The sequence below is a fragment of the Magnolia sinica genome, chromosome 15 (assembly GCF_029962835.1).
Source record: "Magnolia sinica isolate HGM2019 chromosome 15, MsV1, whole genome shotgun sequence".
Taxonomy (NCBI): domain Eukaryota; kingdom Viridiplantae; phylum Streptophyta; class Magnoliopsida; order Magnoliales; family Magnoliaceae; genus Magnolia; species Magnolia sinica.
The window spans coordinates 72,435,899-72,507,987 of record NC_080587.1 but is presented as its reverse complement, the minus strand read 5'-3'; the positions used below and the strand labels follow the sequence as shown (position 1 = coordinate 72,507,987).

General features: G+C 40.0%; 2 protein-coding genes and 1 long non-coding RNA gene across 4 annotated transcripts; 1 reads left to right on the top strand and 2 right to left on the bottom strand.

The window, feature by feature from the left end:
* Window positions 1-10,444: 10,444 nt before the first annotated feature.
* On the bottom strand, window positions 10,445-12,088 carry LOC131227360 (uncharacterized). Its single transcript, XR_009162224.1, has 4 exons — window positions 12,025-12,088; window positions 11,806-11,955; window positions 10,927-10,990; window positions 10,445-10,816 (listed from the first exon to the last, which is right to left on the bottom strand). It is a non-coding gene; the product is annotated as an uncharacterized LOC131227360 (long non-coding RNA).
* A 10,596-nt stretch (window positions 12,089-22,684) lies between these two features.
* LOC131227358 (uncharacterized) lies at window positions 22,685-27,634 on the top strand. 2 transcript variants are annotated; one of them, XM_058223145.1, is made up of 9 exons: window positions 22,685-22,877; window positions 23,482-23,568; window positions 23,649-23,707; window positions 24,004-24,099; window positions 24,226-24,306; window positions 25,133-25,195; window positions 25,522-25,695; window positions 26,785-26,880; window positions 27,364-27,634. In XM_058223145.1, the coding sequence occupies exons 1-9, from the start codon at window positions 22,700-22,702 to the stop codon at window positions 27,442-27,444; spliced, it is 915 nt and encodes a 304-aa protein (XP_058079128.1). In that variant the 5' UTR covers window positions 22,685-22,699; the 3' UTR covers window positions 27,445-27,634. The 2 variants fall into 2 exon arrangements, with proteins under 2 accessions (XP_058079128.1, XP_058079129.1); XM_058223146.1 differs by lacking the exon at window positions 24,004-24,099.
* A 1,568-nt stretch (window positions 27,635-29,202) lies between these two features.
* LOC131227355 (mechanosensitive ion channel protein 10) lies at window positions 29,203-37,519 on the bottom strand. The gene is made up of 6 exons (XM_058223137.1): window positions 35,984-37,519; window positions 35,768-35,891; window positions 33,843-34,136; window positions 33,070-33,272; window positions 31,489-31,798; window positions 29,203-29,633 (listed from the first exon to the last, which is right to left on the bottom strand). The coding sequence occupies exons 1-5, from the start codon at window positions 37,462-37,464 to the stop codon at window positions 31,525-31,527; spliced, it is 2,376 nt and encodes a 791-aa protein (XP_058079120.1). The 5' UTR covers window positions 37,465-37,519; the 3' UTR covers window positions 29,203-29,633; window positions 31,489-31,524.
* Between the last annotated feature and the right edge of the window lie 34,570 nt (window positions 37,520-72,089).

The following is a 72,089-nucleotide window of genomic DNA, read 5'->3' as shown; positions in this document are numbered from 1 at the left end:
TCTTGTAATGTGGTCTACTTTATGATAGGACATACCTCAATTTTAGTCTCTTACCATAAAATGATCTAGAAAAATAGATGGACGGAATGGATGAAACACATACATCATGGTGGGGCCCACGGAGCACCGACCAGCCAGTGGTGGTAGGGGGAGTAGCCAATCCGTTTCCGAATATTCAGGGAAACTATCTCCAAATTACATGTGTCGACGTATAGAAAATTAAAAAGCATACGGCTGAGAAGGCCATGGTTAACTCCATGATGGCCTAAATAGTGAGAGAGTGTGATCATTTATACACAAAGGCACAAGAAAAATGTGCATAAATGTATGATTAAATAAAGTGGTGATCAATAATGATATATGATGGAACAAAATTAATTATGCGTGTTTATAAATAAGTTGATTGCACTAAGATCATGAAAATTCATCTCAAGATATGAATATAGAAAAATTTTGATATCTTATTTTGGTTTAGAAGTATAATTGGTCACGTTTGCTAATCTGCTAATTAATCTAGAATAAATTATAGTGGTTGATTCTAAATACAATTCTCCCACTAACATTTTTATAAATTGCATAAAGTAACTCAAGGCCTGTGCCACTCTAACACAACATGTACGCTGTTCTTCCTGTGCTGTGCTGTTTTTTCTTCATCCATTATGAATACTAATCATAGTTTGTATTCAATCTCCTTCGTCATTAGCCAAAAGTCATGCTGCAAACTAATCTAAATTGAGTAGATTGAAATTAGTTATAACCTGTCATCCTATGTCACGTGGCTAGGCCATTAGACCTTTAGGAAAATTCCTATGTTTGAACAAATGACCACTAGGATCATCTTACTACATGCTTAAGAATTTCATCAACCATCTCGCTGCAAAGTTTGATTCTAGTAACAGATAAGCTATCGTTTAACCACGGTTGTTTCACCAGAGAGCCCAATCGAGAGATGAGTAGGTGGTCAAATCACGACAAGCTTGCCCGAGCGAGGCTCCAAGTAATGAGCGAATAGTCGTTTCCACGACTATCTTGCCACGAGTGAAAACCTGAAGTGACAAACAAGCTGTCACCTCATTGACTTTCTTGTCATGAAGCAGTTGAATAATGAATAATGAATATTCAATCATCTAACCACAATCGACTCGTCTATGAAGCTTGGTTGTACAAGGCAACGAACGTATTAGTATTTCTAAAGACTATTTAGCCATGAAGCTCAGTTGTACGATGAATGGATTGTTGAAAATATACCTACAATCAATCATCTTGTCACAAAACTTAGCCTTGTATAACAAATAAGCAATCACCCCAACGATTGTCTTGATATGAAGTCAAATGTGCAACAAACAGAATCACTTTTTCACGAACCTTCGATCGACTCACGTAAGGATGTAAGAATTTTATAATGTGGGCTTTAATGATCAATGGTCTGAATTGTCCTAAGAGTTGAATAATGTAATAAGGTATACCAGTGGGCTCCAAATTAGGATTGTCAAATTCATGTGGAGCCATATGGAGAGGAGTTTTGATGAGTTTCAAACTACTTTGCCCTCTGCATTATAAAACAAGCTTGGGTCCCCGATCCAACATCATCGACAGAAATTACAGCTCCATTGCGGCTTCTCTAAAGGGTGTAAGGAGAGGAAGACCTCAACGATCCTTTATACAATAATGACGTCTCAATCAGGTACGTACGTCATGTATTTAGATTTCATGATCTCCATGTCCAATGCACTGCTCGGTCCTTGCTATTTCGCATTAAGACAATTTAACAAAGGAATCTTAGCCACGTGACGAGGGGAATGTCATCTCCAATGACCATCTCACCACGAAGCCATATAAACAAACAATTCAGCTGTCATACCTGATGATTACTTACCGATGAAGCCCGGTATTCTATCAAGTAACAAACATATTATTGTTACTTATTATTAATTTTCTTCTAATTTCTTTTTGCTATTCACGTATCAATTATTGTTATATTTACATTATCAAAATCATTAGCTTCAATTGCATTTTTAAAGCAATATTTTGTTTCTATTGAACAGTGTAATTTAATTATCACCCAATTAATTAGAAGTATTTTCTTAGTAAGAAAAAACAATTCATTAAAATAACAAACTTTTTAATTAATTGTTTGATCTTTCATAATCAATGGCTAAATACACTATTGATTTAAGCATATATAATCTCAATCAATCTATTTCTATTTGGGCAAATGAGCTCACCATGCATTCTGTTAAACTCTATTGGCATTTGGGTCCAGCACATCTAATTTGACTTAACCAGCATTTACATCGTTCTTGTCCGTCTAGATTTTGAAATTACAATTTTTAAGCTCGAGCCTGGACATTAACACCCCTTCTCACACTCAACCCATACATATCCTTGTTAAAAATCCAATTTAAGCCAAACACGTCCTACGTGGAAGAAGGACCACCTTGAAAATGAACAAACGGCCAACAATGAGATTCACCGTACAACTTTTGCCCACCTCGTGATTGAATAAGCTTTATTTCATTATAAAAGATTTTCATTGGGTACAAGCGGGTCTTCGTTACCCGTCGACATCATAAAAGAAAACAAGTCAAAAACGGCACGTTTGGGTGTCCACATATCTCAATGTAGAGAGGACGTGTAACCGTTATATCACGGTCGAGATAAGGACGAGTACGTAGCAGGTAACATCTTAACTAACTGCATACGTGGCACGCTTGAATATGTTGGATTTTAGGTAAGTGTTGATAGGTTGTACCCATTGCATATATGGTCCTTAATCCCAACCATCCAGATAGTGGGTCCTTCAGTAAATGGGTAGTTAAAAAGGATGTCATTCATTGAGTTATCCTGACCATTTGTTGGATGGACCTTATCATGTAAGAAATAGAATCATGACTGTTTTTTTTTTACAACCGTCCATCTGTAGTCGATGATAGTATGGTTGGGATGATTATGTAAGTCTTAATGTTTGGTTCTTTACCCAAACCATGAGATGGAAGGTTTGGATTGATTCCCAAGTATTCCTAAATGTAGAGTTGATAGGTGCATGGGCATGATCTATTATACTCCATCAGAGCATCATATAATTCTTTCGGGAGTTTTTAATGGAGAAATTGACCACTGTAGACGCAACTTTTCACCCTGTTTCTTTTTTGGGGCCGTTTGGCCGGCTGGATTGGAAGGGACTGGATGGTATTGGAAGTTAAATCCCGGGATTGGTTGGGCGTGCCAAACAAAGTCGGTGATCTGATCCCAATCTCATGGATCTTAAGACAATCCACTGACAACACCATCATTACCTTTAAATCCCATCCAATTCACCCTAATCCATTCAAATTTGCCTAGGACGTGTTTGGTTCGAGGGATTGGAAGGGATGGGAAGGTTTAATCCCGAGTTTGGTTGGGCGTGCCAAACAGACTGGATGTAGCAATCCCATGGATCTCAAGATAATCCACTGACAACACCATCATTACCTAGAAATCCATGCCATCCACCCTAATACCATTAGCGCCCATTTGGCTACCTGCATTAGGTGGGATTAAGCTGGATGGATTGAAAAAGTAGCATTAAATGCATGTGTAAGGTATTGTCTCTGGATTGGGTGTATCTCATGCTTTTTAATGACATGTTTGAAAGATATGGGACTAACTTCTATCCAGCGGGATTGGAGCCAAATCCTGTTTGGGAAAGATAGGATTGCAAAAATCAGGCCGGTCAATTATTAAACTGGCCACAATACTAGCATGTTGAATCACCCTGTCAACAGCTTTGACTGAAAAATACCATTGTTTTTCTACAGTGTGGCCTGCCTAGGAGGTGGTTCACAAGGGTGATTTTTGCACCACGTGATCTTCTTGGTGGGGCCTACCTTTTGCATGGCTCTGGTGTCTCACAAAGTAAATTTTATACACATATTAGTGAAAAGTTATGAGTTATCATGTTTCAAATCTTGTGTGGCCCCACGTATGTCTCAATGGTTGACATTCAATCATCAGTCGTGTGGCCCATATGAGAAAAGGATTTTCGTAGTTTCTGGTTCAATGTCATAACATACCGTGGAAAAACTGATGAACGTGGTGGATTTCCCATAAATATCACTATGGTCCCCAGCTAGGTATCCTTCGCACATAGATCCTACGAAACGCGTTGGTCCAGAACCCACATGAAATCGGATTGCTACCCACTTTACATCGTACTGACTTACTCAGTATCCACCTTTCGTACTGAGTACACTCAGTTGGGCCCACCGTTAGTATATTGTCTTATCCACTCCATCCATCCTTTTTTTCATATCATTTTAATGGTTGAGACAAAAAAAGAGGTATATATAAATCTCAAGTGGACCATATCATAGGGAATAATGATTTCCACCGTTGAAACATTTCTATGGCCTACATGTATGTTTTTTTCATCAAACCTGTTGATAATATAACAAAGACATTGATTAACTGAAAACACAAATATCAGATTGATACAAAACTTCTGTGGTCCCCAAGAAATTATCAATGGTAGATGTTCAATTCACATTGTTTTCGGTGGTGTGGTCGATTTGAGCTTTTTTTAATTTTTCAGTTTTAGGGTAACAATAAAAACTTATCTTCTAAAATGTATGGACGGAGTAGATGTAATCACAATATCCACAAGGGGCCCATGGTCAAGCGTCATACCCAAATGGTTTCATTCATGTGGACGTTACTCAAACAGACAGCAATGGAAGCAGTTTTTCCAGTGGTGAAGTCGAAGTGGGTTACAGCAAACTCACCCACGGGATTGCCAAATCCTACCTTTGACAGACGGTATTGGCGGGAGACCCGAAGTTCATTATCCCGGGTTGAAATATTGTCTCCAAACATGACTGAATGGTGGATATGGCAAGCCGCTGAATGTAATCCCAGCTACTCCCACTTAATGCAGGTGGCCAAACGGGCTCTTAAATCCCTTCCAATCCACTAGGCCAAACGGGCCCTTGGAGACTTATATTCTACGTTAGACATACGGACGAACATTTGAGGACCAAAATACCCGGACGCGGATTCGTACTACCCCCGCCCGTCCCTAGCTCGGAACGGGCAGTTCTGTGGGTGGGCCCACCGTGATGTATCTGTACATCCAAACTGTCTATCCCTCTTCTCATATTATTTTAAGGCAACAAAACAAAAATGAGGCAGATCCAACGATCAAGCGGACCACACCAAATAATAAGCTTGGTTGCATTAAAATGCACGAAGCATTAAATGCCAGTTGCATTAAATGTAAGAGTCATCAATGGTGTGGTCCATTTGATCGTTGGATCTGCCTCATTTTTGTTTTGATGCCTTAAAATAATTTGAGAAAAGGGATAGATGGTTTGGATGTACATATACAGCACAGTGGGCCCGCCCACATAACAGCCCGTTCCGAGCTAGGGACGTGCGAGGTAGTACGCAATCCGCGTCCCCCGCACATCCCCTAGCTCGGAACACGGGCAGTTCTGTGGGCGGGCCCACTGTGATGTATCTGTACATCCAAACCGTCTATCCCTTTTCTCAGATTATTTTAAGACATCAAAACAAAAATGCGGCAGATCCAACGATCATGCGGACCACACCAAGTAATAAGCTTGGTTGCATTAAAATGCATAAGGCATTAAATGTCAGTTGCATTAAATGCAAGAGTCATCTATGGTGTGGTCCATTTGATCGTTACATTTCCCTCATTTTTTTTATGCCTTAAAATAATCTGAGAAAAGAAATAAACGGTTTGGATGTACAGATACATCACGGTGGGCTTGCCCACAGAACTGCCCGTTTCGAGCTAGGAACGGGCAGGGGTAGTACACAATCCGCGCCCAGAATACCCTACCTTTCTTTCAGAAGCGGATTGGCTGGTGTGCGAAGAGCAGCGCTGACGCTCGGAGGCGGGAAATGGATTGGCTAGTCCCATGCCACCGGCCAATGGCTGGTGGTTGGAGCTCTGTGGGTCCCACCATGATATATGTGTTTTATCCATCCCGTCCATCTATTTTTCTAGATCATTTTATTTTATGAGAGAAAAAATAAGCTATATCCAAATCTTAAGTGGACCACATTACAGGAAACGGTGTTGAATGAGTTTACACCATTAAAAACTTTTCGGGGCGCATAAAAGTTTTGGATTAAGCTGATCTTTGTTTGGCATAAAAGTTTTGGATGAAGTTGATCTTTGTTTTTTCCCTTCATCTGGGTCTGTATGACTTAATCAACATGATATCAAATAAACAGTACAGTGGATCTTAGGAGTATTTTAATGGTAGATATCCAATCACTATTGTTTTCGTATGGTGTGATCCACCTAAAGTTTATATTTTTATCATTTTTTGGATCAAGCCTAAAATGATCCGTAAAAATGAATGAATGGAATGGATGAAGCAAATACATCATGATGGGGCCCACAGAGCACCGACCACCAGCCATGGGGCTCATGGCAGGGGGAGTAGCCAATCCATTCCCCGGACGCGGATTATATACTTACAGGTTGAGTAGCGAGTCGGCTATTGAAGTGACATCACCAAGTTTTGTGGGCCCCACTATAATGTATGTGTTATATCCACACCATTCATTCATTTTTAGATATCATTTTAGGGTATGAACTAAAAAATAAGGCAAATAAAAACCTGTAGTAGACCCCACCAAAGAAAATAGTGGGGAGAGTGATTCCCACTGTTGAAACTATCCTAAGCCCATCATAATGTTTATTTGAAATCCAACTAGTTCAAAAGTTAAAAATAGACACGATATAAGGGGAAACACAAATATCAGCATGATCTAAAACTTTGTGGCCTTTAGGGCCTGTTTGGCCAGTTGCATTGGAAAGGATTATGTGGGATGAATTCAAAAAACATAATTATTACCCATGGCAGGGATTGTTCCCCGTTACCACGGGTTAAGCTTAATTCCCTGCTTTCTTTGTAATACGGTGGTACATTGGAAGGATATACCCACCATCATTTGACACCATTGAGAATAACACACGTGTGTTATATCTAAACTATTCATTTGTTTTGTAACCTCATTTTATGGCATGGGCCTAAAAATGAGGCAGATCCAAAACTCATGTGGCCCCAAAGAAGTTTTCAACGGTAAGTATTCAATCCTTGTTGCTTTCTATGGTGGGGTCCACTTGAGCTTTAGATCTACCTATTTTTAGGCCCATGCTCTAAAATGATCTCGAAAAATGGGTGGACAATGTGGATATAGCCCACACATCATGGTGGGACCTACACAACTTGCTAACATTGAGTGAAATTGGCACGGGACCAATGCGATTCCATCTAATATACTTCCCTTTTCCATTCTTCCCAAACATGGAGTGAAATTGGCACAGGAACAGACGCAATTCCATCCCACCTAAGCCCATCTAATCCAGCCGGCCAAGAAGGCCCTTAGGGTCAGTTTGGGCAATGGGATTAGAAGGGATTAGGTGGGATGGGCTTCAAAAAACATAATTATTACCCATGGCAGGGACTGTTCCTTGTTGCCATGGGATAAGATTAATGCCTGGCTTTGTTGATAATACAGTGGTACATTGAATGGATATACCCACCATCATTTGAAATTACCGAGAATAACACACATTTGTTATATATAAACTATTCATTTGTTTTGTAACCTCGTTTTATGGCATCGGCCTAAAAATGAGGTAGATCCAAAACTTATGTGGCCCCAAAGAAGTTTTCAATGGTAACTAATCAATCCCCATTGCTTTCTATAGTGGGGTCCACTTGAGCATTAGATTTACTTGATTTTTTGGCCCATGCTCTAAATTAATCTCGATAAATGGGTGAATGGTGTGGATATAGCCCACACATCATGATGAGACATACAACAACTTGCTAACATTGAGTGAAATTGACACGGACCCAATGTAATTCTATTTAATGTAATTGCAAGCTTTTCCATTCTTCCCAAACATGGAGCGGAATTGGCACCGAACCAGATGAATCCGATCCCACCTAATCCCTTCTAATGCCACCGCCCAAACAAACCCTTAGGGGCGTGCATGGGCAGTGGGATTAGAAGGGATTAGGTGGGATGGGATTCACCGGGTCCTGTGCCAATTCCGCTCCATGTTTGGAAAGAGTGGAAAAGCGTGGAATTAGATTAGATGGAATTGCATTGGGTGCGTGCCAATTTCACTCAATGTTAGCAAGTTGTGTAGGTCCCACCATGATGTCTAGGCTATATCCACACCGTCAACCCATTTTTCGAGATTATTTTAGAGCATGGCCAAAAAATCAGGTAAATCTAAAACTAAGTGGACCCCACTATAGAAAGCAACGGGGATTAAATACTTACCGTTGAAAGCTTCTTTGGAGCCACATAAGTTTTGGATCTATCTCAGGCCCATGCCATAAAATGATGTTACAAAACAAATGAATGGTTTATATATAAACATATGTGTTATTCTAAGTAATTTCAAATGATGGTGAGTATATCTATTCAATGTACCACCGTATTACCAACAAAGCATGGCATTAATCTTATCCCATAGCAACAGGGGACAATCCCTGCCATGGGTAATAATTATGTTTTTTGAATCCCATCCCACCTAATCCCTTCTAATCCCACCGCCTAAACATGCCCTAGAAGTTTTTAATGGTGGGCGTCACTGTCTCACTGTTTTCTGTGCTGGGTCCACTGGAGATTTGGATTTAACTCATTCTTTAGATATTGCCTTAAAATAATCTCTCCAAATGGATGAAAGGTGTGGATAAAAAACATACATCATGGTGGGGCCTATGAGCATCAGCGCTCGTCTTCACACACCAGTCAATTCGCTTCTGAAAGGAAGGCAGGGGTATTTTGGTCCTCAAATGTTTGCCCGTACGAGCAACGTCTAAGTTGGTAAGGTAAGAGCCTGTTCGTTAACACTGAATTTTTACACTTAACACGGAATTGGGAATATGTTTTGTGTTTAGTGGTGTTTGTTAATGCGTCATTAACATGGAAGAAGGAAAGCGCTAAGTGGTTTTTCACCGAATTCTTTTTGCGATAGGAGTGGCTTAATGGTGACTGCGGAGTGCGCTCAGTGAATTTTTCATTAAACAAAAATTTTTGCTTCCAAAATTACCCCTTTTCAAGCTGCCATGGCAATTTCTTCTCTTTAAATTATTTGTGCAATACAAAATCAACTTTTAACCTGTGAAACCTTTTTATGCCCCACCATGATGTATGTGTTTCATCCATTCCATCCATCCATTTTTAAAGATCATTTTAGGGCTTGATACCAAAAATGAGAGGAATATAAATCTCAGGTGGGCCATACCACGGGAAAACAATAATGATTGGACATCCACCATTAAAATTCTCCTAAGGCCCAATGTACTATTTATTTGACATCCAATCTGTTGATTAGGTCACATAGGCCTAGATGAATGGAAAAAACAAAGATTAGCTTGATCCAAAGCTTTTATGGCCCCCAAAAAGTTTTTAATAGTCGACATTCATTCAACACTGTTTTCCTTTAACGTGGTCCACTTGAGATTGAGATATACCTCATTTTTGGTCTCATACCATAAAATGATCTATAAACATAGATGGACAGCATGGATGAAACACACATCCTGGTGGGGCCCACATAGCACCCACCATCAACCATTGGCCGGTGGCAGGGGAGTAGCCAATCTGTTTCCGCAGACGCAAATTGGATGCTGACAGGTGAGTAGCGAGACTCGCCACCGAAGTTATGTCACTAAGTTATGTGGGCCCTATCATGATGTATGTTTTGTATCCACGCCATCCATCCATTTGGAAATATAATTTTAGGTAAAGATCCAAAGAATGAGTCAAATCCAAACCTCCAGTAGACCTCACCATAGAAAACAGTGGGGAGAATGACACCCACCATTAAAAACTTAAATAGGCTACAAAAGTTTTTTATCAAGCTGATATTTGTTTTTTCTCTTCTTTCATGTCCGTGTTAACTTGTGAATAGGTTAGATTTGGCTTTCAAATAAAAATCACGGTGAGCCTTAAGATGGTTTTAATGGTAGGCATCAATTTCGCCACGGTTTTTTTGGGGAGGGTGGGCCCATAGAACTTGATGACGTCACTTCGGTAGCAAATCTCGTTGTTCAACCTGTAACTACTTGTAAGTAGCTAATCCATGTCCAAGTAGGATGCGGATTGGTTGGTTTACCTCACACCAGCTATATAGCTGTTGTATTGAGTCAACAAGTTTTGTAGCTCCCATCATGAGGTATGTGTTATATCCAAACGATCCATCCATTTGGCGAGCTCGTATTAAAGCTTGAGACGAAAAATACGCTACAAAAAGCAGCGGGGGATTGAACGTCTACCATCGAAACCCTTTTTGGGGTCACAAAAGTTTTAGATCAATATGATATATTTATTTATTTTTCCTCTTCATGTAGGTATTTGTGACCTTATGAACATATTGGATGGAAAATTAGAGTTGGGCATCGGACCGAGTCGAATCGGATTGGGCCCAACTCGACCAGATCCGAGTTCTGCATGGCCTGACCCAAACTCGGTCAGAACCGGGACCAAGTCCTGGTCCTCTAACCCAATCCGATCCTAACCCATGTGGCCCTGGACCGATCCGAGTCCGACTCAGTCAGGAAAACTGAGTCAGATCAGATTGGCCCAGGTTCGAATCCGATCCAAGAAAAAAAAAAGAGGAGAGAGAGAGAGAGAGAGAGAGAGAGAGAGAGAGAGAGAGAGAGAGAGAGAGAGAGATTTTGTACCTTGATATGGCATCGCTTCTTCTTGTTGAATCTGAGGAAGAGAGAGAGCCATTGCAGCTCTTCTTTTCTTCTTCTTCTTCTTCCCCTTGGATAATCTGCAAAGGTATACAGAAACAGTTAGTGAAAAGAAATTCAAAAAAGGAACCCAAAGAAAAACATATAGGTATATCTATCTAATGTTTGGTAAGATCAACCAAGCACTGACCTGCAGTTGCTCTAATGAGAGATGTAACACTGTTCCCAGGAAATTCTTTACACCCCGGAGATGACTGGCAAAAAAGGATAAGAAGAAAAATAGAACCAATTAGTTACAGAATACCACTTCATTGAAATTATCTTTAGGAAAGAATTTAAATCACAGTTTGATGCATTATTCACAGAGAAGTATATCACGTGAGCTGCACATCATTATTCAACCAGCAACTGCTAATCCCGACTATTTATTCAGTGGGATCCAAAATCACAACAATCAGACATCCTAGCAATTGATAGGTGGCTAGAAAAACAACAGTTCAAATGAAAATTGGCAATTGCCCATATATAACAGAAAATTGAAACAGTTGCAATCATCTAATCTTCGACTTTTGGAAATCCAAAGTGGCGACCACCATGTGAAATATCTTGATCATCACATGTCTAGACATGTGCAGTGAAGATGGCACCACAAGATAAAATTTCTCTTATTTATAACCATTTCCATAATCAATCAAATCAGTCGATGGCCACAATATGAACTTCTTGCAAAACTTAACAAACCCAAAATCTAGGAGAGATCGAATGTTGCTTCTTACACAAAATAGCGATAGTATTTTGAAATCTTCATCTAATAACTCACCAAAAAAATATCAAAAAGACAATAAATAAATAAAAAGAAAATAAAGTAAAACATTCTTTGTAAAAAAAATGCCACAAATTTTCCTACAAGCATTCAGTCTCCATGTTTAAACTCAAATTGACTTAATAACACCAAGATGATCATGCAAAAAATATAACTATAAGGTATCACTTTTACTCACATGTACACTACAGATCTATTTGGTATTCCTACAAGCATGTGTAGCTCAGAATTGATAAACATACTCACATGTACACTACAGATCTGTTTGGAAAATCTGAGCCATCCATTTGATGGGTGCCACCAAGTATTGCCCCAGCATTTATGCTTGTTCTTCCATTTATGCTTGTTCTAGCATTGTTATCAATTCCCAACATCTTGGCCTTTTGGTCCCTTGCCCTGCCAAATTGCATTGTTATTAACAAATAGATGAAGGATCAAACGGGATTCATGATGAAAGAGAAATACCTTTAACTTGTGTTTGGTTGCACTATCGTAGTGAATTGCAATTTGATGTAGAGTGGGTCACGGACAGTTCAATAGGTACTGTTTTAAAGATGTTGATGCAAAACTGAAATAGTGGGGCATAGCCAGATACCGGAACTAATTAATGATCATAGCCATCTTATTTCATTCGTTAAATTTAGACTATTGGACAATTTCTTCATCTGTAAGCATCCATTTAATAGGAAGCTATAGGGTGGTGCTAAATTTGAAATGCTCCATCCACAACCAGCCCCAAGATTTGGACAATCTAAATTTAAGTGCATGAAAAAAATAAAAATAAAACAAAGGGTGTGTGTTCTACTTGCCTGATCAGTCAACAAATGCAGGGAAGTGTTTGCATTTTTGTGACTAATATTAGAACCAAGTCAATCAAAATCAAGGAGAACCTTGCTCAATGCTACAAGAGTTGAAGTTTGACATGAGAAAAAGAAGAATCTTATAGCTCCCTTTGGGAATAAATAAAGTACAAGAAAGGACAAAACAGACTTACCTAAGCAGGAGAACACTAGAACACTCCATTTAATCACATTTTCTAAGAAGAAAAATATCTTGAAAGCTGATGGTAGCTACCTTGAAAATCACCATCAATAGCCCACAAAACAAAAGTTATTGAGACAATGTGTTAGATTGCACCATTATTTCATGAAAATATCATGATATTTTGTGCCACATTAGACATGATATTTAGTGCAACCAAGATGTTAAGAAGTTGTATGGATAAAAAATTGTTATGGTTGCGGCAAATACCATGAAATTTCATGACTAATCAATCTAATTTGGTGCAGATTTTCATGAAATTTGGTACCAAACACACTTTAAGCTAAAATTTAAAAAATAATAAAGAAAGAAAGAAAGAAAGAAAAAGAAAAAAGATTAGGTAACATGCACATACTGACATAAACCATGTCTAAAATCAAAAGTAAAAAAACCTAACATGAATATACTGACATATAAATTAGGTAAAACTTTCATATATTCAATGCCCTCTATATGATGAATGTCTTTGTGGCATGTAACTATATGAACCTTGTCCGTAATAGTAACCCCCTCCTCCACCTCCACCTTCATCGTCAGATTCATCTTTCGGTTCTCTTTTTACAGATTCAACTGCAGGAGAACTCTTGGGCGACTCCGAGCTGGATGTGTCCAACAAATGGTCGTTCACCTCTGCTGAATCGGATGGTGTGGATCTCTTCCCATCGTCCTCATTCACAGATGCAAGAACTTTTTTCAGACGCTTTTTATGATCCGATTTGTACGGGATTCCCAATAGCCTATAAAATGCTGCAAGACTTTTAACAAACTTTGATGGTTTACTTGTGCCTGCTTCAGCATCATGTTGTCTCGGAGGTGGATGTTGTTGTCTGGTACTTCTTGATCTGTATGCCATTTGCATGCTTTCTTTGACGGACTCTTTAAAATCTTGTTCTTCTTGCTCCCTTAAAATTCTTACTTATGCTTCTTCTCTACTAATTGTGGTTGTGGAAGGCTTGGAACTAGAGCTAGAGGCAGTTTCAATTCCTCTGTTAAACCCTTCTTCATTTATAACAGGCCTACTTCTATATATTCTTTGGTTAGTTGTATTGGTTGTAGTTGTAGGGTGAGGGGTGTGGGAAGTCTTTGTATTAGAATCGAGAATGACTCCAAATAAATCTCGGACCTCCTGGAAAGCTTTGCTGCAAGGTGCAACGTCTCCTCCCCAACAAGCCAAATGTAATTTGAGTTGATTTGTTTTGTTGACAAACTGTTTTCCACACAACTTACATTTCAACTTTATCTTTCTATCTTGGGAGTAGGTTTGAACTCCATAATCCCAAATATCCGCCGATGCATCATCTTCCGATGACATATATACCGTATATCTGGTTAGCTTAGGACAAAAAAAAATTTAAAGTTATGAATGAACGCAAGTACCTAACAATATAATAAAAGATTTAAAAAATATTATCTAATTGAATATTACTAATGAAAAAAGAGAAATATTCATCCACCCATAAAACATAACCATAAAACTTTAATGTAACTGTTTTAATAAAATTACAAATAATATGATATAACAAAATTAGAAGGCATCAAAATCATATTGCAGCTACAGGCACTATCTCTTCAATCTTGTCACTCTCCCCTTCATCGAACTCCTCATCAATAGAGGTATCTTTCCCCCACATCGGACGCAGCCAATCTTGGGTACCAATGAACGCTTCAATCGATTCAAGTGTAAGTGAGCTTCTATACTTGCTTACGACCCTACTCCCCGTACTAAAATCGGATTCTGAAGCCACGGTTGAAATTAGAATTGATAATATGTCGCGTGCCATTAATGAGAGCATAAGGTACTGCAACTTACCAGATCTCGACCTCCAACACTCCAAAACATCAAAATCTTCGCCTTTGTTTAGAACTAGAATATCCTCCTTGAGATACTCTTCAAGTTCTGATCTATACATCTGTACTTGAGTCCCTTTCAGCTGTGTATAGTAACACATGAAATCATCTGTCGTGTCTTCTTGCACTTCATCAATAGCAGAACTAGAACCTACATGAGGAGATTGTTTTTTTGCGACACACGCATATAAATTGTACAATTCACTGGCTGCACTAGAAATCTTTTTAGCCTTAGCAACACCCATCACACCATATAACCTATTACATATGAAGCCAACCATAAACATCTTGTACCGGGGATCAAGAACGACCGCAACACCCATTACCAGACTACACTCAAACCAATACTTATCAAACTTTACTTGCATACCCATGGTCATGAATTGTAAAAAGTCTTGTCCACTATTGCTTTTGCGCAAGGCATCTTTTACCTTTCAAAGTTCAGGCAAAAATATATTTGCTGTTGGATACTTGCAGCCTGAAAATTTCTTCGTGCAGTTGTAAAAAACAGAAAAGAACTTACGAACTGATACAACTCTTGACCAATCATCTTCAGAAGGTAGCCAAATATACGCACTATCACCCTCCGCATAGTGAGAGAAGGCAGGTCTCAAATCTATCGCTGAATCCAACATTTCAAAAGTTGAATTCCAGCGTGTCGTGACATCCAACTTCATCGTTCTTTGAGTTGACAAATTCAACCGCTTCACGATATCATTCCATACATGTAATCGTGAAGGTGACCCCCATATGTACTTCACTCTCTTATGTATTCGATCGTGAGATCGATTGCTTTAAGGTCTTCTTGTACAATCAAGTTTATGACGTGGGCACAACACCTAACATGAAATATCTTTCCACCAAAATACAAGTCACCAATGGCCTTAAACTGGCTGCACAAATTCATTATCACGCTATCATTTATAGACACATTGTTTAGTGTAATTGTCGAGATCTTCTTCTCAATTCCCCACTCCATTAGACATCTGCGTTTGCAGTCTGAAATCATCAAACTACTATGATGAGGCGCAAGATAACGTGAGTTTATTATTCTCTTACAAAGCCTCCATTCAGTATCAACGTAGTGAGTAGTTAAGGACATATACCCCTTTCATTGATTGGATGTCGTTTATAAATCTGATGTCAGGCTAATTCGAAAAATCGTGGCCAACTCTCCTTTCAACTTGACCTTCTCGTCTTCATGCATCTTCATACACACCCTCTTGATTGTTGTACGAGAGACCTTCTTGTATTTGGGGTTAAGGCATTTGGCTAGTCCAACAAAAGCAGGACTCTCTACCATCTGAAATGGTATTTCATCCGAAATAATTAACTTGGCCATCCACTCATTCACCAACTCTTTCTCATACTTGTAAATGGACACTGACGGACCCCCTGTAAATTGTGAAAATGAAAGTGTTTGTTGCCTTAGCCCACTTCTCAAGACACTTTGTTAGATATTTCTTTAATGTTGTGGTCGAACCATCTGCTTACTTAGTGTACTGACTCTTGCAGTGCTTACATTGTATCTTCACTTGGTCGTTCTTCAGGGTTACTTCTTCAAAATCTTCCAACACTACCGACCTCTTTTTTGTATTTCCTGCAACATGTGACTGTGTGGTACTAGTATCAACCACGTCGACGGACACCTCTACATGTTCAAGACGTAATTCTTCATCTTCAAGGATCATAGGCGATATAATTGATTGACCACTAGGAGTCGGGGACAGGGTATTGGAAAGACCCTTGCTTTCCATCTGATAGTTAAAATATACTAAATCAAATTAGCATTAGCAATCTAATGCTAACAGAATTATACTAAATCCTAAATTAGTTACCCATCCAAGGTTAGATAAATTGTAATACTTTCATATTTTCATTTAAACGTCCACACCGAAAATCCGGCAGCATTTCCCCATGCCTCTCCGGATAAGTTGATCTTACGTTACATTCTGATGCCAAATATCTAAAGCAATGTGAAGATATTTGGCATTGGATATGAAACGGAAGAAACATATCTAGAGAGAAACGAGAAGATGGACCGCGGATCAGGTATGAACATTTAAATAGGTTATATGAAAGCATATTATCCATCTAACCTTTAACTGTCTAAAAATGGACAATTTGAGCGATTTCTATGCTACCAAAAACACACTATATCTATGTATGGCCACATAGAAATCCTCAAACGGGTAACTAATTATCTAACTTACAATTTACAAATCACAATCACAAGTCACAATAATAATCTAAGCAAAGAAAGCAATAATGAGATAATATAAACAAAGAAAGCAATATACATATTAAGACTAGAGTACATAGCCAGTAATCAATCTATGGGTTGTTAGATCAACCTGTAATCTGCATTGTAATCACTTACATTTATCAAGAAGAAATGACAATAGTTAAGTGATGTTTTCCTAGCATTCATAAATCAGGAAGTAGCCCTCAAATTATAGCTATGTTTCTTTGAACTCCAACTTAATGTAGTTGCACATACAAGGAAACTACAATTAGGATAGTGATTGCAATTCAATTCGAGAGTGCAACCTACATGCAAATGTTACGCGTGCAGTATTTTCTTGCATTAAGACAAAAAATAAAGAAGGCCAAAAATAAAAATAACTGACCTTACAAAAGGCGAAATAAGGGACTGCTAAAACCGAATACGACTCTGAATCTCAGGTTGTTCCTCTGCTTCAAGCCTTCAACCCGAAAAAGAAACAGAAAGAAATAAAGATTAATATATTGAGATAAATGATTAAAAGAAAGCAATGGTAAGCATATAACCATATTCATTGGTTCCATGTTGCTCTTCTTTATCAATAAGTGTTTTTATTTTGGTGGAAAAGCTCTCTAATTTTAACATACTTTACAAGCTTATAGAGAATTTTGGCAAGGACATCTAGGCGGTAGCAAATTTCAATCTTAGAGAATTTTGGCAAGACATTTACAATCATGATTTATCTTCTATACTTCATTTGTTTCAACATGATATGTTAATTTTCGGTTCCAATTAGTAGTGGTTTCATGGTATTCTTGAGCTGAAAATCAAATTTAAATGATACAAACAGCGTACATCACATACCCTCATGGGCTTATTACATCATTGCTAATGGGCTGAACCAAACATGAAAACCAACCATCATCAAGTAATCACATATGATCACATTCAACACACATACGTTAGAGGATATTTTTTCTATTTCATTTTTTGGTCCCCTTGTGTCACACACTAACCAAACAACGTGGCCCACCTACGTTTTGAATCAAGAGGATATTTATGTTTTCCTTCTATCAGGTCCATATGACCACATCAAGTTCTGATCCATTTTGGGGTTCGCCTCTCCATCGTATGCGGCCCACTTCTAGCCGTAGGTTGAAGTTTTGGGGCCATCTTTTTTCAATGGTTGAAGTTTTTATTCCATATTAAGTTTTGAGTCAAAAGAGAAAAGCTTAAAGTTAAATCTATATTTTCAGTGGAAAATTCAATTAATCCCTTCAATTTCTTTTATCTACTAAACTATCTGAATTTGGAAAAAATCATTGAAAAAAAGTCTTTTTCAACTGTAAGTGCTAAATTTAAGTTTTACCAAATAGTCATAAGTTTCATCCCAATGGGATGCACAACATTACAAGCTGGATTGTGGACTGTTGGTCTATTTTTCCACGCATACAATTTTTTAGTACTTCTCACATATGCGACAGCTTTATCTTTGGAAAAAGGCGATGACCAAACAAGATTGACAGCGTAGATCTCCCACACATAAGCACATCCAGTTAGGATCTTCTTCTTACATGAGTAACGTCGAATGAGCCATTTTTATAGCGTCAAAATCGAAGCAAAGCAAAAGACTTTGGCTGACTGTGATGGATGAGATTACTTAGAAATTGCATATATGGAATAAAAATATTTAAAAGTAACTGTCCAAAGCATGCTTCCTAGTTTAGATATTTCAAAAAACCAAAGCTAAAGACTTTTTTTTTATGTTATGATCGTCAGATTCTTCAACATTCAAGGGACGGTTGAAAATGAAAATATCCCATCATTTTTTTTTTCCATCAACAAACTAGTGTCCTAAACTCGAGGTTATAACCATTCAAAACAAACTGAATTTTAGGGTAATGGGTTAATGGCTGTTTAGAAACAAACTAGTGTCCTAAACTTCAACACACTGAAAAGATGTGTGTGTAATTTGTGATACATGGCCCAAAATGGGTTCCAACATTGAAATGCGAACAGCGAACAGTCATGAAGTGCCAAGCATGCTCTAGAATCTCATTAGTGTTGCAGCAATTTGCTCAAGGTGAGGCTGAAGAGGTATTTTGCAAACGCATCCCAATATAGCACATGTGTGACATATGGGTGAATAGTCATCAGGCGGGGATCGGCTTGACATGCCTGACCATAAAAATAGGCTAGTCCACTCATCAGGCTGGCCATACATCTATGAGAAAGATAGATTGTTACATGAGAGGCCTGTTTGTGGGAACATGGTACTGTCCCTCAAGTTGTGGTACATTGCCCCTATTTGATCAATCCTTTTTCTAAAAACCAACTACACTCCCTACATCCTTTCATCTCTGACCAAAGACCTAGAAAGTGATAATCACTTTCATTCCCTGGCTAGAAAAGAAAACCCCCATTAGGGAATAATCATCTCTCTCTTCCTTGGTTTCTTAATGTGGGTTTAGCTTACATGGGCTCCTTATTTGTTTAAACTATTTAGTCTCTAATCATACCACTCCTTCAACTCTACCAGAATTCCACGAGCCTCAATATCATCAAAACCAAAACCACACACATCAAGAAGCATGTTCCCATCTTTCCATGGATGAAGATGATTTCTCCTCCTCTCCTTCCCAACACTTCCCCCTCCACACCACTGCTACGCATACTAGCACCATAACACTGGTACTGCTACACATATTACCACTACTACAAGTACAACCCATTTTCTCGCCTCTTCAATGGCATCCGGCAAGTGGGCCTCAAACCTTCTAACTGAATGTGCACGTGCGATCAGAAACCATGTTTAATAAGCTACCATTGTAAACCATGTTTAACCAAGATCAAGATTCCAGCATGCAGTCATCATACATCCAAATCGGAACCAAATTCCAGCATCAAATAAAATGGGGAGAAAAAAATATATAAAAATGAAATACAGAATTTTGCATAAGAGAGAGAGGTAGAAATACTTTCAGACCACCGTCGAGCAGACAGGGACGGGACAGCACTGTGACGGACGGCAGGTTCGGATCGTGCGTTCATTCAGATGGGACAGTGACAGACGGCGGGACAGTGATGGACGTCGGGAGCTGAAGAAGAAGAGGAAGAAGATCGGGTGAAAACATGAAGAAAATCGGGTAGGGTAACTTCGTAAAAAAGAAAAAGGGTCGCTCATTCTTCGCCGGGTAGGGTAAGAAAGAAAAGAAGGGTGGGGTTAGGGTAAAAAACTTAAAAAGAGTATTTATAGTACCCGCCGAGTCGAGTCTGTTCGGTTTGCGCCGGTTCCATTCGGTTCGGGTATCCAGGTTGGGTCGGTCCAGATAGATCTCTATCCGCATCCGATCCGAAAGACGAACGGATCTGGGTGGCCAGACCCAATCAAGCTGATCTCAGCCATTAGTTCTGTTCGGAACGGTACCGAGTCAGGTCGAGTGAGGTCGGATCCACCGGATCGGGTCCCAGATGCCCAGCTCTATGGAAAATAAACTTAAATAGGCCACGGAAGTTTTGGATCAGTATGTTTTCACTTCATCCAATTGGAAATGACCTTACAAACGGCTTGGATAGCATATAAATATAAGGTGGGCCTTATTTGAAGGTTTTGTTGCTACTGGTGTTCAATCCTATATAACACATAGTGACAATCTGCAAAGAGGAATTGAGGGCTTTATGATGATACTTTAGTTTTTTATTAAGTATTTTAGTTTATTTGAATTAAATATAATGATTATATTTTCATTTAATAAAAAATAATTTCTTTATAATGTAAAACATTTCCAAACAAGAGATAGGGGCAAATGTGTCAAATTAACACATTTCAGACGTTTAAAATGTTTGATAACAAACAATTTGTTTAGATTCAGTACTTAATTTTTAGACTTCAGCCATAATTATCAAACAAGTTTTTTTACTTTAGATTTTAGATTCAGGATTCAGATTTCAAATTCAGCCTTTAGACTTCAGATTTAACAAAACGGCCCTAAGTTTTGAACTCTCCGTAAAAAAAAATAAGGTAAAAAGTTATGTCTATAGTGGTCAATTTCTCGCTTTCAACCCAGAGAACCCTGTGGTTGGAGGCCCAGGCAATAAGGTGCATTCCTGCACGAGTGTCTGTGTCACTTCTCTAGGACTCAAATGCTCGTGGGTGGAGGCAGATTGCCTGATTACATTGTCATATCAATAGCCAACTGCTATTAGATGCCGCTATGTGGGCCCACCACAATGTATGTGTCTTATCCATGCTAAGACAAAAATTGAGGCCAATTTAAATCTAAAGGAGACCATACCACATGAAACAATGGTGACTGAGCGCTCACCATTAAAAACTTCCCGAGATGCCACAAAAGTTTTGGATGAATCTGACATTTGTGTTTTTCCTTTGTTCAAAGTCTATGTGACCTAATCTACGGGTTAGATGATAGATAAACACTACAGTGGGCATGAGGAAAATTTTAATTGCGGGTGTTCAGTTATTTATGTTTCTGTAGTCCACTTAAAATAATATGAAAAATAAAAATAAAAATGACCAACGTGAATAAAACATATATGTTATGATGGAGCCTACGTAGCACTGTCCAGTAGCCACCTTGGCGGCGTTAGTAGACCATCAGCATTAGTAGAAGGGGCAGTCGATTAGGTGGTATGGGGTTTTACGCCCTTATCACGTAGAGCCTACCTTAACTATTTTTATTTTTATTTTTGCATACATGTCATCCATTTATTTTTTCCAGCTCATTTTAAGGCAGTATCCCACAAATTAATAAGATCAAAATTTATGGGGACCACACCACTAAAAAAGGGTGGTGAATGACCATTAAAAGCTTTTTGCGGCCTACAAAAGTCTTGATGAAGCCTATCTTTGTATTTTCCCTTTGTCCAAGTCTGTTTAACCTTGTCAATCGATTTGATAACAAATAAACATTATGAATTTACTAATGACAGGAGTCAGGAAGTTTTTAACGGTAGGCTTTCATTCACTATTGTTTCCTGTGGTGTGGTCCATGGAACACATACTAAAATAGGCTGGAAAAAGGACGGACGGCATGTTAAAGGTGGTCCCTTGGCAAGGATGGCACCGACTAAGGTGTTACCACGGTAACACCTAATCCACTCCAGCATGATGTATATATTTTATCCAGGCCGTCCATCCGTTTTTTTCAGCTCTTTTTGTTGCATGAGACTCAAATTCACGCAGATCCAAATCTTAGGTGGACCACATCATAGGAAACAACAGTGATTGAATGCCCACCAGTAAAAATTTCTTAGGAGCAATAGAAGTTTTGGATCAAGTTAATATTTGTGTTTTCTCTTCATCCAGGTCAGTGTGACCTTATCGATGTATGGAAAATAAAATTTACGGTGGGCCTAGGAAGTTTTTAATGGTGAGAGTTCAATCAGCACTGTCTCCTGTTGTGTGGTCCACCTGAGATTTGGATCTGTTTAATTTTTGGGCTCAATTCCTAAAATGAGCCGGTAATATGTATGGACGGAGTGGATATACAACATATAAATCAAGTGGTCCCGAATCTACAGCCAGTGGAATTTCATACCACGTGGATTGCACCTTTGTACAGTACACACGCGTTTTCAATTCTAATAGGTAGAGCTCGTAAATACGTAATCCAATCCATTAGTTTTGTTTCTTCCACTGAAATTACCAACCCAAAAAATCTAATGGATAGAAAAATTTCTAATTTTTGTTCCCCAGAAGAACGGTTAAGAAGAGAAAATAAAACAACGGTCCACATCAACAGGAAAAGATCGATCTCTAGTATCTTCATCCACGGAATAATCAACATATGGACGGTCTGGATTACAGAACCATAAGTCCCCTACCAATCAGAATTGAAAATCGAAGTGTACTTTGAAAGATTTGGACCAACGCATCACATCGTTCCTCATCCATGGATTGGCTCACGTGCTTTCTCTACCAGTCATCTCCTTATCCAAATGCTGGAACAGAAATAACTGTTTTTCCTCTCTCTCTCTCTCTCTCTCTCTCTCTCTCTCTCTCCTGCAATGGCTTCTCTCTCCATTTTCTCCAACACCCCCTCTCACTCTCTCTCCTTCCACTCTTCTTCTCAAAATCCATTAAAGAGCTCAATTCCATCAACCAGATCCCATACTCCATCTCTCATTTGCTGCGCTTCCAAGAAGAAAACTAGCTTCACCGATCAGATTCTCGACTACATCGAAGGTATGTTAATCTTTTCTCATCAGATATCGATTTGGGTGTTGCTTGATTCATTCGATTTCATCCCAACAAACGCGATCTAGTCTCGGCAGGAAAATTCAATGAATTCCATGTTCTGTCCCATGAATTCTTCTTCTTTAATTGGATTTTCTGTGAATCGGCGCACTTTTAGCATTGTGAATCATTCGACTTGTGGGTCCCACTGTAGAGGCGACAAATCGAAGAATCGCATCCATCAAACAGTTGATGTTATTCGATTGGTGAAACTTCTTCCCACTGCATATGGAATGCTGGCTGTATTTTCATTTTAGCATTCCATTTGCAGGCATCATCCATCAAAGGAGAAGCCCACCAAATGAATGGTCCAGATATGTAATTCAGTCTGAGCATGGCATCATTTCCATCCATGGTGCAGAGAGAGAGAGAGAGAGAGAGAGAGAGAGAGAGAGAGAGAGAGAGAGAGAGAGAGAGAGAGCATTTGAATTAGCAATGGCATATGCTCAGCTGGATTCATTGTTTGATCTGCAATTGATACTGAAACGGCTTCAAATTTTGTAATTATGAGTTAAATGGGGTTTTCTACATTCACACATGGTTGCATTTGCAGGCGGACCAAAATTGAGGAAGTGGTATGGAGCGCCAGATATACTCCCAAAAGATGGAGGTCTCATAGATGAAAACGATGAATCGCCAGGTAGTAGAGTATGTATTCAGGAACGTTGATTTTGGATTCTGAGGCCTTGAAGGAAATTGGGTGTGTTTGTTGACGCGCAGAAGCAGAGGAAGTTCGAGATGCAATCTTGGTGATGGACGGAGATAGCGAAATTGGTCAGGTGGGTCATTGCATTTGCCTGATGTTTCATATTTCCATCATCTCAATATGCAACTTCAGTAAATCTTCAGTCTTGATTTTGTCTTAGCTTGTGTAAAATTAAATTCAAATGAATGGAATGGGGTTATGACTACTTTGGTCATGGACTTCTTCACTGAGATGGCTACTGCAATTCAATCCAGTCGAGCATCCAAACGCAGCCTAATTCATGCAATCAAACCAGTATGAAGGCATAGAACATGGAACAATCAGAACTTTTAAAACGAGATGATAGCCATGTTTTTTTAATCCATGCAGATGGTAATACTGTCATTGATTTTAAAACGAGCCCGAGTGAAGGCGCTCGTCAAGGATAAGCGGGCCGCTGTCGAAGCCTTTGGGACTTACGTCGAGGTGAAAACATCACGAGAGATTTTCTCATGCATATCCACATAGAGATTTAGAGAATTTTCAGTAACAGACATTTCCGACATTGTTTCAATGATTTTTTCTAACTTGGTTCTGTTGTTCTGTGAGAAGTCGATGGCTGGAGATGCGAGCGATCGGTCCTTCCTCATGAAGGCTCTGAAAGGCGTCCGTGCAGTGATATGCCCTCCAAATGTATGTATGTTCTGTTCCAATCAGTCCATCGATTCTCATTCCCGTTTTCATACTATAACATCGATGTATTGGGACACGGAAAATTTCCGGACATGGGTTGAAGTGAGTGGATGGACTACACCCCAATAATCTTCTCAAGACCATCAGAGACATTCAACAGAAGAAAATGGCCAAAGCATTGACAGCTAGGATCTTACAATATGGAAGATTTTGGGAAGTGGTCCACCCAGATCACACGGTTCCTTGGATCACACAGGCATAAATCATATCGGTTAGATTCTGGAAATTTGAATTTTATGTCATTACCAGAGAATCCATATTGAAATTAACTGGTGCAATGTTTGAATCTTTTCAATATAATGGCTTGCTTATACTCTTTAAGAGTGTTCTTGGGTGCTGCTGAGAATTTGAGTTCTAATGCATTTTTCTCCCGACTACATACCAATGGCTGGATTTGAAATTAAGATTGTGGCCCGCTCAAGTGTCCAATAGGCCCTGAAATTTCAGAGAAAGGGGTTTTCCAGAATCCCTAGTTTGATGAACGGTTCGGCTTCTCAAACACAAGGCACATATCAATCAACAATGTTCCCCTACAAATGCCAGTCTCTGCAGATTTATGAAAAGTGGGTGGCATCCAAACATGCCCTATGATTACAGACTGAAAGCTTATTTTCATATCTCCATTGCAACAATATATAATGGAAGAGAGAATTGCGGCATACCTAGTTTGGCGTTGTATGTGTATTTTCATTTGAGATGCTAATTCTCTTTACATCCTAATGAAAATCTTCACTTCGTATGATCCTCCAAATGCATTTTCCTGCAGGGAGGATTCTTATCAGATGTCGGGAACATGAAAGGCGTACAACATATCATTCTTCTTTCTCAGGTCTCCCGCTCCCTCCATGCATGCATTCATGGTCCCATGTCCAAATAAAGCTGCGTTTGGATGCTCAACTGAACTGAATTGCAAAATTCAATTCAATGCAAAAGTAAACGGCGAAAGTGGGTCTTATACACTACTCAAACGGATAAGAATTACGACAATTTGGAGTCCTTGGAATGCATGGAATTACAAATGAAGTACAATGGCGCCGCCCCACAATGGCCATTTCTTCTACATTGGATCATGCTATCGCAATTCAGTTCAATCGAGTGTCCACATATGTCCTTTATATACTGGCCATGTATTATGGAGTTTTAATGAGATTGCAGTTGGCTGTTTATAGAGGCAGCAGTGGCATCCAAGCTCTCATGAACAGCAATGCGAGGAAGCTCGCCGAGAGAGATGAAGCAGCGGTGATTGCATCCGGCATCCCCTACACCATCATCAGAGCTGGCTCATTGCAAAATAGCCCCGGCGGCGAGCAAGGTTTCAGCTTTAAAGAGGTCTTCTTCTTCATCTTTTCTTCCTTTGTCATTGGAATGCTGCTGTCCACTTGATACACGTGCCATTGCGGTGCATTTGCAACAGATCCAGATAATTCATCAGGTGGGCACAGGCAGCATGAAAATCAGGCCAGTTTGGTCATCAGGTGGGTTGCAAGTGGATTGCTGAATGTGGATGATCATTCGATTCTTTTCAATTGTCAATGGTTTTCCCTCACTGTTATGGGCCAAACTGGACTGGTTTTCGGGCCATGGCACGATGCATGGTGGACCCTGCCTGATGAACAATGGAATCTTCATATCACAGTAGAGAGACCAACAATGATTGATCATAGAAATCTTGAAATTAGAAATATGGAAAGATGCAATGGCGCCAACTTCATACTTATATGAAGCAGAAGAAAAATGTGTTTGGTACAAATTCAAATGAGATTTTAGCTGCATTTGTTCTCCAATGGAAGTTCCGGTGTCGAATGCTAACTGTCGCAAGCCATTCCGTGGAGAGACATTAGCTGATTCTGGTGATGCAGCAGATGAAGCTGGCGAAAAATCTTTTGTGAGCTACATATTCTCGAAGAAGACTCGACTCCACTCGAAACCAGATCGAGTCGAGTTGCCTCAAAACCTGACATGAGTTTTTTCTGAGTTTTTCCAGTATTATTTAATATTTAAAAAGCACACTCGTATATAATTAATTTCCAATTGTGACAAGTCAGTGGGTTTTTGTTGATTTTTACAATTTCTTTTTCGAGTCAAGTCAGTTTTTCTTGAGTTCACCGAGCTGTGACCAAATCGAGTTTTTTCCGAGTCATGGTGAAATCCGGTTGAGTCAAGTTCAGTTTTTTCTAAGTTTTCTATCTATGCTACAGATGGACACCTAAGAAGAGAAATACAACAAATGATCCCCACCCAACTGAAAAAAAAGAGTCCCAATATTGGATGCCAGGATCTCCTAATATGAGAGATGTCTGGGGAATTGTCCATGAACCCACAACACACCAATGGTCAAGATTGCTTAACCATGGACCCCACTTTTCAGAATCGAGCTACACATCATATAATAATTCTTTATTATTTTTCCTATTTCAGGGAAGCGCAGCACAAGGAAGAGTCAGCAAAGAGGATGCTGCTCTCATCTGTGTAGAGGCACTTGATCCAGTTCCACAGACAGGACTCGTTTTTGAGGTTGGTTTTAAACAGATAGCAATACCATTTCGTATTAGACTCAAGTGGGATTGAGAGGAGATCCAGCCGATACTTTCTATACCGTACACGTGTCAATATGAACAATGATCTAAACCGTTCATTCATCTGGGACCACCATGAATGGCCCCTCGTCCCAGATATTTGGGGTTGGAAGAACCATTGTGGGTCATGGACCAAAATCATCATTTTAAAATTGCATAGAAAAGCCACTATAACCCAATTGGTGTTTTTCTTTCCTGAGTTTTTTACATGGTTGGGATCGTCCGATCATTCGTGGCTTCTGTCTGTAGTCCATTTAGTCTATAGTCCGTTTATGGATCCTTATGATGAGTGATGGTTCTGATCATCGGTCGACATGTTGGGGCCCACCTGATGGATGGCGTGTTCATCATCCCACACATGGCACTTGTGCCTCTTTTCATGATAAAAACCATTTTGATTTTAAGCTTATTCTCTGCATAGGTGGTGAATGGGGAAGAAAAGGTTTCAGACTGGAAAGAACGCTTTGCATCTCTCATAAGAAATGAGCAGCAGTTTCAATAATTTCAACGGCTGAACCGATTTCTAGCTGCTTCTCTGCTGTCCAAAGGCGTGTTTGGATTCACTACCGAATCAAATTGCCATAATTTAGTTCAGCAAAGATGAGCCAACCACTTCCAAGTTTGACGTGGAATGAACATAATTGCAATTTGGAGATCTACCCCCATCATATAACCAAGGGCATGCAATTCGCTTCACAGAACCTAGATCTTCGAGTGCTCAGCTTGTGAGACCATGTATGATTTGTTTCACAAGGGGCAGGTAATAAAAGAAACTGCTGGCTTTAAATTCTTCATTCATTTTCAGATTGCGTTTGGCATTTTTTTTTAAATTTTTAAAAAGCAGAACACACAACACACACAACACACACACACACAGATTGTGTTTGGCATTTTTTTTTTTTACACACACACACACACAGAGAGATTGTGTTTGGCATTTTTTTTTTTACACACACACACACACACACACACACACACAGAGACTGACGGCCCGGGAGAGCCGCCGGAGGCCTTAACTCCTGCTCACTATCACAATCTGCTCCATGTTTATCAGAATTTGCACACAAGAACATAAATCTGAAGCTTCCTCGCTAATTTTTGCAATGGCCCAGGGTAAATTGTCATCCCTAATCCATTTGATCACATTGCTAAAATCTCCTTTAATAATTATGGGGCTAAGACAATGATCCGCAGCTAACGGCATGTTTGGTTGCTGCCTAAAAAAGGGTTCATCTCATTTTGTTTAGTCATAATCACGTTTTAGAGATCAATTCCTTTGATAGAGGCCAGAAAATGTACCATGGTCTCTAATATGTAAGTGATATTAACTAGAATGAGATGAACTCATTTTTAAGCAGCAACCAACGGGTACTACGTTTATGCCTTGAAGAAGGAAGTTGCTTTGGTGAAATTGGAGTCCCTCGAACCTACTGGACCCGATATTTCTAGAATTTCGTTGCTCCTGTGGTTCTTTGCTAAGCTGTGGATCCTTGCTGGGCCTGGGTAACCCCCAAAGAGCTACCATCGAAATTAAGCTTGAAGAAACCGACAGGGGTGGTAGGCTTCGAATTTTCTTAAGGTTTCATAGGAACCCTTCACTGCAGATCAATCAAAGTGAAAGGGATATTTCATAAGGTTGCTATAAGATGGACAGAAATGGGGCAATCAAGGAACCAAAACGAATGTGGATGAAACAAGGATATTGAGATGAATGAGTGGCAAGATGGGAAAGATAGAATTGGAAGTAAAGATATTCAAGAGAACTTAGGCGTAGCCGGGTAGGTGAGAAGATAAAGGAAAGTAAGCTTAGATGGTCTGGCCATGTGTGTATTGAAGACGAGAACTTAGGCGTAGCCGGGTAGGTGAGAAGATAAAGGAAAGTAAGCTTAGATGGTCTGGCCATGCGTGTATTGAAGACCATGAACTACAATGATTATAAGGGGTGAGTTTGTTCAAGTTGGGGAAGGCCCAAATAGGAATTTGGTGGCAGGCTTAAGAAAATGTCCTATGATTTAACTGAGGATATGGTCATGGAGTGGAACACCATAACATGATGATGATGATTTATGTACTTTTTCTATCTTAGATATGTTTTTTTGTTTTTTAATCTATGTTTTATGCTTTCATTAACTAATATCAGTATAATGATACATTTTTACTATACAAATTGAATGTGTCAAAGGATGCATTTTTTGGGTCCCTATGCTTCACTCTGTTTCAGTATCCAAGATCTAACACCATAGCTATGAAGACGAAGATGGGTCAAGAAGAGTGAATAAGATGGCATAAGGGTTTAGACGTTAAAGAACATATACAAGTTTCAACACTATACATGGCAGTTAGCACATATCCTAGTATAGAAACCCGAACCCTACCCTGTTTGTGTGTGTGATAACAACAAAAACCCAATACAAGAAGATGAGTTACAACTTACAACATTCTGATGTGGGTGGCACCAAAATTTCAATGTCAAAAACTCGAAAACAGGCAAGCCTGGCTTTTAAGGTGGCCAGCATAGAACAAAACAATAAAAATATTGATGCTTCTGAATTAATCATGGATGTGCGAAGAGATGTCTGAAATCACTTCATAGGCAAGAGATACCCATGTCACTCCTGCTTTCTCTCATCGGAGCATTCAAAAGCTCTGGCCCACCACTGCAAATAATATCCAAATCCATCACCCCAAAACCTGGCAGTTGAAAGAAAGAAAGAATCAGAAACCCATATGAATAACAGCTGAAGAAAGGTTGATAAGAAGAAGAACAACAACAACAACAAAAAAAAGCTGAAGAAAGTGAAAAGAGGCAGGGCGCAAATGACAGGGCCAGAATGGATGCACCATATCTTTTGAGCTTTCAGATTGCACTCAGGCCTAGAATATAGGCCTGTGGGTGGGGCCCATCTCTGATCCTTTTAAAAATGAAAATTTCTATTAAGTACTTGGCCAAGCCCAAGCACAGGCACATTATGACTTTAACGGGAGAGCTTGGGCCTGAAATGCAACACAACATCACAAAACAGGCCGGGCCACAACTGATTTTTATGCCCAGTTAAAAATCGGGCCATTCCAGGACTGCTTCGAACTCAGCCAGCTCAATGCCACCTTTAAGCTTCACCGTTGCCAGCCCATGTTCCCCAAAAAATCCCACAGAATGGAAGACTAAAGTTGTATGATATCGGGCCTTTTTCTTGGTTGTGGACCACCACTGTATTTTCTCTCTTAACCATCATCTGTAGACCTATTATTGAAGGCTTCGGATTCTTCCAGTCTCAGGGATTTTGTTTGTTGCAACATGGGCCATCCACTGCCCGCAACATCAACCGTTTGGATCACTGAAAATTGAGCTGCACTTGCCCCCACTTGTACAAACTGAAACAAACCTCATGCAAAAGAAGAAGAAGAAGACAACGAAAACAACTCGCAACATTCTTAGAGAACAAGGTCCAAGTTGGAATCCCCCTCATGAACATGCTGACTCAGGTCATTGCCACAGTTGCTTCGGTTTCTCAACTGGGCAGATCAATTACACTGACATTGAAAGGCCACAGTTGCTTTGGTTTCTCAACTGGGCAGATCAATTACACTGACGTTGAAAGGTTGGTATTCGAGATGAGAAAACTCAAATTTTATCACCTCAGACTAGGTTTAAATCGAGCAGAGTTGGAGTGTTCCAAATGGATTTGTGAAAAACCAAGTGTATGGATAAACTCGTCTTTGGTTTCAACAGGTTTGAGTTGTTCGAGTTATGGAACGTTGTCATCAAGCATGTCCGTTTTTTTTTGCAATGTCAATCCAACAAAGCTAGCAGGAGCTGCTAGATGCCAATGATGAGATCCTGTCCCCTTACACTTCTAGTTTTTCCAATAAAAATTCGTTGGCAAAAGAAAATGTTCTACTTTTATTTATGTCAAAGATATCAAGCATTGAATAAATAGGAAAATTAACAATGCTTTCAGGCTGACGTCCTAGCACGAGGGCACACAATAGCTGTATGGAGTGGATTTCATAGAGTCGTCATGGTAGGGCCCACACAGCGTGCAGCGTTTGTGCATGGCTCCCTAGTAGAACTGTCCATGTAGGCTACATGCAGAGAAGAAGAGGGTAGGCGACTTGATTAAATAAGCTGTTTTTTGTAGGAAAAATCTAAACTGTTACAAGCTTTCGCAGGTGAAGCCTGAACCATTCAACCAACAACGGTCACATTTTTTAGTTCCCAGAAAATCCCTACCTTTATTAGAAATGCATTCCCATGTCCTTTTAATATCCCAACCTTATGCAAACTGATAGCAGAAGTAAAAATGTCCAGAAGTTGCCCAAATTATATATAGTATAGATAGACTTGAACCAGAGCAAGAGCAAATTTCTGAAGTATCTCCTCTAGCCACTAATCCCTTTGGACTCTTGAAATCCAAACCAATATATTTAAAAATACTTCCAAAACCAATAGATTCCATTCCGAATTATTTGAAATATAGGTCCCTTTTTTTTTTAGAAACAGCCCTAAAAACTTATCTTGAAAATTACTAACAAGAAAGGCACTCACAGAGTTAGCTGAGTTTCTAGCACCACAGAGAGATCATCACTGTCCAAAGTTCAATGTTGGTGGCATTGCAGAGCCAATGTAGCGGAGGTGAACTTCTTGAGGCAGAAGGTGATATTTAATCGAGAGTTCTTCAAATATTTTCTTCAACTCGAAGATGAGATCAGATCTACGGCTATTCCTTTCACCCATGTTCTGAAAGTTCATGGTGTGGTTGATCAATAGCTTCATCTTCATCTTATTCACATTCTCGATCTCCTTTACCACCAAGTTGTGGTTAGGTTGCCAGTGCTGAGGTTTGCTCTCTAAGTACCTGGTAAGCCCAAAAAGGAACTTCAATAAAGATAGTTTCATGATATAAATAAACAAACAAATAAAGAAGGTCAGCTTTCCAAAACTCCCTAGGGTGTGTCAATGGGCTGGGAATTGGATAAACAAAGGGCTGTCAGCCTTGACCCAACAAGGGGTCGGGTCAAGGCTGACAGCATATTGAGCCCGTGCCTAATCTCGGGGCACAATAGATAAAACGGGCCAGACAAGTTTGGGCTACGGCCTAACAACTTTTGTTCTGAAACATAACCTGTTTATGGTGTCATGGGCCAAATTTTTGCCTGGCCCTGGAGGGAGGGGGGCTGGGCATGCATTTTCATGCCCAGAAAATGGACAGACCAGGGTCTGGCTTGCCAAGGCCTGGCTCAAATCCTGCCCGCTGACAGCCCTAGATAAAAGTCGTGCCTGGATGTTTCCAGATAGCTAGCCATGAAATGAAGAATATGTTATGTCAACACAATAGTGCTCTTCATTGTGCATTTAAAGAAAATCTATGTATGTAGCTTGATAATAATTACACTGAACATACTAGGGGATGGGGCACGTGCAATGAGGGAAAACAGGAGAGGGAGACAGAAGGAATGGTGAGGCTACAGGAAGGTGCATGTACACACAAAGAAGGGTTCAGCGATGGTTTACCCATCCCAATTTTTTCCAATTATGTGACCCACTTGAGCTTAAATCTCCATTGTTTTTTGTCTAACATCTAACATGAGCTGGCACAACAAATGCGTGGTATGGATGTCACACATTCACCATGGTGGGACCATGGAGCCTTTCTCGCACAAACTCCTAATAGTACGCCTTCTTGTGGGCTACAAGCAAAATGGAGAGTGGGTGTGGTCTACTCGCATGGAGTTGAAATGACAGAAATACCTTTGGCTCAAAGGGCTACACTGACAGGAAAAAAAAAAAACAAGGGTTTCAATGCTCCCCAGGACTAGTTGCAGGGGTAAAACTGGCCAAACAGTGCCCGTGCAATATATAGTACAAATATCTGCTTAGTATCATGATTTATCAAGAGCTGAAATGTGCATAACATTGTCTAGACAGCCAAATGACATGGACTGTCCAGATGACGCTGTTCATGTTGTTGAAAAATGATGGCCCATACTCATTACCATAGTAAGCGCCCGCTAACTACAGACTGTTTATGCAAACAGAACAACTAAAGATGCATATGCAATGTCATAAACTGAACATAGCTTGATCTGATACAGAATACAGAACAGAAGGCTAGGGTTTATAACGTACATTTTTATCCTTTCTTTGAGAGCTCCAATACTATCCATCGAAGTTGAAACATCAACTGCAAACTCCACAGAATCACCCATGTTTGGACTTCGGTAGAAGTTGCTGATGGGTCTGGTTGCCAAAACCGCATTTGGATAGTATATTTTCTCATTGTCAAACCTCAAGAAAATTGTCGTCAAAATATTCATCTCTTCGACAACCATCTGCAAGGTTACAGTTCATCAAGTAAATATAACAAAATAAAAGGTTTTACTATGCCCACACGAATTCATGTAGCCAACCCCAATTAGTTGGGATAAGGCTTAGATAATGATGAGGATGCTAGGCCCACACGTATCAAATAAGAAAGCACATCTACATGGCAACATGTTCCAGCATGGCACGTGGGTGGGAGGTTCATGACCATCAGGTGGGTCCCACTGTATCGATTTATCTATTTATTTTGATAAGCATCCCCACTGTCTAGAGGCACTGGCTCAAAAATCAGGACTTTCACTCATTAGGTGGGCCACAATATAGAAACAGGCAACCTTACTAGAGGAGCTTAGCAAAAATTTTCTCAATTGTACATTTGTATTGAAATTTGTGTCCTGCCAGATTAGTGGTCATGCCTGATTTCTGGACTAGGGATTGACATGATGGACCCACCCAATGGACGTCTTGGATCTCACATGTGTGAACACTCGCACATGTGGTGGCAGGTAGATGGGATGCCATATACAGAAATGGGCTTAGCAACACTCACGAAATAGATGTCAACTTTAGGGAGCTACCTGCACTCCATCGATAACACAACGGTCACCAACATCAAATGGGTGCATTACGAATACGAATATGATGCCTTCAAATATGGTTTTGCAGGTGTTTCCAAACATGAAAACCACCACCAGTATCTGAGATGAGATGAACACGAGCACTTTGGTTGATGCGAACTCCATCAAAAGCAGCCATATGATTGTAATTAAGACAATCACAACCCCTGTTACTAGCTTGTTCAACTGTCTCACCGCTGTTTTGGTGTCATTCAGGGAATGTGCTAGCGATTTGCGTTCAAGGTAGACCTTAACCTGAAAAACAAGAATCAGAAAAACATGTTGGCCACAAATATTGGAAAATTAGACTATCCCTCAAGAAATGAACTTTTTTCTCAGCTAGAGAAAATTTTCCATGTTCTTTCCATGAAATGATTTGACAGTGTAGGTTTTATAATAAGGTTATTGCTATTCGATTAGACACGAGACCACTCGTGTTAACGAACGGCCCATATTCGGTGAAATGTGTGATTAATATAGTGTCAGGTATGCCAGAGTCATACTCGACTCGAGTTCGATTGAACGCTTGCAACCCCAGGTGTCAAATCAGCCATCGGATCAAACCTATAAAGGTTGACTTGACTGTTGAGCCACCAATGTGCAGCAATCAGGCGATTTGGAAGGGGAGGGTTAGTCCTTCTGAATGAGAGCTTTTTGTCTTGAGCTAAGGACTTTTCTTTTAACGGTGATTGTGGTTATCAGGTTTTCCAGTGACACAATAATGGATTAATAAAAAATAAAAGCAAAATGCCAATTTTATTGATTTGAAATTAAGATCAATATAATCAACAGCGATAACATAAATAAACAAAGAAAATAAAAGATAAATTACCCGTAATCGTCTGTGTAAACAAACAACCGAGGCAAACGGCCAACAGGATGTGACTGGTATGATCTTCCAAATATGGACTAGATTAAACAGGGATCCGACGGCGATGGTCGAGGATATTTACACTACTCCTAGGCGTACCGTAGCAATGGCGTTGGACAATAGCATTCTAAGCCATGCTAAACTCCAGACTTGTTGCAACGAGGTTGGACAAAAGTGGAGGAACTAAAGCTAAAACTAAGATATACATTGTTACGCTATGAGAGAGGGGTTGTGTGTTGGCTTGGTTTGTTCCTCCAGCTCTTCTCCAAGCATTGTTTATATAAACTGGGAAGGGCAGTGGCCATATCGAAATTTCCATATCGTTAAAGATTCGGCCGTGTGTATCTCCTTAATTTTTCACATAAGCATAGCCAATTGTATCAGGCCACGTGTACAGGAAAGATCCCGTAAGCCTTTTACTATCCTGGTCGTGCAACATCTGTCCGTAGGAAGCTTTGCTAGAGTCTTGATGTGACTCGACTACTCTTTCCTTTTGCAGAATCGCTTTTTTGGTAGGACCCTTGCTTTGCATAGAGTTGCTTTTCTTGAACTCTAGTCTTGATCTTCCCCACACAAACATGCCACTAGCCTTTGAGGTTTATCTCACCACATGTGGCACGGCTGCCACGTAGCACCTTCTGGACTATCCGATCTGGTTGTGATCGGCCGAGTGTAAACAGTTACATGGGTTAAGAATAATGATTCTATTTCAAAAGAAGCGATAGTTTTTGAGCAATTTGCATGCATACATGGAAAAAAACCAGTTCCAAGTCCATGGCCATCAGATGAGAGAATTTTTAGCCCATCCATAAAAGAAAAATCAGTGGTGAAAACAAAAGATATGAACCTGCCTAAAGGAGAAATTGGAGGAAAGCCATGAATTGAAATGAACCATCAAAGGATAACTCTCTCGCTCTAGAAGATACAAATTAACATGTGCTCTACTGCATTACTTTCGCAGCATTTGAGATTCAAACACAAGGATGACCGTGTGGAGATCTGAAAACAATCTTACCACCCAGTTCCTCAAAGCCGACTTCTTGATCTTTCCAGTTTCTGCAGCGCCTTCGAATTGCGGAAGCACACTTGCCACCTCCTCCTTACTCAAGAACCTCATAAGGTCCTCCACATCAATATACCTGCCAAAACAACCGATAAGGTTTCCGATCATTCCAACATTTATATTTAAAATAAAATAAAATAAAATAAACACTCAAATATGGCTCCTTACTTGCAATTGGGCTTGGCAACATTTTTGAAAATTTCATAAGCAGCAGCCTTCGCTTCCCATTCGCTAGTAATCTCCTGATCTTTCTGCTCAACCCCATCTTCATCGATGCTCTCATCAATCGTATATGAAATCGTGGACAATCCAGAGCTCGTTATTGTGTTAACCAGCCGTTTCATGGTCCATGCCGAGACCTTCTCTTGCTTCATCTTATGAAGCTTCCCCACATCAATCACCTTTTGTTCCTCCCCTCCCTTCCCTTTCTCCACACTCCTAAAACTCAACTGGGCACTCTTGGTCCTCCCAACCTGCTCAGCCAACTCCATCGATGGAGGCCCCGAGAGGGTCTGAAGAAGATACTGATGATAAATCGATTCTTGAATCCGATCAAAGAATGTATTGACGTGGAATGAAGAAGCTAAGATCTTGACCAACAGAGTCTTCACCAACCATATAACAGCTCCAATCAGAACCGTACCAAGAGTCCTCGACACATAATTCAAGACCTTGCTGGTTGTCTTCGATCGCTCAACCCCGCGATCGAACAGCAGAGACCAACTGAGGAGAACCAAAGCCGACCAAATACAGACCTGAACACTTCTCTTCAAACCATGAACAAAATACAGAACCTTCTTCTTGAGTATGAAATTCAGTTCGATCAAGAAAACAAGGACATATATAAACCAACCGGAAACCAAGCGGCCGCAGAAGATCACTATCACCATCAGGCACCATTTCCAGATTTCCAGACCCCAGATCATGAAGTTCTGCAATTCGTTAACGGTCAGGCTCATGATCAGCAATGCGATCGCACAGAGCAGTGAGACCCACTCGAACAGGACCCTAAACTTCAATTTCCTGCGCCATTTCTCACGTGCAGGGACATCACAACTTTTATAAATCTCTTCCTCTTCTTCCTCCACCGCAAGAGACCGTGGCGTCACCGTGGTGCTCTTGGGATTTTCCTTGGGAGTGATAGGAGGAGCTCGGTTTGGCGAACTCCGGTAAGGTGAACTCAAGCCTTTCGTTGGGAGATGTTCTTCCACCTGTTTCAAAGCGGATGGATAGGGCGATTCAGCAAATCTCGACTTAGGCTTTGAGACCATCGATCTTGAGAGTGAACGGTAGGTTAGGGTTTCAGTTTGGGGGTGCTTTGGAGGCTTGTTTGGACTCGGACTGAATTTCATAGTTTCAGGGGAAGGGCTGCTGCCAACTAACGTTGAAACAGAAACGGAGACTTTCGATTTCAGATGGTCAAGATCTGAGAATCCAGAAACAGAATCCTTCGGATCTTTAGACAGCGGAGACGCAAGGATTCGGCCAGCAGATGCCGATTCCTTTGAAAAGGAGCAAGATCCTGCATCTTTTAATGAATCTCTGCAATCCCTGATCTGATTCTTAGCCTTTGAAGCTTCTTCTTCTGAAATTACCAAAACGACATCGTCTTTCCCACCTTTGGTGTAAGCTTTGCCATTCAAATCCATGGAAAAACACTAGAACAGACTCGATTAAGACCAGACCAGACTTTACACGATCGAGGACAAGCGCGTACGGGGTTTTCCGGCACTAAACGGCCGGACAACAGGACAGCGCCTAAATCCGGCGAGATTTTCACACGAACTCTTCAGCCTTTCGGCGGTTTCCCGGCCAAAAGAGGACGGCGTTTTAACTTCTCCGGGCACGATAGGCTTTTCCGGCAGAATGGCTGGGAAAACCGGACATGAGATTTTTCGGCAGTATCTCCTGCCCGAAAAGGAGGAAATGAATTGAATCCACTGGATTCTTCAACTCCTCCGGCAGAACGGCCGGAAATTCATATATGAAATTTTCCCGCAGTATCTCCAGCGGGAAAATGAGGAAATGAGCAGAATCCACCGGATTCTTCAACTTCTCCAGCCAGGATGAGCTTTTCCAGCAGAAAAGCCAAGAATGCCAGAAATGAGCTTTCCCGTCAGTATCTCCGTCGAGAAAAGGAGGTGAACTGAATACCGGATTCTTCAACTTCTCCGGCGGAGATAAGCTATTCCGGCAGTATTTCCAGCCAAAACTGCCGAGAAAAGCGGGGCGAGAACGGTAGTAAACGGAGGACTCTCGCCTCTTTTACGGCGGTTTTCCGGCAGAAAACTACTATTCCCGCTGATTTCCTCAAAATGACGATATCCGAATCGGATTTTTTCCGGCCGGATTTCCAAAAAAATCACTATCTTTTTCTCTGCTTTATACCAGATTGGATTTTTTATTTTTTTTTGCAGAAATTTCCGGTAAAAAAATCGCCGGAAAATAAAGCAGCAGCCTTTCACCGTCTTTTTTAACTGCAGACGTAGAAAAATGGAGAATGGGAAGAGGGCACGCGACGAAGGTGCGGTTTCAAGCTGGGGTTTTATATAGTGCACTCAAGTGCCCTGTCGATATGATACACGTGAGGATTTTCTATTTACACGTGGTAGATAAATCTAATTCAAGCCGTCCAAATGTAAGGAATCTTTCTAGATGGTTTACATCCGAAAATTTAACTGGAAGATTGATGGACAGATAATCAACGGTAGGATGAATGTATCATACGGTAAAAATTTCTCAGCAAGATAGTATCTATTTATCAGAGATACGAGTTGTCTAATCGATCTGATTTGGATGGAATGAACGATCTGTACTTGGTTCCGTTGATTGGACGGTCTGGAATTGAATTACGCGCATCCTGCAGTTAGGCGAGCTAGACATGGATTTACGGCGAGCTGCCTCAGATGGGACGCGGATCAGGTGAGACAGGTGCACCAGCTTATTGGGTGGGGCCTGACATGGGGCCCACCTCGACGTGTGTGTTGTATATCCATGCCGTCAGTCTTTTTTGCCGGCCCATATTAGGGCATTGTTCCAAAAGTGAGGCAGATCCAAATCTTAGGGGGACGACATAGTAGGGATTGAATTTCCACCATTAAAACCACTGGGGAGTTCAGGCTTATATTCGTTCAGGTATGTGTGAGATTGTCAACAGGTTGGATGCCAAATTAACGTTACAGTGGGCCATAGGGAGCTTTTAATGGTAGGGATTAAATCATTTCTATTTTCTTACGGTGCAGTTCACCTTAGATTTGGATCTGCCGCAATTTTGAGGCTCATTACTCTAAAATGAGTGGAAAAATAGATAAACTCCCGGGATAAAACACATACATCACGGTAGGCCCCTGGTCTGAGTCTCATCTAATCTAATCCGCACTTCTGGTGACCGCGAAACTGAGTTAGCTCAGTTAGCTTGCTGGACTAAACTCAAAAAAGCTCAATTCAACCTGATTTGGAATTGAGTCTCAACAGGATTGAAAAAATTTCAAGCCAAGTACAAGCTTACATAAGCTCGACTCAATTCGAATTGAACCAACCCCAAGTTGAACCCAGATTGAAGTAGTTTAGTAACTCAATTATTTAAGTATTGATGTTGCTCATTAAGTATTTTATGAAGTGACTTAACAAAGTTTTGGCTAGTAATAAGAAAGGTATGAATATAAAACAAATATCTGTGTATCTTAATTTTTTATGTTATATGAGATATTTGTATTTTAAACTGCTGATGCTGCTGTTTTACATTTTGTGAGAAATTGAAGGTATATTTTATGTATTTGAGAAAATGCAAGGCTTCATCCTGGCTCGAACTTGTTTCAAACCAGCCTCAACAGTTAACCGAACCGAGCTGAGCTGGCCAATCAAGCTCGTGGACTGAGACTTCAAGCTGGGGTCATCTAGTGGCCCAGCCTAGTCTAGCTATACTAAGCTCGACTCGGTTTAACTCGTGTACACCCATAATCGAAACCAAAGAATAAGATATGTCAGGTCTATGTCCGTTGGATCCGGTCCATCTCTGTGATACAGCGGATATACTCCCTGTATCACAGTTCGATCCGTTGATTTCTTCACTTTCACAAGTTGTTTTTTATTTCTTCTGGCATCGTTCTGAAAGAGATTGATCACAAGGGTAGGATCAACCAATATATCTGTATTTTGGACATTTCTCCATCTACGTTAGGGAAAGTTAGATAGACGGTCCGGAATGATAGTTGTCCTTGCCACGTGCACGGTGAAGAGATGCCTCTGCCATTTTCCAGCTGTACCAGCTAACCTCCAATGTCTCGCAACTTCCGAGAAAGAGAGCCGTTGTGTGGCCCTATACGGTGGATAGAGAAGCGGATTGCGTCCAGCTGGGAGACAGCGATGTTCGTGGCCACACGATTGTTTCAACGGTGGAAGTTTAATCCCCATTATTTTCTGTCGCATGGCCCACTTAAGTTTTGGATACGCGGCTTATAAAATCCTGGTATGAGTTGGAGAAACCGATAGGATAAAGTGTATTTCTCAGAACTTTATGGTGGGCCCACCGTGATGTTTGTGAGAAATCCACTCCGTCCATCCATTTTTTCAGATCATTTGAGGACAAGGACCCTAAAATTAGAAAAATCCAAAAGTCAAGTGAGCCACATGATAGGATAACGTAGGCATGGAAATGGCTACCGTTGAAACCTACGTGGGTCCATTGTGATATTTATATGTTATCCATACGCCATTCCTGCTGGAATGAAATCAAAACACAAAATATTAGCAGGGTTGAGAACTTATGTGACCCATGAATGTTTTAATCGATGGTAAAGGTTCAATCTTTATTGTTCCTGGAATCCCCTCGAATTTTAGATCTGCCTCATTTCCTATCCCGTTACTTAAAATGATTTAGGAATATGGGGTGGATTTATAAAAAATATTAAGGTGGAGCCCAGCAAGCTTCTTCTCATTAAATGCTTTCTGGCAGTGGCATCTAAGCATGTTCGGCTGCTGTCATGGGGTTTGAACCATGTGGCCCACCCATTTTTTCATATCATTTCAAGGTATTATTCAAAAATCGAAGCAGTTCCAATTATCAGTAGACGAAACTGTAGAAAAATTATCAGCCAATGAAACTGTAGAAAATGGTGGTGATTGGCCTTTAATGACCCACAAAAGTTTTACATCAAGCTGATATTTATTTTTTCTCCACATAGAAGCTCACTTGAACTCAACAATTAAATAGAAAATAAACATTACAGAAACATTTAATTATGCCTTAAAACTTTTTTAGTGCTAGAGTCTTCAATCACCATTGTTTCCAATGGTATGGTCCACTTGACAATTGGAACTACCTCATTTTTGGTATCATATCATAAAATTATATGGAAAAATAGGAGAACATGATACATTCATCAAATTGGGGCCCACTAAGGTCCGCACTCTCTTGGGTGAGGCCGACATTTCACCCAATCCACTCCCGAACGGGCATGATTTGCTGACACCTAAGCACCGCTGTCAGTAAAGCCCACCTCGATATATATACATTGTATATTCATATTATTCAGCTTTTTTACTAACTTATTTCGTAGCTTGGTCTAAAAAATAAAGCGGAAAAAATTTTCAGGTGGACCACACCTCAGGAAATAGCTCGTAAGGGAACATGATAGACAGGACGGTTTTCTCACCAACACCGTGGTGAGCCCCACCTAGCAATCTTTGACCTAGACTAACCTATGGTTAGTAACCATCCCCATTTATTACATATGTTGTTGACCAACCTGATGAAAAGAGTTGATTATTGACCACAATTATGTCCTGGTTTCTTCCTGGCAACAGCTCTTGAATATCCCCTGACACGATTTGCCATTCTCGAAAAAAGGTCAGATATTTTGGGCGGGCGTGGATTAGCTACTTAGAAGTTGACTCGCTACTGTAGTGACGTCGCCAAGTTCCGTGGGCCCATCATGTATGTTTTGTATCCACACCTTACATCCATTTGGAGAGATCATTAAGGCAAGAAGTAAAGAATGAGTTAAATTAAAAGATCCAGTGGACCAGCACATAAAACAGTGGGGACAATGACACCCACCATTAAAATCTTCTAAGCCACGGAAGCTTTAGATCTAGTTGATATTTGTGTTTTCCTTCTTTCAAAGTCTTTTTTAACTTTTGAATAGGATGGATTTCAAATAAACATTATGGCCGGCCTTGGAATAGTTTCAATGGTGGGAATAACTCTCCCCACTTTTTTTTTTTTTGTGGTAGGGACCATTACAGGTTTTTATCTGCCTTCTACTTTAGCTCATGCCCTAAAATGATATCTCGAAATGGATGGACAGTGTTGATAAAACACATACATCATAGTGGGGCTCATATAACTTCGTGACATCACTTCGTAGGCCCGCTACTTAATCTTTCTGTATCTAATCCACCTCTACTAAACTTGACGGTAGCGAGTAGGGGTGTACATCGAGTCAAACCAAGTCGAGCTGGCCTCAGCTCGAACGCGGCTCGGCTCGGTCCTCGACCTTAATTGGCCAGTTCGGCTTGGTTCGGTCAGCAGCTCGAGCCAACTCGAGCCAAGATCGAGCCGAGTTTATCATTAAGGCATTTCCACAAACACCTAAACTGCAACTTCAAAATCCCATTGCAGGCAAATGTTATAAAATTCCAAGTAGCTATGCTATTTTTAAACTCTTAAGAATCAGGAAAACCAAAACCGACGGAAAGGATTTCAGTTTGGCAAAAAATATCCATTGCTTGAATTATTACTCTAAAACTAGGGAAGGGAATAGGCGATTACCTGTCCTTGTTCATCATCATCACTCCTGCGAAGTTAGCCGCCGCCGCCAGATCCATACTTCTTCCCTAAGACGATTAGTTGTAGCTTGTCATAACCGGCAAGCACACCAACAACTGCAACCGCATGCAGGATGTTTGCACCAGCGCCCTTGAAGAGGGACTTAGCCCCCTCGTTCTTAAGGATATGGGAGAATGCATCTAGGGAGCTCTTGTACTTCACAGCTTCGCCAGAGGTCACCATCATCCTTCTACGGACTCTATCAAGATTTTTTTAATGTACATACCTTGCTTGCCACCGGTCAAACCTTCTTTGCCACCAGTCAAACCTTCCTTGCCAGCAGCCACATTTCGTTGAGTCATTTTATCAAAAGGTTGGTGAGCAACATCAATGGCAAAGTAACCAAGTCACCGAGCTAGTTCGATTTGAGTTTGATTCAAGCTGGATTCGATCCGAGTCAAGCTGGGGCCTGCTCGAACTTAGCTTCAAACCAAGTCGAATCGAGCTTTTTCGAGTCGAGTCGAGCGAGCTAACCGAGCTAGCTCGGTTCGTGTACACCCCTAGTAGCGAGTCTGGTAATTGAAGTGACATTACCACATTCTGTGAGCCCCACCATGAAGTATGTGTTGTATCCACACCATCCATACATTTGGAGAGATCATTTTAGGGCATCATGCAAAGAATGAGGCAGATCCAAAGCTCAAGTGGAACCCATCACAAAAAAAAAAAAAGCTCTCTGGAGATTAAACATCTACCATTAAAAACTTATTTGAAACATCTACCATTAAAAACTTATTTGGGCCCCTGAAGTTTTCAATCAAGCTGATATTTGTGTTTTCCCTTATTCCACTCAGGGTTAACTTATAAACAGGTTGGATCTCAAATAAACATCATGGTGGGCCATTGGAAGGTTTCCTGGTGGGCGTCACTGTCCCCACTGTTTTCTGTGGTGGGGTCCAATTGAACTGTTGATATGCCTAGTTCTTTGGATCATGCCCTAAAATGATCTCTCAAATGAATGCATGGTGTGGATACAACACATATATCATAATGAGGCCTAAAAAACATGGTGACATCACTTCAGTAGCCAGACTCGCTACCGTTGGTTTCAGTAGATCCGATGGATCCACCGAGATGGGTGAGATCCTTATTGTGGGCCTGCTGTAATGTATGTGACTACTTCCATGTCATTCATTTGCTTTGAAAACTCATTTTAGGCCATGATTAAAAAATGAAGCTGATCCAAAATCCCAAATAAAACTCATTATAGGCCATGATGTAAAAAATGAAGTAGAACGAAATCCCAAATGGACCATGGTACTGAAAACAGTGGTGATTGACCATTAAAAACTTCTTGTAGGCCACAAAATGGTTGGATCAATTTGATATATCTGTGGTGTCTTCATCCAGGTGTTTGTGATCTTATCAACAGGTTGGATGGCAGATAAACATTCCGCTGGAATCCATGAAGTTTTTAATGGTGGGGATTCAATCAAGATTGTTTCCCGTGGTATGGTCCACCTAAGATTTGAAGTCATGCTTTAAAATTAGCTATTAAAATGGTTGGACCTGTGGATTTAAGGCACATACGTCTCTGTGAACCCCATAGATCCGCGCCTCACCTAATCCGCTCTGTTATTTTTTACACGGGCAGTCCATGGCTCTTGATATACATTTACCAAAAAGTTGTACATGGATCATTTAGTAACACAAGAACGATTTTACAGTAACATTTGAAATCTGATAAATCTAAAGTTATAATATACATAGGACAGATGGTACGGTAAATCTAAATTTTATATATATATATATATATATATATATATATATATATATATATATATATATATATATATATATAAATGAATGAATATTTTAATGTGGCTAAGTATATTGGCCGTATTAGCCATTGGATAAGGTTCTGTCTCAAACCAGTCCTGTGGGGATTGGCTACTGCCCTACATGTGTTGGGCTTGGCACATGCATGCATGGCAAAATTTGATTTGATGGCAGAGGTGGCCCACTCAACTAACTACTCAAATCATTTTCAAGCATGCTTTCAATAAGTTTAGTATGTTAAAACAGCTTGTCATCCAATTAAATCATGCTCTATAAATTGGGTATGCCGAGTGGATATAAGTAAGGGCATTACTCAATTTAAATTCATCCTACCACGTAGATTTGATTGGAAGATAGAGAGAGCTCACTCCAATACCTATTTTTGACCTAACAACTTTCAAACATACTTTTTATGGGAAGCCGATTAGTTTGTGTACCATACACCGCCAACCTAGCTGGTGTGGGTGCATGTCATGCAAAGACGAGCGCGGATACTACTCGAGCTCCCTGAGTTGTATGAACGGTTTAAAGGAGATCAAAGTTACATGGGCCCCACAATGATGTATTTATTATATCCAAGTTGTTCATCCATTTGGAGAGATCATTCTAGATCTTGATCCTAAAAATGAGTCATATCCAAAGCTCAAGTGGACCACACCACAAATAGCAGTGGGACAATGATTCTCACTATTAAAATATTCGTAGGGCCTACCCTAACATCTATTTTCCGTCCAATCTGTTCACAAGGTCACAGAGACCAAGATGAAGAGGAAAAACAAATATCAAGTTGATCCAAAATTTCTAGGTAGACATTTAATCTTTTGCTGCTTTTTTCAGTGTGGTCCACTTGATATTTGGATGTCTTATTTTTCAGCTCAAGCCTTACGAGCAAGTGGACAAACAATTTAGATATAACTCATACCTCACGATGGGACCCACGGGACTTGGTGATGTCAACACACCAACCGGGTTGGTGGTGTACGCCAGTTAATCTGCTTCCCTTTTTATGGGCCTCATCTTTGGTAACAGCCTATCACCCAATCAAATTTTACCACATTGTATATGTGCTAGTACTCAGTTTGGGTCTATCACGTGGTTCAGTGGAAGTATTCATAACCACATGATTGTCACACTTCGAAAATCGGCACCTGAATACGAAGACTCCAATCCCAAGTTCCCAACTATAAACCTATCGAAAATGCATGTGGGTGAGTTTCCACATGCCTGTGTAATCCGATTAAGATTTACATATGATCAAAATCATAGTGACTTTAAATCAACGGTATCAAAAGTTAAGCAAACATAACTAAATCCAAAAATATATGGCTAATAAATAAAATATACAATTTCAAAAGTGGTGATCGCCCAAAATGAGGATTATATAAGTCATAAAGAACATATAACAAAATCAACATACAGAGCGCCCCCAATCGAGGACTCTAACATGTACATGTATAAAAATTAAAATAAATTTAAGGTTTTTAATTTCGCTCAACACTCCTAAGATTTCACGGTGAAAGTGCAAGTCGGTCCAAGCCTACTCGTCGAAGGTCTTAATAGCACCTGCATCGATAATATCGTATGGTTGGTGTTTTAAAATATTGTCTCATATAGGAGTGAGTAGTTAATTCAGTGGTTTCATTAATTATAAGTTACACATGTTATCAACTCAATCAGCGCAAGTAATGATAAGGCAAGTAAACAATCATTTCCTAGCTACTCGTGTTAAATGTATGTATGAAATAATGACTTGATACATGCCCTCGCAATCTAACACTCCCTCATAAGCGGCTTCAACGATTATTTCGCAAATGCTAACACTCCCTCACAAGTGACTCCAACGCAAAATCGCAATAATCTATTTAATGCAATGCAATTGGGGTGAATGTTAGCCGAGTAATTATTTATCTAGGATACCTCCATTTTATCATGGTTTCAACCGGATCACGAGGCTTGGGGCGACCGTAACGACTCTTCACCTTTGTCCATTGATCCGTTTTTGGGTTCATCACCCAAGCGACAACTCCCAAGCCAATGTAGGACTATCACTGGTCAGACCGATCACAAAGGACCCGGATGACACATGGTTAATCACTCCATCAACACGGTAAAGGATGACCACAATTGATGTAAGAATCGTCACCCAAGCGCAATTGTGGTGTGATTGCGGCATCCATTCCATTTATGATATAATAGGCTCGTAGCCTTCATGATTGCTCATTGGTCACTATGGAGAGGCACTTACCCTAGCATAGGCCGACAATTTAGACACGGTGTCTTATATCATCATGCCGGACTCATGAGTATTATGAATCGTACCGCTAATGGTTATAAGTAGACTCATTCAATGGGAATGGGGTATCCTAAATTCCATTTGTCGTTGTCATGCATCGTGAACATACATGGTCAGTCGACTATTAGGCTAACTCGATTGACTCGGGGAACTTCGACCCAACTGGCATTGAGTGTTAGTATCCCGTGTAATCTATCTAATGCCGGTCATCTGTGTTCAACCCGAACCTAGGGTAGCCAACCCAAATCGAGTCATCCCTTGGTTTGGGCGATTCACCGACTGGCTCGACACTATAGGTAATTCTAAACATTACTGAGGTTTACCCATTTATTAGACAATCATAATGTGATTTCATATGAAGCATGATTTCAATGACACAACCACTTGGGCATTTCATCAAACATGTGAGCAGCAATAGAACAACACATTTGCTTAGCCATTTCATCAAACATGCGAGCATCAAATATAACGACACATCTCTACTTAGACATTTCATTAAACATGTGAGCATAAACAAGTAATAGCACATGTTGCAATCTAATCGAAATGTGGGCATGTTATTAATCAACAAGCCATCTACAACAATAAATCATTAACTAAGACCCTCAATGGTCGATAAATGACAAGCTAAGAATAATGGTCCACACCTTAAAGGGTTTCACGCCACTTTCTCGCGCTTAGGGTTAGAGTTTTTGAGGAAAAATCATCAATCCTAAACCAAGATAAAGGAAACACCATTAATAGCTAAAAATCTATACTATGTTTTGAAATTGAAAGGTTAGACAAGATTTTTACTTATTATCATTGATGGAAGAGGATTAACGGAGGATTCGGTAGCAACTAAGGTTGCATTTAAGTGATTCAGTGAAGGAGACATCAATCTCTCTCTCTCTCTCTCTCTCTCTCTCTCTCTCTCTCTCTCTCTCTTCCCATCTTTCTCTATTTCTTTCCCAATTTAGGACATGAAATTCATATGAGGAGAGGGGGTGTGAAATAGTGAACTATTTTTAGTGTCATAAATAGTGCAAATGGCCCCGGGAGCTAGGTATTCATTATATTAACTCTATGAGAGGGTGTTTTCTATTATTAGGGCCTGTTTGATTTTCCAGCTCAAGTGTAATTACCATGTAAATAGGTAATGTAAGACCCGTACTATAGACCGTACCATTTTATAGGCTTCATCGGTTCTCCTGGTCGAATTCCGACGACTCGCGATCTGTTACCGGTATTTGCATGCGATCCTGAGTCTTGTCCTATATATCTGAGTCGGCTCGAATCGAAACTTGTACCATCACGATCTCGCGGTCGTCGCTGTTCCAATGTCGTGTCTCGCGCGCCAAGGCGATACCTGGGCCAAGAGATGTGGGCCAGCGTTCAGTTCGAGGAAAACACCGCGCGTTGCAAATCCCAAGAGAATCTATCAAATCCATCACATCAATCACTTCACTTGTTAAAAGTACCCCCATCACTCAACCCATTACTCTCCCCTTGCCCAAGTACAAAAGCAACCCCAAGAAAAGTCAACAAGCACTTTACCACTCATGTCACTCCACCATCCCTCTCTCCCATCACTCCTCTCCCATCATCTCTCTCTCTCTCTCTCTCTCTCTCTCTCTCTTTCTCTTTCATTCTCTCTTCACTTAAGCAACTCCCAAGAGAAGCCAACGATCTAAGGAATTTTCTAGCTCCATGAGAGGCTTTGTGTGGCCCACTTCCTATCTCGCATCCCCACCCTCCAAAAACAATCTCAACCGTTGAAGTTCATCCTTTGGAGCTCTAGATCGCGTTGGTGGAAGAAGGAAGAGGAGATCAAAGGTGGGTGTTTCTCTCTCTCTCTCTTGATGTGTGTGGCCCACCTTGATGTACATGTTATTCATGCTGGCCATCCAGGGCCAATAGGCCTGCTGTGATATATATGTTTTACTCTGCACCGTCCAAATGGTGAGGCCTGGACGAGGATGCGCAAATATCAACTTGGTGCAGTAGCTGAGGATCCACACGTGTGTGGACCCACCTTGATAGTACGCTGAATCCTCACCGTCCATTGCTTGGACAGTGGGACCCACGCAGCAGGCAATGGCTGCTGCCGTGGACGTCAGTCAGTGAGTGGGTCTGACCATGGGGTATTTGTTATGTCTGCACCGTACACCGTTTGGACGGTGAGATCCACCTGGTACATGTGGTGTCCTCACCGTCCAGCAGATGGGACAGTGGGACCCACATCATATCATGTTTCATCCAGCCGTTCATCACTGAATCCCACCATGATGTGGTGTCGTATCCAGACTGTCAGTTGGACGAACGTCCAACCTTCTGGACGTTGTTACTTTCCAAAAAAAAAAGAATAATAAAATATAATAATAATAATATTATATTATATTATATCTTATGTATATATGGTGGCCCCACGTGGGGCCCACCTTGGAAATGAGTTGGCTGGTGAGTCTCATACCAGCTATATAGCTTCTGTACGTCCCAGGCCCCGTGGGTTTCATCTACACCGTCCAGTTTACTGGACGGTGGGACCCACCTTGGCGTTTGTACTGTATAACCACTCCGTCCACCTGTCAGGGGCGGTGGTGTGGACTCGCTGATGTATGTGTTACATCCAAATCGTCCATCCAACAAGCTCTGCGAGTCCCACTACATGACGTCAGCAAGTCTATGTGGGGCCACATATGAGGTATGTGTTATATTCAACGTCCATCCATTTGGCAGAGGGGGCCACCATGATATGTGTTTCATTCACGCCATCCATAAGAAGGTGGGACCCACCGTGAAATATGTGTTTTGTCACACTGTCCAGACCCTGGACGGTGGGACTCATCTGACGTATGTGTTATATCTCACCATCCATCTGTTGGGCTGCTCGGAAGCAGCCCAGGAGCATTTTGCTGCTATGAAGACGTCAGTAAGTTTTGTGGGTCCTGCCTTGATTGAATGTCAACCATCCATCTTACCGGCTATGTGGGGCGCACCATGATGTATTTGTGATGCATTTGTGATCTACACCGTCCAGCTATTAGGTGGACCAAATTGTAGAAAACAGTGGTGAATTGAACGGCTACCCTTAAAACTCTTTTCGGGTCACAGAAGTTTTGGATCAGTACGATATTGTTTTTCCATTCAACTCGGGTCTTTAGGTCTTTGTGACCATTTGATCGGGTTGGACGGAAAATAAATTGATGGGCCCTATGAATTTAAACGATGAAAATCAATATCTCCACTGTTATTGTGGTATGACCCAGATGATCTTTCTATGGGATTTATTTTTGGTAATGCTCTAAAATGACCCTTAATTGGAGTGTGGCCCCACCTTGATGTGATGTATGTTGGGCCCATTTGAGATCCCCTTTATGACATATTTGAGGCCCACATGATGCGGCCCAATTTGATGTAATGCGGCCCGATTTGATGTATTTATGGCCCACATGATGCGGCCCAATTTGATGTATTATGGCCCACATGATGCGGCCCGATTTGATGTATTTGAGGCCCACATTATGCGACCCGATGTGATGTATTCGAGGCCCAGATACGTGGCCCATTTGATGCATACGAGGCCCAAGCAGTGCGACCCACTTGTTGTATATGAGGCCCATGTATGAGGCACATGGTGATGCATTTACGGCCCATTTGATGAGGCTCCTTCGCGATAGGTTGGAGGCCCATGGGACGAGGCCCATTGTGATATATCTGGAGCCCATGGGAGCGACCCATTGAGATGTATCTGAGACCCATGGGCGTGGCCCATTGTTGTACGTTCGGGGCCCTTGTATGAAGCCCGATGCGATGTATGTGTGGTCGTGACATTGTATATGAATCCCTTATGTGGGCCACTCCTTAAGAGCAATGTTGGTTAAATGTCCACATTGATGGGCAATGGTGGTTGAATGCCCACATTGTGACCGATTGCCGACTCTAATTGACATGAACGATTTGCCAATTCTAATTATTAATTGATTTCGATTACGGTGATCGATTGCCGATTGACGTGACCGATTTGCCGATTCTGACTATCGATCGATCTCAATTGTCGTGACCGATTGTCGACTCTGATAACATATGATTCATGACCTTGCGCCTATTTCGACATTAAATGATTATGACATTGTGTTGAATACTTGACACTTACCTTATGCACACACTTACACCACCCTCTAAGCTTTCTATAAGCTTATGCACGATAGATGCGTGCATGTGATGTTAGGTTGCAGCAGTGTTGAGCTTGGAGCGTGCAGCGGTCTTCTGGAGCTTGATTTTCGATTTATGTATTTCCTTTTCAGCATTGTACTCAAGTGATTATATTAGTAGATATGTGATGATGATGTTGCCTTTGTGAATTGGGTAATCTTGTGGTTATGATTATTACGAGTTAAATGTACAAAAAAAAAAATCCTCCTTGTAAGATCCCAGGATCGGAACCTGGCATATGGACGCTATTAGCCGAGAATGGGATACTACGGAGGTTGTCGGCACCGGATTCGGCGATCGGGATTCCTGTAAATCCGATTTTCGGGTTTGGGACGTGACAGGTAATAATTATTTACCTAGGTAATTACCACATTTTTCCCAATGCAGATGGGACAACTTACTTTTTTAACACTTTAATCGAGAAATTTACAACATCAATGTGGGGCCCATTGTGATGTATGTTACTTATCCACACCGCTCATTTGTCATGCCAGCCGAATTTATGGCATGAGCAAAAAAATGAGGCAAATCCAAATGTCAAGTGGACCACACTACAGGAAATAACAGGAATTGAATGCCTACCATTAAAATCTTCTTAAGGCCCTTAGAAGTTTTGGATCAAGCTGATATTTGTGTTTTCCTCTTATCCATGCCTATGTGACCCTATGAATGGGTTAGATGATGAAAAAACCTTAATGTGGGCCTAGTGAAGAAAATAACTTTCAATGGTGGACGAATTAAGGCTAGTGTTTCCTTTAGTGTGGGCCATTTGAGTGTTGGATCTATCTCATTTTTCGATTCATGTTCTAATAAAATAGATTGACGGTGTGGATATATCATATACATTACAGTGCGGTCCACATATTTAAGTCAACATTTTTGTTTTTATTTTCGAAGAGGAATTACTCTCATATTTTCAAACACGGTTAAAAAGTAATAATTACTTATTTACCGTGATTTACATGTATCTTGGAAAATCAAACAGGCTCTTAGGGTTCATTAGAGAGTGTATGGGTCAATATATGACGTATGATAGTTGGCCCTAGTGATGATATATGCATAGATACGATCAACCCCTCATTTGGATGTGCCGATTGATGAGTATGATTTAAAGTTAGTTTGACGGTCACAGATGGTTGTTCAAGGCCGCGACTATACGGATATATGTAAGGTATTAACTTAAGTTGTTCCCCTAAATTTAGTCATGATCTAACGGTCCAAAAGCCACAACTTTAGAAAAGATCGGTCATAGACAACTAACTTAAGTTCTTGATTAATTTCACAAATATTCACAGATCTTATGCACTGGCCTTACGAGTCCAAGTTAAGCGATTCGAGACGCGATCTTGGATCTATGTCCCGTGATGGACGATAAGTCTGCTAAGATGAACCTATAGTCTCGGATTTAGTGGGCCACTAACTATTGATCTATACCTTGTTTGGAAAATCAAAATATTTCTAAAATGAATTGGATAACAAGATTTCTTATGTCCAATGATTAAGGTTTGGATAAGCTCATAGTGTGGCCTATTCGTAATTAGCGAAAATAGCAATTCGATCATAATTACCCTAAACCGTTGGTTTTTAGGCTAAAGGAATAACTGGGTTACTTTGGTTTGTTAATTAAGATCTAACCCTTAGTTGTCATGGCTTTTGTTAGGTCTTTATTTAATTGAGATTGTATCGATTAGTCAGTGATATGTTAACTATATTTGAGGTTTAGATGAACAAATCAAGATGCTAAACTCGAGGTTTAAGGGATCGGGCGGATTCTTTGGCTTCCTATTGTTGATTAATCGGATTTGTACTATTCTTTACTGGTATCACCTGTGTTTAGGCTCACATCGAGCATTAATGGTCAGTAAATGACAAATATAGAAAAATTTCAAGAGTTTTTTAGAAATCTAAAATAACAAAAATCTAGTACATTACAATTCTTTATCAAACTGGCTTATAAGCTTCTTCTTTAAGGCTGGACATGAACTGAGTTAGCTTAGTTAACTCGCTCAACTCGCCTAAAAAAAGCTCGTCTCAACTCGCCTCGAAACTGGGTTCGTCTAGAGTCAAGATGTTTTAATGAGCTCGAAAAAAATTTTAAGCTGAGTCTGAGCTAGCTTGAACTCGACTTGACTCGGCTCGAAACAAGACTTGGCCAGAGTTTTTAATAATATAAATAACTGTAACGCTTCAAATTTTGAGGGTCAAGCAAATGCTTGACTCCCGAGTTTCCAGGCATCACTTATGCTCTACGGAAGTTGGTTTCTCGGTTATTTTTATATTAGGCAGTTAAGCATGTATAAGATTATACTAAACAGTGTATCATACTTCGAAATAAACACGATTAAAGTAGATAATTAAATGAAAACGCATGTATTATGATTATCCAAAGTATGGGTCCAACTAAGTCCAATATACAATTCCAAAATCAACAAAAAAAAAAAAAGCAAAAATGTGATGTCTAGTTAAGTTTGATCGCTCAACTTTCCCTGTTAAGAAGTGCGCAGCCTATATCGGCCCATCCGAAAGCTTGAAGTAAGAGAACTCATCCTCCTCATCCATGCCCGCCTAGTTCAATACATCGGCCTCTGTGGTCCATGCATCAATATCATCTTGATCCCAAACTTTTGTGACCCTCCCAGAAAGGTTTCAACGGTGGAAGTCGTTATTCTAACTATTTATTGTGGTGTGGTCCATAAACTTTGGAAATGCTTCAATATTAAGCTCATGCCCTAAAATAAACTAATAAAATAATTTGATAACAATGATAAAACAACATCCCGTATAAATAAGGCCAAATATTTATTCAAAACTAAATTCCTTTTGCTTCCAAATAAATACCAAACAGAATTTAATGCACACCCGACAAAGGCCTGATCCAAAGGAAGCTAATGTTGTTGCATGTATTCTCCCCATGTCAACATCTAATCACAAGTTCTCTCTCTTGTTATTATATTATATTTTATTAATATCTTTTAAACCACACGTACGTAGGCATTGATTATTCTCTTGTCCTTACATGCATTTGCTGCATATAATATATGAAAATGGCTTCCTTCCAATAAAGAACCATAGAAATGGAAAGAAAACAGGGACCTGCTTAGATCCTTTCGACTCTCGAAGTCAGCTTAACATTCATGGCTCACCTGATATTCAACAGGAAAAAATAAAATAATAATAATAAAGTAAGACTTCTCAGACAGTGATCCACACAGTTGGATGACTGACTAAGATATCACAGACATGTGCCATATGGCATTGGCAGTGGATTAGGTGCGGCCCTTACCATGGGGCCCACCTTGATGTATTTATTCTATATCCACACCGTCCATATGTATTTCCAGATCATCTAAAGATATGAACCCAAAAGTGATATAGATCCAAATATCAGATAGACCATGGCATAAGAAATAATGGTGATTGAACATTAAAAATTTCTCATGGGCTGGATCAAACTGATATTTATTTTTCCCATAATCCAGGTTTGCAAGACCTTATCAATAAGTTGGATGGCAAATAAACATTGCAGAAACATCATAGTGGGCCCAAGGAATATTTTAGTAGTGCGGCATTTAATCAGTACTGTTTCTCATGCTATGGTCCACCTAATCACTACTGTTTCTCATGCTATGGTCCACCTGAGGTCTGTATCTGCTTTATTTTTGGGCATGAACTGAAAAAAAAATAAAGAATGAACGGACAGCGTAGATATAACTTACATACATTAAAGTGGGGCCCCCAAGACATCATGTATGTTTTTCCCATGGCGGGACCTTGGCAAGGACAAGGAATTAGGTGAGACCCGGATCTAGTAAGGTGGGTGGAACCCCTGACTGTGGGGCTCACAGTGATATAAGTGATATATGTGCCTTAATTTCACACCGTCCAATCATTTTGAAAGCTCATTTTAAGGCATGATCTCAAAAATGAAGCTGACTCAAATCTTAGGTGAACCACACCACAGAAAAGAATCATGTTTGAATCCCCATCATTAAAAGCTTCATGGATTCTACCGAAATGTCTATTTGCCATCCAACCTGTTGATAAGGTCACAAACACCTGGATGAAGGGACCACACGAATATTATCAAGATCCAAACCTTTTTGTGGCCCACGATAAGTTTTTGATGGTCGATCAACATGGTTTCCTGTTCTATGGTCCAGATGGTGGGATTAGAACTGCTACATTTTCTGGATCCACCCAGGTGGGTGGGACCCCTCACTGTGGGGCCCACTGTGATGTATGTGACTATGTACAGGCCATCCATCCGTATTGAAAGTTCATTTTAGGACATGGTTTGAGAAACAAAGTAGTTCCAAATATCTGATGGACCAAAGTACAGAAAACAGTGGTGACTAACCATTAAACACTTCTATGGATCAAGATGATATTTGTGTGGTCTCTTCATTCGGGTGTTTGTGATCTTATCAATAGGTTGGATGGCAAATAAATAATCTGGTGGGATCCATTAAGTTGTTAATGGTAGGATTCAATCACAATTGTTTCTTGTGGTGTGGCCCACCTAAGATTTGAGTTAGCCTCATTTTTTTTTTGGGATTATACCCTAAAATAAGCTTTCAAAGTAGTTGGACGGTGTTGATTTAAGACACATGGATCACTATAAGCCCCACGGTCAGCGGTCCCACCCACCTCAGTCTATCCAGTACCTCACCAAAAATGGATAGTCAAAACTCAAAAGTGGAAAAAAGGAGGCCTGCAATGGGAGCAGATTAGGTGCCGCCTTGGTGTCTACCAACACCGGGTGGCCTTAGTTGTGGGGCCCACCTCGATGTATTTGTAATATATCCGCTATGTCCATCTGATTTTTATATTATTTCAGGGCATGATTCTAGAAATAAAGCAGATCCAAATCTAAGGTGGACCACAATACAGGAAACAGCGGAGATTGATCTTTAAAAGCTTTTTGTGGGTCACAACGATTTCTAATGGATGGGTGGCAAATAAACATTGCCGTGGGTGCTAAAGAAGTTTTTAATGGTGAGCATTCAATTAGCATTGTTTTTCTTTAGCATAGTCTATTTGAGATTTATACCTACTTAGAAATTTTTAATGGTGGGCATCACTCTCTCCATTGTTTTCTGTCGTGAGGTCTATTACAGATTTGGATCTCGGTTATTCTTTGGCTCATGCCTTAAAATGGTCTCTTCAAATGGATGGTTGGTGTAGATACAAAACATACATCATGATAGGACCCACAGAACTTGGTAACGTCACTTCATTAGCCAGTCACCCTACTCAACCTGTCAGTATCTAAGCCGCGTAGAACCAAGGTAGGTGGGACCCTGACTATGGGTCCCACTTTTATGTATGTGACTACATCCACGCCATCCATCCGTATTTAAAGTTTATTTTAGAGTATCATCCAAAAAAAAACGAAGTAGATCCAAATCTCAGGTGGACATAATACAGGAAACAACAATAGTCAATAGTCACAATTAAAAACTTCTTATGGGCCACAAAAGTTGTGAATCAAGCTATGGTCTCTTCGTCCAAATTTTTGTGACCTTATCAACAAGTTGGATGGCAAATAAACATTTTGGGTGGTCCCCATGAATTTTTTTAATGGTAGGAATTAAATCATTATTGTTTCCGGTGGTATGGTCCACATAAGATTTGGATTTGCTTCATTTTTATGATCATGAGTAAAATGAGCTTTAAAGATGGTTGGATGGTGTGTATTTAAGGCACATACATCACTTAGAGCCCCGCAGTCAGGGGTCCCACCAACCTGGGTGGATCCGAGTCTCACCTAATACCTCCCCACTTGTAGTATGTGTTTTATCAAGGGGTGTCGACGTGCGACTTCACAGAGAGTGTGTTCAGAGACACATTCGTACTCAATGAGAGAGTGGTTGTTTGATAGTGAAAAGAGAGAGTGGTTGTTTGAGGATGATACTCGTGCGGAGTGTGTAGATGATGCACAGGCACTTAAAAATAGCGTGCGTGGAAAACAAGCAGTTCAAATTAAACTGTCCAAAAATGATGTATCGGATTAGGTGCAGCAGAAGAAAACAAGACGTGGACATGTCTCTTACACACGTGTCGGCTAGCAGTGGTTAGTTGTTACATACTGCTCATGACACCATTGAAAAATAAATCTTAAAAGGGAGTAAGCAAGGTGGGCCCAGTCATCATTTTGATCGAATGGTGAGAGTGGCCCACACAGGGAAACTGACGTACAATGTTCTCATCAAGGGTGCATGTGAACTTTCACGTACAATGCTCTGTTTCTACCCACGTGTCATTTATTTATTAAATCCGAGCCGTTGAAAACGTGGGACACACAATAAAAATCATCTGGGATGAAAATAAAGGTGGTCCATTTTTTTAATCGGCTACAAGTTCGAAATCAATGGACATCCGATGGTACGAACCAATGGAAATTTAGGCCCATCGAAATGTCTGACCAATCAGATTTTCTCCCTGATTGGTATTCATGGTACACGTTGTATGTGGACGTCTCTTTCTTTTCTTTTGAAACCGAAGACTGTGAGGCTGATAGTTTACTACGTCTACGGATGGGATGGCTAGTCATCCTTACACGTGGTATACTGTACCATCCCGCAATCCGGACCGTCCAAATCATGGGTCCTGTTTTCATCTGATCATGACCTAAAATTCATGGTCATTAAATATCCTGCCATCCAATTGATGGCTACGAAATGGACGGTCAAACCTAAAGCAGTCAACAGTCCTGATTCAACTTGCACAATTTGATTGTTAAGATCAGCTGATGAGCATGATATGAGACTGTGCTCCACCTAAATGGGGCCCACTGTTTTAATAGCGTAAACTATTGATGCCACGTGTAAATTGGACCAGTCACTTCTGTTTTAAATGGTGGTGAACTATCATACAGAATTTCAACATTTTAATTATATTCGCCTTTCCAGAGGACAAAGCAAGTAGAGTCCGGTCAATGTCTTGTATTCCGCTGGCAGTTCACCACCATTTTAAAGATGATGGTGACTCATCATCTTCGCACGTGATATTCACGAAACCATGGGAGACAATGTGCATTGATCTCATCTCTACAATCAGATTCATCAAGATATCCTAACCATTCAATTGATGGCTATCGATTGAATGGTTATAAGAAAACAGCCAGTGGTCCACATTTCAAGGGAAGAATCAGATACTTATGAATTATCTTTTAAATTTTTTCTAGTTTTTTCTCCACCAGTGACTGGTCAGATATTTGGACGGTCCGGACTGACTTAAAACTATGCCAAGTTTCCGGTTTCAGAGTCACCACCGTTTTCAGAATTTGGGTGAACTAAGATTCATTAGAATCGCACCTGACTTTATTTTATTTTATTTAATACGTTGCTTTAATAATGGAAAGATGATGCAATCACATGCATCGTTACAACTATATCCGAGCAGTGCCACGTGTCACATTTTGTAAATTATCCGACCCGTGCAGAAGGTGGGCCATACCTTCATGATCACATGATATAAAAGTCATGACGTTCCAAATTTTTTGCATATATAGTGGGCCACATCGCTATACAAAATCATTACATTAGCCGTCCATAGATTTTTTTACTTTTTGGACTTATTCAATTGGTGGATCAGGCTGATTTTCACGTGAGACGAACATCATGATTTGTCTCACCTTTTTAACGGATAGGATCGAATATCCTATACGCGAGCGGCGAACAGATAGCTGCAGTACAGCCGCTGCATATGATCATTTCTCTTAACAACGGAGAATGATCCGGTGTCAATCTCTGTGGGCCCCACCATGATTCTTGTCAGATATCCACTCCGTGCATCGAGTGAGGCTCCTCAAACTAACCGAACCAACCAAATAGAGGCTGATCAAAGGCTCAGGTGGGTCACACGTGAAACCATGCATGAAATATATAAATCTACTTTGTGTGGTCCACTGGAGTCTTGGAATGACCCGTATTTTTACTTCTACATTCTTTCTCGTGGGAAGAATCTGATGAATGGATCGGATGGAATACTTATATCACGGTGGGCCTTACAAGTAATCTAGAGAGTTGTGTTGGTTTTGATTCCCCTTCCAACCGTTCCCTGTTACATGGCCAAGATCAGGATTTTTATTGGCCATTGGTTTAACATAGAAGAGCACACCTGATGGACGGAACGGATGTAGTGCACTGATCATAGTGAGCCACTACCATTAAGTAATTCTTCTTCAGTGACTATTACTGATACATTTTCAAATGTAGGAAATCTGAGCTGGTCCGACCAAGTCAGATTTAAGGGCTAGTAACTACGATAGATACGTGGTAGCATGCCGCGAATGAGACGAGATCTTTACAGCCGGGTGGCTGGTGGTCGGTGCTTTGTGGGCCCAACCATGATGTATGTATTTCATCCATGTTGTTCATCCATTTTTACATATCAATTTAGGGCTTGATACCAAAAATGAGAGAGATATAAATCTCAGGTGGACCACACTACAGGAAAACGATAGTGATTGGATATCCACCATTAAAATCCTCCTAAGGCCCAATGTACTGTTTATTTGACATCAAATCTGTTGATTAGGTCATTCAGACCTAGATGAAGGGTGAAAAAAAAAAAAAAAAAAACTTGATCCAAAACTTTTATGGCCCCCAAAAAGTTTTTAATGGTCTGATGTTCAATCAACACTGTTTACTGTAATGTGGTCCACTTGAGATTGGGATATACCTCATTTTTTGTCTCATAGCATAAAATGATCTAGAAAAATATATGGACGACATGGATGACACACATACATCATGATGGGGCCCACAGAGCATCTACCACCAGCCATTGGCTGGCGGTGGCAGGGGGAGTAGCCAAACCGTTTTCGAATAATCAGGGAAACTATCTCCCAATGACATGTGTCAACAGATAGAAAATATAAAAAACATATGGCTGAGAAGCCGTTAATTAACTCCATAAAAGTCTAAATAGTGAGAGAGTGTGATCATTTGTACATAAAGGCACAAGAAAAATGTGCATAAATGTATGATTAACTAAAGTGATGACCAATAATGATATATGATTGAACATAATTAATTACGCATGTTTAGAAATAGGTTAATTGCACTAAGATCATGAGAATTCATCTCAAGATAGGAATATAACTAACTATAATTGCTAAATAATTGGCAATTACATAAAAATTTTAATAACTTGTCTTGGTTTAGAAGTATAATCGGTCACACCTGCTAGTTGGCTAATTAATATAGAAAATATCATGATAGTTGATTTTGAATACAGTTCTCTCACTACTGCTGTACTATTTTTTTTATAAATTCAGCAGTTCAGCTCAAGGCCTACACCACTCTAACACAACATGTACACTATTCTTTCCGTCCTATGCTGCTTATTCTTTACCCACTGTGAATACTTATCATAGCTTGTATTCAATCTCCTCCATCATTAGCCAAAAGTCATGCTGCAAACTAATATGAACTGGGTAGATTGAAATTAGTTATGAGCTGCCATCCTATATCATGTGGCTATGCCATTAGACCTTTAGGCAAATCCCAATGTTTTGAACAAATGACCATTAGGGTCATCTTACTGCATGCTTAAGAATTTCATCAACCATCTCGCCACAAAGTTTGATTCAAGTAACAAATAAGCTATCATTTAACCACGGTCGTCTCACCACATATCCCAATCGAGAGATGAGTAGGTGATTGAATCACGACAACCTTGCCCACGGAGCGAGGCTCCAAGTAATGAGCGAATAGCCGTTCCCACGATTATCCTGCCACGAGTGAACTTGAAGCGACAAACAACTTGTCACCTTATTGACTTTCTTATCATGAAGTAGTTGAGTAACGAATATTCAATCATCTAAACATGATCGACTCGTCTACGAAGCTCGGTCATACAAGGTAACGAACATATTAGTATTTCTAGCGACTGTTTAGCCATGAAGCTCAATTGTACAATGAATGGATTGTTGAAAATATACCTACAATCGACCATCTTGTCACAAAACTTAGCCTCGTATAACAAATAAGAAATCACCCCAACGATTGTCTTGATATGAAGTGAAATGTGCAACAAACAAAATCACTTTTTCATGAAGCCACGATTGTCTCATGCAAAGATGTAAGAATTTTATAAGGTGGGGCTTATTAATCAATGGTTTGGATTATCCTAAGGGTTGGATAATATAATCGAGTATACCAGTAAGCTTCACTAAGTTATGATATATTTAGAAATTCATGTAAGAGGTGGAGTGCTACAACTGTAATACACACACAGTATTCTACAGGAACTAGGATTGTTAAATTTATATGGAGTCATAGGGAGATGAGTTTTGATAGGTTTCAAACTCCTTTGCCTTCTGCATTATAAAATAGGTTCTTTAATTCAACATCATCGACAGAAGTTACAGCCCTATCACGACTTCTCTAAAAGGTGTAAGGAGAGGAAGACCTTAGCGATCCTATCTACAACAATGATGTCTTAACCAGGTACATCATGTATTCAAATTTCAGAATCTCCATGTCCAATGCACAGCTTGGTTCTTGTTATTTTGCATTATGAAGATTTCACAAAGGAATCTTAGCCACATGATGAGGGGAATGTCATCTCCAATGACTATCTTACCTTGAAGCCATCTTAACACACAATACAACTATCATACCTGATCACTTTCTTACCGATGAAGCCTGATATTCTATCAAGTAGTAAACATGTTGTGGTTACTTATTATTAATTTTCTTCTTATTTCTTTTTACTATTCACCTATCAATTATAGTTATATTTACATTATTAAAATCATTAGCTTCAATCGCATTTTTAAAGCAATATTTTGTTATTGTTGAACAGTGTAAGCTAATTATCGCCCAATTAATTAAAAATATTTTCTTAGTAAGAAAAAAGAATTCATTAAAAAACTAAACTTTTTTTTTATCAATTGCTTAATTTTTCATAATCAATGACTAAATACACCGTTGATCTAAGCATATATAATCCCAATTAATCTATTTCTATTTAGGCACCTGAGTTCACCGTGTGTTTTGTTGGACTCAACTGGTATTTGGGTCTAGCACATCCAATTTGACTTAACCCGCATTTACATCCACCTTGTTAGTCTAGCTTTTGAATTATTTCAGGCTAGGTCTATTTAAAACTATGATTTTTAGGCTTGAGCTTAGCTATTAACACCCCTACTCACACTCAACACATACACATCATAGGAAAAATAAATAAATAAATCCAATTTAAGCCAAACACATCCTACGTGGAAGAAAGACCACCCTTGAAAATGAACAAACGGTCAACAATGAGATTCACCGTACAACTTTTGCCCACCTCGTGATTAAACAAGCTTTCTTTCATTTTAAATGATTTTCATATGGTACAAACGGGTCCTCGTTACCCGTCAACATCATAATAGAAAACCAAGTTAAAAACGGCATGTTTGGTTGTCCGCATATCTCAATGTAGAGAGGACGTGTATCCGTTATATCACGGTCGAGATAAGGACGAGTACGTAGCAGGTAACATCTTGACCAAGTTGCATACGTGGCACGCTTGAATATGGTGGATTTTAGGTAAGTGTTGATAGGTTGTACCCATTGCGTATATGGTCCTTAATCCCACCCATCCAGATGGTGGGCCCTTCAGTAAATGGGTAGTTAAAAATGCTGTCATTCATTGAGTTATCCTGACCATTTGTTGGATCGACCTTATCATGTAAGAAATAGAATCATGACTGTTCTTTTTACAACCGTCCATCTGCAGTCAATGATCGTATGGTTGGGATGATTATGTAAGCGTGATTCTTAATTTTGAGTTCTTTACCCAAACCATGAGATGGACAGTTTGGATTGATTCCCAAGTGTTCCTAAATGTAGAGTTGATCGGTGCATGGGCATGATCCACTATACTCCATCAGAGCATCATGTGCTTCTTTCAGGATTTTTTAATGCAAACGCGGCAGTCCCAAGCGCTTGAAGAAAAAGGGTGTATCAACGAATTAGTCATCTGGTCTTCCATAATTCAAGTAATTAGCAGCCTTTTAAATATTTATTTTTAATTTTTTACTTCTAACTGCAGTAGCCCTGATTTTCGGACGAAAATACCCCTGCATGTGTTCCCAGGGCCAATACAAGGTTGTAGGGCTGTCATTTCTTAGGACCGCAGACTTCACACAGTTTAAATCTTCATTGGGTCCACCATATGGTCCATCTGCGCCGTTGATAATGTCGCACGTGTATGGATGAGGAGAATATATAAATTTTGCCCCATCAAAAAGTTCATGTGCCCACATAAGCTAGCAGTCCAAACTTGAATATTCACTGTTTCATGAGGTGTGGTCCACCTTGAGTTAGATCATGCTAAGGTTTTTAGGTCATGCCCTAACATTATAACATAAATCAGATGGACAACGTAAATTGGAATCGGATCTTACGGTGGATCCAACGGATGGTGACCAAAAGCACTGAAAAGAGGCCCCACCCCATAAAATACGTTCAATGTAGTGGACCCAGGGTGGGTTTCAACGGTGGACATTTTATCAGCTGGGGATTAAACGCCTGAAACATTTATTGGCTACAAGATGTTTATGACAAATTCATCTGTCCTTCTGTTTTTCCAGCTAATTTTATGCAATGGGACAAAAAAAAAAAGAGAAGCCAATACAAGCTCCAGTGGGCCAAACAACGAAAAATGGTGTGGAATGAACGCCCACCATTGAAAATCTATCCAGGGGTCATGATGGGGCCCACTTCGAGCTTTTGATCTGCTTCTTTCTTTTTTCGGCCGGTACATGAAATGAGCTGAGAAAACAGATGAATGGAGTAGACTTCACGTAAACAACAAGGTCGGCCCCATGTACGGTCGAGCGTCAGGGTAACACCCCATGAGTCCACTGACTGAGATTGACAAGTGCAGTCAAGTAAGGGCAGATTTGTCAATACTAAAATACAAAATCTGAGTAATTGAGGTAACTAACCGCCGGTGGTTTTATGATGAAGGTGAAAACTACAGGCCAGCTTCCAGAAATAGCTTTAAAAGCAGCTTCCAGAAATAGCTTAAAAGCAGGAGATTTTTGGTCTACAGCCGAAAAGACAGTCGGCTACCGTAAAAAAATCCTTTTAAAATTAGGCCGAGGCCCACCCGGCCTTTGACAGCGGAAGCGGATTGGCTGGTGTACCACACACCAGCTGTGTAGCTGCTATAGGTACGTGTCATCCGAAGATGGGCACTGACGCTCCTCGTATTCGAGTTGTACGGACGGTTCATAGGATATCGAAGTTACATGCCTAGCAGTGATGTATTTGTTATATCTGCACCGCTCATCTATTTTAAAAGATCATGATCTTTAGAGCATTATTCAAAAAATAATCATATCCAAAGATCACTCGAACGATATCACAAATAGCAACAGAGATAATGATTTTCTTCGTTAAAAATTTTGTAGGCCCAACATAACATTTATTTTCCATCCAATTTGCTTATAAGGCCCAAAATATCAATAATGATTTTCTTCGTTAAAAATTTTATAGGCCCAGCATAACATTTATTTTCCATCCAATTTGCTTATAAGGCTTAGAAGACCTATACCGAGAGGAAAAAAAATTTCATCTTGATCCAAAACTTCCGTGGCCACAAAAAAGATTCCAATGGTACACGTTTAATCTTCCATTGCTATTTGCAGTTTGTTGCACTTGATAATTAGATCTGTCTTATTTTTAGTCTCCAGCCTTTATACTAGTTCTCCAAATGAACGAACAGTTTGGAAATAAAACATGAAATTTGCTGACATCAATACAGCAGAGCCGGTGTGGGGCATACCAGCCAATCCGCTTCCGTTGACAGCACCACCGTTAGTCGGTAATAAATCCAAAGAAAAAACGCCTCAAATGTGCCAGCGCAGCAAATATTAGCAGGATCCTGGCCGTTCAAATGTACATTTTTTTGTCAATTTTCTAACCGTCCATTTCATTCATCATGAGTGTGTGGCGTCGCGGGCGTGATTTTTGTATTGTGAAATCTACACGGTGGGCAGCGGACCATGAACGACTCAGATCCCATACATGTGCATCATGTTGCATGTTCCGTAGCGCTTTTTTTATTTTTTATTTTAACTATTCTTTTTAAATTATGGATTCGGTATCCCAAGGCCTAACTCCTAAGTCCTGGCCCATCACCAGTGACGTTGGAAATCGGAGTACGTACTGAGTTAATTACTCAGTTCGCTCTCATCGCACCGAGTAAACTCAGTTGGGCCACCTTGAATGTATGTGTTCCATTCACGCTGTCCATCCCTCTTTCCATCTAATTTAAGGGGTTAAGTCTAAAATTGAAACATATCTAAAGATCAAGTGAATCATACCACTGGAGACAATGGGGATAATAATTTCCACCGTTGAAATATTACTAGCCTTACAATATTGTTTATTTGTCATCCAACATGTTAATAAGATTATACAGCCGCAGATGAAGGGAAAACATTAAAATAAGCTTGATTCAAAACTTCTACGGCCCGAATAAATTTTCAACGGTAAATGTTCAATTCACACTTTTTCCTTTGGTGTGCTCTATTTGAGCGTTGGATGAACTTCACTTTTGAAATGAAACTCTCAAATTATTATATAAAATGGATGGACAGAGTGGACAAAATACATAAATCACGGTGAACCTCGTAGAGTTTACTGAGTAGGCTTTGCGTTATGACCCCAACACGGCTCCGTGGTGCCCTCCGTGATATATATATATATATATATATATATATATATATATATCCACGACGTCCATCTGTTTTGCAAGGTAATTTTAAGATATGATCCTAAATTAAAAAGATGTCCAAATCTCAAGTGGACCACACCATTGGAAAAAGTGAGGATAATGATATCCACCGTTGTAACTTTGGTGAGACCTACAGTGATGTTTATTTGTTATCTAACCTGTTCATAAGGGACCTGGGGAAGGTAAAACACAAGTTTTACGTGGCTCAAGAAATTTTCAACGGTAGGTATTCAATCCCACCGTTTCCGTGGTGTGATTCACTTGAGCTTGAGATATGCTTCAATTATGAGCTAACGCTCAAAATTGAATTGCCAAAACAGATGGACGGTGTGGATAAAACACACACATCACAGTGGCCCCACAGAGTCCTTACACCACGTAGCTCTGTGGTGCTAAGTTCACCAGGCAATCAGCGTTCATCGAAAACCCAACCCTATCTAACCGTTGACAGTTTGGGTCTGCTGCAGTCAGCAGTCAACATTGCCTGCACGCCCACCACACACTCAAAACACGTGCGGAATCATCCGTACACCTCGATGGACCATCAGTAGCCGCCTACCTTGGGTCAAACGTGCTGCTAATGGGCCATGTCTGTGACAAATCCGAGACGTCCAAAAGGTGGGCCCCACCATCACACAAAAATCAGGCTGATCCACACATCAGGCGAAACAATCTATAGTCAGATATATGAATGGACATACATGTGTGGCCCACCCCACGGATGAACTCATAAGACTAACTTTCTTCCTGGAGATACTCACAGTAGGCCAATCTCATTCTTGGGTTAGCCGTGTTTTTCGTGTTGGATCGTTGGATCATCAAACATTTACTCATTTTACTCGGGTGGTCCACCTAATGCTTGAATAGGCCGCATTTTCATCCCACATGATATGCATGTCAAGGTCAACGTTTTGAACAGCTCAGATTTTCAAATTAAAGAGGCGCAGTATGGCAGTTTATCATACTTCGCAATACCTAATCACTTCATGCCAATCAATTTATCATATTCCTACTATAATTCAAAACATTGCTTTAATACCATCTGTAACACCCCAAGTTTTCAGAGGCCGTATAGAGACTCGGCTCCCAAATTCTTAGGTGTCATGGGTGTTCTAATGGGCTTCAAAATGTAATTACATTTGGATGATCTCATAAACAATAGAAAGTTTAGCAAGACATGCAGCGTAAGTAAATCATAAAGTAGTATCGAGTACTATTAAATATAAAAGTATCTAAACCATAAATCTCAAGTCATCTAAATAGAAAACTAGTCTTACCCATACATGACCCAAAGCGACTAGAGTCCTAGCCCATACCCCGTGGTAGCCCGAACTCAAACTAAAGGATCCACCGAAAGTCTGGAAGCAGGGAAGCTCCTCAACCTCATCCATGCTCACCTCGCTCGGCTCGTCGAGCTCCGCCTCACCTGCATATAGTAAAGAGTCTGGTTGGTGTTTTAAAACACCGTCCCAGAGTGGGAGTAAGTAGCTAACTTAGTAGTTACTATTAGCCTTAAGTTATAACAAGCATCAATTATATGATGAATTTAATGAAAGACATACATTCACAGATCCCAAACTAGTCTTATTAATGCATGTACATGTATTATGATATGATGCATGACCTCGTAACAACACTCCCTCGAGCGACTTCGTCTAACGATCGCGCATGACCAACACTCCCTCATTGCGACCTCAACTGTCAAGTCGCCAAATCCTACCTAATGCGATGCGTGAATAATGTTAGCCAAGTATCTAGTTAATTTCATTCATCTAATATATTTGAAAAACTAATACACCCCACATATAATTGCCCTTAACTGGTTGCGAGGCCAAGACCCTTCAACGTACGAGGCCAGGATCCCGCGATCATTGATCTCATCGGGTTCTCCATCCCCGATTCAAGCACATGGGGAGTGCTAAGAAGAGGGATCGCTCGCGGTCACTATGGGGAGGCTGGTCACCCCAGCGTAGGCCGACAGCTCGGACACAGTATCCCATTCCACCATGCCCGGCTCTTGAGTCAGTAGATCGGTTTCAGATGGTTATCAATGGGTTTCAGTGGTTGAAGGGTGTTCCAGGTTCCATACAGGCATGAGCAGACATGGTTAACAAACATGGTTGGTCAGTAAGTGGACTAGACCGTGCGAGTTTAAGCGAGTACGTGACGGACGACATTGGGTACAAACGACCCATATAGTCCAACTACTGTCATCTGTTCGCATGTGCCCAAATCCGTTGGTCTAGCCTCAGGATAGTCCTACCAACAGGACCACCTTCTCTCACCTCAGTTTCCTGAGCAACCTAGGGATTTGATGGTATTCAATAGCACTTCAACAAATTAGGGTTTATTATTTAGCACAAGTGATGTCAAGTAGTCATACATTAAACATATAAATTCAAGTTTCTCTATAAATGCGACTACTAACATCATTACAAAATAAATGTGTAAGTATGTTGTGTGGGTTAGTAAGGAAGCTAAGAATTTCATGTATCTCATAGTATAAAATACACAAGGGTTAATGCATCATACATGTTATAAAGAAACATTGTACAAAAATCAAGCAAGGAATGAACAAACAATCATCAAATTCATACCCAATCATGTTGAGGAACAACAAACATTCCATAATTATTCCATGTTGATTAAGAGGATCTAAAATGTAAGGTTTTGCCTAAATTTTCTTTAGATTATCCAAATACATCACCCAATCAAACATAATCATTAGATTCATACTAAAATTGGTGCTAAGCCACCTAAGAATAATAGTCCGCACCTTTAAGAAGGAATCTCCGATTTTGAGTTCCTAGGGTTAAGTTTTTAGAGTTAATTGTTGAAAAACCTAAACAAATATACAACCTTATGAGATTTGGGATAAACAACTATTAAAACCTTAAATTATATTTGAGATTCAACACCTATCTCCAACCATTGTCGGGAAAGCTCCAACGACGACTCCTGCTACGACGAGGCGGCTAAAGAAGGGATGAGAGGGCGGAGGTGCACCAACACCCACAACCTAAGGTCTCTTTCTTCTCTTTTCTCCTCTTTTTCTTCTCTCTTTCTCTCTTTTTTTTTCTCTTACTCTAGGGCATGAAATTCGTATGGGAGAAGGGGGTGCCCAAATAAGGCCTTTATATAGTGCCAGATTTGGTGTAAATGACCCTAAGGGTTGAGTTTTTAATATACTAGCCCTATGGGAGGGTTTTTCTAGCCTCTAGAGCCCACTACGGGGTGTACATATTGATATACATCGTAGGATAGTTAGCCCTAATGATGATCTACGTATGGACATGTTCGGCCCGCCATTTAAATGCGCCGATCGACAGATATGGTTAAAAGTCTATTCAACGGTCACCGATGGTCGATCGGGGTCACGACTATATGGATATGAGAAAGGAAATATCCTTACTCCACATGTGAAGTTTGGTCGTAAACCGACGGTCCGAAATCCTCAACTTTGCATAAGAGTGGACGACTCAATTCACTTAAGTTTCAACCTCTTCTTTTAGGGTATTTGCACTTCTCATGCACTCGTCCTTTGACTTAAGTTGAGCAGTTCTAGACAGTACCCAAGTCCGTCTCCCGCGATGGACGTCAAGCCCAATAATGAGCGGTTTAGAGCTTGTTTGGAAAATTAAGGCATTTCTTGAATGAATTAGGTATTGAGATTTCTCGTTGACAATGATTAGGGTTTGTATTAACTATATTCATAGTGTGGCCTATTTATAAGTAGTGAAAGTGGAGATTTGGTCATGTTTACTCTAAACTGTAGGTTTTATGCTAAAAGAGTAATGGGGTTGATTTGGTCTATTAGTTAAGATCCGGGCCTTATCTGACTTGGCTTCAGTTAGATCTTTAATTTAGTTATGATTGTCTTGATTAGTAGTGATGGGTTGGTTAGATTTGGGCTCTACGTGATTAAATCATTGGGCTAAACTTGATGTTCAAGTGATCGGACGGATTCGTTGGCTTCCTACAGTTGATTAATTGGACTTGTGCGGTTCTTTACTGGTATCACCCATGTATAAACTAACATTGAGTGCCAATGGTCAGTAAGTGATAATATAAGTTAATTATATTAAAAAAATTTAAAGACTTTTGAAAATCCAAAACAGTGAAAATCCAGGATGTTACAATCTATCCCCTTTAAAAACAATTTCGTCCCCGAAATTGCCTAAAGGTAATAAGTAAAGATCTTATCATTTCATTTGCTTAAGTTTTGTTGGTTTCGGGTTTATATACGTTTTATGATATATAATAAATATACTAGCCTAACTCACTGTGATCTACCCCCCTTAAAAATTTTCACCTTTGATTTTTGAAAATAAATATCAAAATCATCATTATCGTGCTAAGTGTTTGATGATAAAGTTTACCTAAGGGTGATATATTCTACTCTTTATGATTGAGCTAATACGGAAAGACAGTTGTGGTAGGCTTTCATCTCATACGTCGATCATCTACCTTACCAGGGCAGAAAGATCGTTGTATCCCTTTCTAGTCCTGGTAGATCCTGGTCTTCTGCTCGGTCAAAGCAGTGAATCTGTTGGTATTCACCCAGGATTGAGAATTGGGTTAAGTCATGAATACTTTGCAAATGTATGGTTCCGTAATTCCGTAGTCCAATTATTCTTAACATTTGGAAGATATTAAAATTTTTTAAGAAGTTCAAGTTTCACATTTATAATATTTTAGTGGGTGGCGAGTCTCCCACGGTGCCTATGATCAAACGACTATCCTATAAAGGTTTCCAGGAACTTAAGGTTCCTCTCGACATTACCATTTTGATCCTATGGTGAGTGACTTATGGGCAAATCACGCTTTGGTTTTATAAATTTTAACTGGGAAGGAAGAATCGAAAGTTTTAAGGTATTCTGGAGGTTTGAAGTGATGGTGACACAAGGAATGCCGCAGAAAAGGAAAAAGGAAGAACATTATCTCCTCAAAGTGGTATGAACTTTGAATCCACAAGAGAATAAGAACCCAAAATATTTTAGTAAAGTCCACTTTAAAGACGAACTCACAAATTCTTAAGCAATGAAACGAAACCCTATTTAAGAAATCTAATTCGTCAAGTTATAAATTATTTAAAATAGTAAAATATACTAAAAATAAGAATTTAATTAGACTTCGAATCCTAAAACTCTATAATGAAAGAGATACATCTGGTCCATCAGCAACTTTTAGTTGTAGAAACTTTCGGTTTCAATACATCTTTTGTTCATAAACTATTTATCACTTTTAATTACTGAATAATTTTTTATGGTAATTCATCATTAAGTTGACCCTTTTCATATAAAATTTCAATCTATTTCAAGTTCCATAAAAATTATAAAAAAAAATTTAGTAGCATAAGTTATTCGAAACTAACGATTTTCTGTAAGATACTAAAACGTATCTGATTCTTGTAACGTTTCTTATACTTTTAGTAACTGAATTATTTTTAAAAATTTTATTATAATTTATCATTAATTTTCAAGTCATCCCACAAAATTTCATATCATTTGGAGTTCTAAATAAATTATTAAAATTCTAGGAGCAACAGTTGTTCAAAATTAATAAATTTTAGATAATTGGTAAAATATCTTAATTTTAACTATATTATAATTTATTTATTTATTTTAATAATTTTTATATAAAACTAAACTCATCAAGCTTCAATCTGACTTTTGAATCACCTAAATCGGAGTTGTATCGAAGGAGATATGAATTTTTGAAGTTGACCTAAAAATTGTAGGAAATTTCGGCGGAAGCAACGTCGACTGGGCAAGGTCCCGCCGACCCTCTGGAGGTTTGGGCGGGGTCTCACCACCTGGGTGGGGTCCCGCGGACGGGCGGGGGCGCGTGGATGGGCGAGGTCCCACAAGTTGGGCGAGGTCCCTCTGGCGCACTGTTTCCCGATGGAGGCACATTGCGACGGCCATATCTCACAAATCGGAATGAGTTATTCGACGTGTCATATATGAATTTGGGGTAGGAGAAGCTACTCTATCCAAATAATGTAGATATTTCACAATAATCTATCATTTTAATGGTAAAAAAATCTATTTTATTTACATTTTTACTATTTATAGTAAATTTTTGTTTGATTATAGTTTTTCATCCTTTGAGCTTTGTAGTTGTGTCCAATTTAAAAGTACTTAGAGAAATTAGAAGGCTAAAGTGGTGAAAAGTGAGATTTTTTGAAATAAATGGGTTAGAAGGAGGAGTTGAGACTTAAGGGTTAAGTTTTGAGAGCTTGGAAAGAAAATAGGGTGATGATTGAGGGTGAAGGGGGTATGATTGGCTATGAATGCCCATAGGGAGAAGCCCCTAAGACCTTTAAGGAGCTTGGAGGGGCAAGGAGGGGGTCTGGAAGACCTGTATCCTAGTCCGTACTATTCCATCGAATCCCGCGATCCTTCCTGTCCAATTGCGGCAACCTGCGACCGATA

Bases quoted from the DNA above. Each gene is read 5' to 3' on its own strand.
- LOC131227358 (XM_058223145.1), top strand. From the start codon at position 22,700: ATGGCTTCTCTCTCCATTTTCTCCAACACCCCCTCTCACTCTCTCTCC. The intron at 22,878-23,481 runs GTATGTTAATCT...TTGCATTTGCAG, and splicing joins GATTCTCGACTACATCGAAG to GCGGACCAAAATTGAGGAAG. The intron at 23,708-24,003 runs GTGGGTCATTGC...TAATCCATGCAG, and splicing joins GAGATAGCGAAATTGGTCAG to ATGGTAATACTGTCATTGAT.
- LOC131227355 (XM_058223137.1), bottom strand. From the start codon at position 37,464: ATGGATTTGAATGGCAAAGCTTACACCAAAGGTGGGAAAGACGATGTC. The intron at 35,892-35,983 runs GTAAGGAGCCAT...TTGTTTTGGCAG, and splicing joins GTTGCCAAGCCCAATTGCAA to GTATATTGATGTGGAGGACC. The intron at 34,137-35,767 runs GTAAGATTGTTT...CTTGTTTTTCAG, and splicing joins CGGCTTTGAGGAACTGGGTG to GTTAAGGTCTACCTTGAACG.